The following is a 72,089-nucleotide window of genomic DNA, read 5'->3' on the forward strand; positions in this document are numbered from 1 at the left end:
GGTAACTGAAATGAAAATGATGAAATCCTCTGTAATCCAAGCACATTCATATTTTAGTATGTATCCTTGCACACCATTTCTTATGCATTTTATTTATACCTATAATTATCTAAACGATAGCTGTAATAATAATTATTATCATATGATGAACAGTTTTCCATATCAGCAAGTGTACTTATAGACCATTGTTTTCATAACTATAGAATAATTCACAGTATTGAATAGTTTATTTACCCAAATTCTTGGCAGTAGGTCTGAGGCTGTTTCCAGACTTTCTGTATTACAAACAACAGGGTATTGAACATCTTCTCGTAGAATCTCTGTGCACATATAATGAGTGACTCTGGAACACGTGACTTCAGTGGGCTGTCTGAGACCCGTTAACTCTGGGCTCTATGTATGATCTGATTGTGGAATGCACACGCCACAAGAAAGGAAAGAGAGTTCCGGCCCAGACACATAACCTGAGTACATACCTTTACCTCTCTGTCTTTGTTCTGCTTTGTAACAGTACAAAAATTAGACCTTATCAATGCACCTGTTTCCTGAACTGGATTACTGTAAGGATTTGGTCGGGTAAGTGTGTGTGAAAAACCATTTAAAGTCACAAAGCAGCTTACTTATAGGGATTCATTATTTTCTTTTTAAAATGCCATTTTAAAAAATTCTATTACATCGACTAAAACTACTTCCAATTTTCTGACTTTCTCCAGGAAAACTGAATTTTATGAACCAACCAACAAGCATTGTGAAATTTGGAAGTTGTGGTGCCTGAATGAGCACTTCCAGGGAGAAGCTACTAGAAACTCAGGCTAATCAAACACCTGCCTGCCTGCATTCCAGGTAATGATCAGAAACCAAAGGCAGAGGGAGCACGGACTTTGCAAAGGAAGTAACTCTTGGTGTACAATCTGGGGTTGGAGGGGGGGAGGGGAGGGGAGACATGAGTAGCTCCCTCCCTCGCTCCCTCGCTCCCTCGCCCTCCCATCAGCCAGGAGACTTCTGAACCTCGAGAGTGATTTGGGGCTGAGCCTGTCCAGCCTGAGAGAGACAGAGGCCAGTCTGCTGTCAGAGATAACAGCGACTGTTGGAAGGGAGGTCTGGGGGAAATATTTTAATAAAGAATCCTGGGAATTCCAGCTCCAGTTGGAGAGGGCCCCCAGGGGGCAAGTCAGGAGCATGAATGGAAATTTGCAGCCTGAATTAACCCCAAAGGGACAATCCTATGGCTGGAAACCATGCATGCCTCCCACATACCTGCCGTTCACCCAGAGGATGGGGGTAGAATTCCACTCAGCAAACATGAAAGGGTCTAGAGCCTTCCCTCCCTCTGGCCCTCACCCACAGGCCATTGGTGCACAACTCTGGTAGTGGTGGTTGTGGTGGGGGCACCTTCTCCAAGGACCTCTGCTTGGGGGGAGGGAGCATGTAGTAGATGCTCATCACGCCTCCGAATGGATGAGCCAACAGTAGAGGCCCCAGAGAGGCAGCTGAGGATTTCCCACCCAGCCCACCACCAGCCATGTAGCTTGCAGGAATTCCGCCGTAATTCTCATGGTCCCTAAAGAAAATAACGTTCACTCCCACCCACATAGGAAGATGTCTTGCATTGGGAGGAAATGGTACACGCCCAAACTGTAAAGACAACATTTTTGAGTTCATCGAAAGGTGTTGTAAAGCGAACTTATTTTTTCTTCCCTGGAGGTGACTCAAAAACATGAGTTCCATTTAGGAGGAGGCCAACTTAATCAAGAGAGGGAGCAGACAGGGAAGGGTATTTCTGAGGGCGGGTGTGCTGGGGCGAGGGACGGGAGTACCCCATTCTGCTCGAGCGGAGACGGACAAGTGCCAGGCTTCTAGAAGCCCTTTCTTTGCGTAACTGTAGATATCTCCGCTGCAATTATTTTAAGTTCTCCCAGCTATTTTAAATATGATATATAATGCTGACCAAGTCAATGTAGCAGTACCATTTCCCCAGGTCTTAAAAATGTACTGATGAGAACGGGGAAGAAGGGGAGCCGTATTGGTACGACTGACTTTTATTTTAGTTGCTATTTAGTGCAAAGAAAGGCTGGTAGTACCTGATAAAGAGAAAAGGCAAGGTTCTATCTACTACGGGCCAGGAGCAGAAAAACAGGAGCGCTTTTGAGAGTGATTAATCCCCGCTGCACAGAGCCGGTCTCAGGTCTCTTGCCTTCAGCGGAGTTTGGGAAAAGCCTTCCTTTGGAGTAAATAGGTAGCTTTTTGGGTTGCCTTCCAAGATCAAGTTCCTGTTTTTGTTGATGACTTCATTTTTCAGTTGCTGACAAATCATTAGGGGAGGGACAGATTTTATTTGGGTTTCTTCTCTTAACTGGTAAGTTTAAGAAGAGATATACAGAAGCTCCAGGTGGGGGTTGAGAGGTTAGAGGTCATGTTTGGAGCTGCCTCCACCTGGGCATCAGGTGCTTAAGGGGAGTGGTTTCTCAAGGGGAGGTGGTGGTTAGTGACCTAAGGGTTTGGGGTCAGCCAACTTGAAGAGAGGGAATGTGGAAGAAAGGAAGAGATAGTGAGAGAGAAAGAGCGAGGGAGGGAAAGGGAGAGAGGGAGGGAGGGAGACTGTGAGTTGACCTAGCACCTTTAGGAGCCACAAAAATCATCCTAGAAAATTGTCCCTCAAGGCTGTTTTCATGCTGGTGAGAAATAGGCTCACTGATACTTCTTTGTTACCACTTAAGGGACAGTCTTGGAGAAATCTGTTTAAAGCCCTTCTTGGTCACATCCAGGGCTCTTAATTCTATGGGGCCTTCTCAACTGAGAAAGAAGGGTGAAGAAGGGGGCTGCCCAAGGGTTTGTGCCAGAGTGGCCTGGCCAAGGGAAACTGGGTGGCTAGCGAGAAGTAACTGGACACCAGGGGAGGGGAAGGTGGGGGGTGGGGGTTGGGGGCATGGAGCTGGAGCTGGAGAGATGGGAGGGGCGCTGCCCCACGGGGCCTTGTGGGGGCAGCCTGTGTGTGTGTGTGTGTGTGTGTGTGTGTGCGCGCGCGCGCGCGCACTCTGGGGAGCTCTGAGAAGTAACTGGGGGGAGGGCGGGAGAGGCATGAGGTCCTGCTGATGTGGTGTATTTAGGGATTTGCTATGGGACAGGGGAAGCTTGGCTAGTACAGAACATCTATATTATTCAAAAAACATTTTTTTTACAAGTGTTTATTTTATAATTATGAAGAAAAAAACCCAGTACAGATATTTTCATTTTGGAAAAAGAAAATTGGGGGCAAGAATCAAGGCTTAATTAGGTTCAAATGTTGGGGGCTTGGTGGGACCCACACTGATGGTCAGCTCCGGGCTGGGCAGAAGGCAAGGGAGAGATTATTGAGTCTGAAGTCAGAAGACGGGGAGCTTTTGTTTCTGCCCTGCTCCTTTCTGTCAGGCAGCAGCTGTCTCCTGAGCCTCAGTGTTCCCCTCTGTGAAATGGGGTGGTTGAGAGGCTTACATGGCACCTGACAGAGTGGTTGAGAGGCTAAGAAAACCCTCCATAAACATTGCTTTGTAAATTGCCACATAAATGCAGGGCTCTGACCCCGCACGTTGGTGTGTGTTCCTCCCTGCTGAGGATGGACTGTCCGTGTTTCCTCCCCTTAGTCTTCACCTCTACAGTTAATTACAACTTCTGGATAATGGAAACCCAAACATTGTCAATGAGCGCCTGCTCAGTATTTTACTGCATTTCTGCTGTGTCTTCTTTCCCCTGAGACCCTGTGTTAGAGTGTGGGCGACCAGGAGGCCTAGGCAGCAGGTCTGGGAGTCCTGGGATAGAGCGCCGTGGAGTAAAAGATCCCCGCCCTCAGCCTTTCTCCCCTGGTCTGCAAATTGTCAGGATCCTGAACTGCTCCCTGATGGCTCCGTGAGGCTGCGGTGAGGGGCCAGGGCCCCCCTCCCGAACTTCAGGCATCCCTGTTGAAATACAAGATGGCAAGGCCATCTCCACCATCCGTCTGTCTGCCAGCAAACTTTGGAATCTTGGTCAGCCGGGGAAGTTTAATGACAGCTATACAAGTGATCTTGGATTTGTTTTGGAGGTTCTCCAAAGCAAGAGGGGGAAAGTAACTTTATTTTTATAAAGATGAGAAAAATGCCCAGAAATCCTTTGCCAGCCCAGCCCTTTCTTCATTTTTTTTTTTCTCTAGTTTCTTGATTCCTCTAACTTCCCAAGCCCTGTGAGAGGCAAATTTACTGTCCTGGACACAGGGTGGTGTGTATCCTTTTGCTACAAGACAAATGGGAGAGGGACAGGAAGTAAGAGAGACTCAGGGTTCAGATATTTCTTCTAGAGAATATGAAATCCTGCTGCTGGAGTAGCTCTCTGGTCCATAGATGAAGAAACATCCCACGCAGGGGAAGACTTAGAGAGGACTTGCGGGGTCAGTGGGGCCAAAACTGTGTCCTGGTCTTCCTGAGTGAGCCAGAGTTCCACTGAAAACCTAGTTTACAATCTCCAACCTCATTCAGCCTGAACAGAGAAGGGTAGAAAGATGAACGAAATTCTTGCATGGGTTTTATTTCCCCTTGGCTCCCATTGTTTGAACATACCACATATTCACCCACGCTTTGGTGTATAAACAGAACATAAGTCCATGTATCCAATTCGATTAACGAGCTTTTTTTTTTTTTTTTAAAGATTTTATTTATTAGAGAGAGAGTGCTCACAAGGAGGGGGCAGGGACAGAGGGAGAGGGAGAAGCAGACTTCCCGCTGAGCAGGGAGCCCGAAGACACAGGGCTCCATCCCAGGACCCTGGGATCATGACCTGAGCCAAAGGCAGACACTTAACTGACTGAGCCACCCAGGCACCCCTGATTAGTAAGCTTTTATTGAGCACCTACTACATACCTGTGGGTGGGGGGACACGGAGAAGATGTACCATGAAGCACAGTTTGGACAGTGGAAGGAGCATGAGTACCACCAACCCCAGTGCCACCATCTTGTGCCCGTGGCCAGCTACTCAGTTCCCTTGTCTGTAAGATGGGGCGGGGACACGTAGGGGAGAAACTAAACCACGTGAGATAAATGCGTAAATATCACGGTTAAAGTCCTTTGGGTGGCAAGGCACACAAACCACTTTGGAAAAGTTTAACCGAGAAAGGGAGTCGGGCATTAGAAGGGTATTGGGGTATCTCCTGGAATTCGCTGAAAGGTAAAACAGGGGGGCTGCAGGGAGGGCAGGGACCCAGGCTGTTGTGGCGCTCTCGGCAGCGGGAGTATATGCAAAGTTCTGCTCCAACTGCTGCTCTCTGTGAATCTCTTCATCCTCATTCCAATGTAGAGTCTGTGTGGCTCAGTTAGCAACAGCTGAGGTCCCAGTCTAGAAGCACGGGTAGGACGGGAAGTGGATCCCTGTATTAGTCTGCTACCGCTCTCATGACAAAATACCAGAGGCTGGGTGGGGTAGACAACAGAACTTTATTCTTTTTCACAATCCTGGAGGCCTGGGATCAAGTTGTGCGTAGATTTGTGGGTTGGTTTTTTTTTTTGCAAATTTAATAATTTTATTGCTCTCTGCATATATGTTCTCCTCTGGAATTGGAGTTTAGCCCACCAAAAACTTTTTATTTTTTGTATAAGTTCAATGAGCCAACGTATAGTACATCATTTGTTTCAGATGTAGTGTTACATAATTCATTAGTTGCATACAACACCCAGTGCTCATCACATCATGTGCCCTCCTTAATGCGCATCACCCAGTTACCCCATCCCCCCACCCACCTCCCTTTCCTTCCTCAGTTTGTTTCCTGGAGTCAATTTTTTTTCTGAGGACTCTCTCCTTGGCTTGTCGATGGCTGTCTACATATAGTCTTTTCTCCCTGTGTGTCTGTGTCCTAATCTCCTCTTATAAAGACACCAGTCATATTGGATTAGGGCCCACGATAATGGCTTCATTCTGACTTAATGATCCCTTTAAAGACCCTTTGTCCAAATACAGTCACATTCTGAGGTCCTGGGGGTTGGGACTCCAATATGTGAACTTCCTGCGGTACACAATCCAGCGCGTAATGATGCCCTCCAACAAAGAGGCTTGCTGGAGGCTGCGGAGACGTGTCCTAAATTGTGCACTCAGTGATGCCCCTACCCCAGTGATGGGAATGTAGTAGGCTCTTTCCAAATGTTGGTCCTCTCCTCCTCTCCGGGCAAAACGCTAGGTCTCTGTCATCAAGGGACTCATCCTCCTCCAGGGGGAGCCATGAAATCTCAAGCCATGGGAAGGACACGGACTTGAAACTCAGGGGTTCAGGTTCTCAGTCTGGGCTGTGCCACTGCTCACCAAGTGGGTAAGAGATGTCATCTTTTGAGTCAGTTCCTCAGGTGTAAAATGGGGAGGGTAGATAGAGGTGAGTGGACTCAATGATCCAAGGACTCACTGACTCTGAGCCTTGCAGTGGTTAAGGACAGGGTGCCAAAGTGAGGAGTAGTAATTGGTGTTGGCTAGAGTAACTGAAAAAGCATTTGTGCTTGCTCAAAACTGGGTGTTTCCCATAATTTTTTTTGGGCGGGAGCCAGCCATCCGCCATGACTGGCTGACTTTTTTGTCAAAAGGAACTCATCTCTTTTTCTTCTGCGCTTCTCCCCCAACCCCCGAAACCAAACCAAGAAACTCTGCCCTCTGGAGCCAAAGCAGCACATGCTTTGGGTGGAAGTCTCAGAGAAAGTCACTTTCTGCTTGTTACCCTCAGCCGTCACCCTGTCTGCCAGGCTCCAGCTGTGGCCAACACCGCTGGGATGTCTTTGCATAGCTCCAGATGCTCACCTGGAAACTCTGAAGGCCAGTTACTAAGAGAGAAGGCTCTGGAAAAGGTCTGCCAGGACCTTGGTGACAAAGTGAAGGAGTTAGAATAGGAGTCAGACCAAGATAACCCCAAGAAGGTCTCCTCAACTCTGTGTTCTGGAATGTTCCCAAGAGGAGCCTGCCCTGCGTTCACTGTTTACTTGGATGACTCTTGGGGCTTTTACTTCACATAGAACCCCTTGCTGGAGTTTGAGGGCTCAAGGAATCATCCCCTCCCCTCTTTGCCTGCATCCAGAAGTAACTGAGGATAAGGAAAAAGGGAAGGAGCGTGTACCCCGGGAGCACAGTGATGAGTTTCCTAATAGAAACCACAGAATCATACACAGGTCAATAAAACTGATGGTAAGGAGGAACAGACCCAATGCCTGCGTCCCAGATCTCGATCTGGCCAGCTCTGAAGGATGAGGAAGGGAGCCAGGGGCTGAGTGATGGCCCCGTAACTCTTTCCAACAAATGATGGAGAGCCTTCTGCTCATGGATGTCCTGCCTCATGAGAGGAAATACCAGGAATAGGAAAGAAAATCTTCTCCACACTGCTGCTGTCCCCAAGACCACCCACCCACGCAATGCAGAGTGAGAAGTCTTTCCTGACACTTCATGTGACAGAGGGGAGGTCACACTGCAGGACACTGACAACCTAACACTGCATATCAGCTACTAGCCAGCTTTGTCTTTGGAAGTCCTTTGGCCAGCCCACCACCAGGAATTCTCCCCTGCCTTCCTCTTTGCCACGCTGCAGCTCCCCTGCTCTTTGAAGGGACTTCTGCAAAATTCCTCTTGTTACGCAGAGAAAACTTTAGCTGTTCAGCCCCTCCCCGGACATCCAAGGAGCATCAAAGCGCCCTGTGATCACCTGTCTCCTTGGAATTTCACCCTTTGGCATCTCAGAAGAGCTAGCAGGGACTTCGCCCTTTCTCTGTCCTTTGTCTGGACAGGTGGCAGGGAACAATGTAGATATTTACTTTCCTACTGTGATGATTGATGCCACCTCGCATCAGAAGGCAGAAATGCCTACAGTTAGTGTGGGTAGAATCCTTTTTATTTACGGTAAGACCCTACCAGAACCTGCTAAGTGGTCTCCTCAGCATTTAACATGGTAATGAGATCAATGGAGTGAGCCTTTATGCTAGGTCAATGACCAATTAACCAATTATGATTTAATTTTTGAGAATGGTGTGAATTATGGAGCTAACTTGATTCTTTTTCCAAATAGATTTCAGATTTCAACTCAACTGATTCAATAGTCCATTTGTCCCCCACTAATTTAAATTGCTTCCTAAAATATTTACTAGATATGTACGTTGATCTGGACTGTAGAGAGGTTTTGGACTTTATGTCATTTGATTATTTGTCTGTTGCTTTATCAATAGCACACTTTGAAAATTATGATCACCTTATGGTATATTTTGGTATCTCTTGGAGCAAATTCTTCCATTGCAATGCCTTTTCTAAAATTTCCTGGCTTCGCCTATGGGTTTTTGCCTCCCATTGATTTGTTTTTTAAATCAAATTTATTGTGGTATAATTTACATGCAATAAAATTAGTGGAAACTAAAATTACTGTACAATTCGATGAGTTTTGACAAATAGAGTCATGTGACTACCTTTACAGTTGTGATATAGAACACTTTATCACCCCAAAACTTCCCTCGTGCCCTCTGGCAACTAATCCCCTCCTGACCTCTGACCCCTGGCCTGCTGTTCTTCCTTCTGTCACTGTGGTTTTTTTTTTTTCTTTTCTAGAATTTTATAATAAGGGAATGTTACTGGGTATAGTCTTTAGTGTCTGACTTTTTTTCACTTACATAATGCTTTTGGTATCCCCCACATCGCTGCAGGAAGCAGGAGCTGTTCTCCTTTCTTGCTGGTGACGACCCATTGTGTGACTGTATTGCAGCTCGTTTCCCATCCACTGTTGGAGGGACCTTTGGGCTGTCTCCTGCTTCTCACTATGAAGAATAAAAAACCTCGAGGGGCGCCTGGGTGGCTCAGTCTTTTAAGCGTCCGACTCTTGGTTTCGGCTCAGGTCATGATCTCAGGGTCCTGGGATTGAGCCTCACGTCAGGCTCTGTGCTCATTTTGATTGAAAAAAAAAAAGCCATAAGCCATAAATATATTTCTCCACCTGAATTGGGCTATCCTAAAACAAAAACAAAAATATTTCTCACCACTGCAACACAGCAAAACGTCTCTGTCTGTTCTTCATTTGTGACATAGTTACTCTGTGAAGAAAAACCCTCCCTCTGAAGGTGACCTCTTGTCTGTCTTCTTGAATATAGACGGCACTCAGCCCATCCATCGTTAGTCAATGTATTCAACAAATGTTATTGAGCACTGCTATATGTCAGGTGCTGTACTGGACTGATAGAAAGGAATGCCACTGTCCCTGACCTCAAGAAACTCGCAGGGGCTGGGGCGCCTGGGTGGCTCAGTTGGTTAAGTGTCGGGCTCTTAATTTCAGCTCAGGTCATGATCTCAGGGTCATGGGCTTGAGCCCTGCATTGGACTCCATGCTGAGGGTGGAGCCTGCTTGAAATTCTCTCTCTCCATCGGCCTCTCCTCACTCACTCTTTCTCTCTCTCTCAAATAATTAAATAAAATCTTTTATTTTTTTATTTTTATTTTTTTTCAAGATTTTATTTATTTATTTGACAGAGAGAGACACAGCAAGAGAGGGAATACAAGCAGGGGGAGTGGGAGAGGGAGAAGCAGGCTTCCCGCTGAGCAGGGAGCCCGATGCGGGGCTTGATCCCAGGACCTGGAATCATGACCTGAGCCAAAGGCAGACACTTAACGACTGAGCCACCCAGGCGCCCTTAAATAAAATCTTTTAAAAAATCAAAACAACCCCCCCTTCAGGTTAACATTTGCATACAAATCTGTGAGTGGACATATGCTTACACTTCTGGGTAAATACCTAAGGTCTGCATTGCTGGGTCATGGTCATATGGGAAGTTTATGTTCACCTTTATAAGAAACGTTTTGTGTGTTCTGATTCCTCTACATCCTCACCAGTACTTGCTATTATCAGATTTTTAATTTTAGCTATTTTAATAGGTGTGAGGTTGTACCTCGTGGGCATTCGAATTTGCATTTGTCTGAGGACTAATGGTGAACACCTGTTCGTGTGCTCATCTGTCACCCATATTACTTTTTGGTAAAGTATCTATTTAGGCTTTTTGATTTTTTTCTTAAAGTTGTTTGTTTCCTTACTGATTCTTGGGAGTTCTTGATATATTCTAGATACAAGTCCCCTCGATCAGTTATGTGATTTTCTTTTTTTTTTTTTAAGATTTTATTTATTTATTTGACAGAGAGAGACACAGCAAGAGCAGGAACACAAGCAGGGGGAGTGGGAGAGGGAGAAGCAGGCTTCCCGCTGACCAGGGAGCCTGATGTGGGGCTCGATCCCAGGACCCTGGGATCATGACCTGAGCCAAAGGCAGACACTTAACGACTGAGCCACCCAGGCGCCCCAAGTTATATGATTTTCAAATATTGTAGCTTGTCTTTTCCTTCTCTTAAATGCTTTCACAGACCAAAACTTTTAAGTTGTGATGAGGCCCAATTTAACAATTTTATCTTCTTGGTCCTGTGAACTCTTTGCTAAGCCCAGATCCCAAAGATTTTCTGCTATGTTTTCTTCTTAAAAGTTTAAAGTTTTCTATTTTTCATTTAGGGTTATCATCTTTTTTGAATTTTTTCTTTTGTAGAAAGTAAGAGGTTTATGCTGAAGTTATGATTTTTTTTTTCCTTTTTTTGGTTTATGGACATCCATTTGTTCCAGTGCCATGTGTTGAAAAGGTCATCCTTCTTCCACTGAATTGCTTTTGCACCTTTGTAAAAAATCGCTTGGTCATATTTGCGTGGGTCTATTTCTAGTTCCTCTGTTTTGTTCCACTACTACCACACTGTCTTGGGGAGATGGATAAACGAATAAAGAGTTCACTCATTTGTTAGGACTAGCTCACACTTCTACTGGAAGAATTCTCTTGAAATATTACCAGATAGAACTGGCCTCTCACCTTTGCCTCTTTGCAGCCCTGGTCCCTCTACCTCAGGCCCACAGTTCCGTGAGCTTCTTCTTCTTCTTCTTCTTCTTTTTTTTTTTTTTTTTTTTTAGATTTTATTTATTTATTTATTTGACAGAGAGAGAGAACACAAGCAGGGGGAGTGGGAGAGGGAGAAGCAGGCTCCCCGCGGAGCAGGGAGCCTGATGTGGGACTCGATCCCAGGACCCTGGGATCATGACCTGAGCCGAAGGCAGTCGCTTAACCGACTGAGCCACCCAGGCGCCCCCTTTTTTTTTTTTTAAGAGAGAGAGAGAGCAGGGGAGGGGAAGAGGAAGAAGGAGAGAGAAAATCTTAAGCAGGCTCTACCCCCAGCACAGAGTCTAATGCGGGGCTCGATCTCATGACCCTGAGATCATGACCTGAGTTGAAATTATGAACCCAACAGGCTTAACCAACAGAGCCACCCAGGCGCCCCAGCCCCTGCGAGTTTTTTGAGGGCAGGGACAGTGGCATTCCTTTCTATCAGCTCAGTATAGCACCTGTCATATAGCAGTACTCAATGACATTTGTTGAATAAAATGACTAACGATGGATGGGCTGAGTGCTGTCTATATTCAAGAAGACAGACAAGAGGTCACCTTCAGAGGGAGGATTGTTGTTCACAGAGTAACTGTGTCACAAATGAGGAACAGACAGAGACATTTTGCTGTGTTGCAGTGGTGAGAAATATTTTTGTTTTTGTTTTAGGATAGCCCAATTCAGGTGAAGAAATATATTTATGGCTTATGGCTTTTTTTTTCTTCAATCAAAATGAAATAGTTATATTAAATCCTGGGGGAAAAGTGATATGTTTTTTATATCTAAGATTACCTATTTTATTCAATAAAATAATGTGAACGAGGAAATTGGCCCTGCTTTTCATCTTCTCAAAAGTCCACATCCAGGTGTATTTGAGAAGTGACAGTCATGGGAAGCCTTATTGTCCTTCATCCTGGAGGGGATTGTGGCTCATTTTGGGAAACCAGTCAGTGTCAGGCTGTTGCTTACTACTGTAAAGGGTTTTTCTAGTAAGGGATTGATTGTCAAGAGATCAACAAAGCAAAATTTCTTTCAGCCTTCTGTGGGATGCGGAAATGACTTGATAAGGCCATTTTCATACGTTTCAAAGAAAATGTTTCAAATGTTGCCTGTGATGTCTCTGAGCTATTGGGTGGTGACATGTGTTCTCTTATGGGTGTCAGGGGTTAGGGAGGGTCAGAAACCCAGCCTGAGAATTCCCTGTCCCTTCTCCGATGTTTTAGTCAGCTCCAGGAGACAAGTGACAAGCGTGGAGAGGTTGGCTTGGAAGCTCTCTAAATTCTCAAAGACTCCATGTTTCTTCTTTCTGCAAGGATCTAATGCATTATCTTAACGCACCATTTTCACCGATGGGAAACTGTTGCGAGTCATTATTTTTAAATCGCCACACGGTGTCACATCTATGGGAATGGGTCCTCTTACCTTCTTGCCCATTTCTCACTATCAGCCTGACATTTTGTTTCTTCAGATAAAGCAGCTCTCTCCTGGAATGTTGCTTGGATTTTGATTGTATTTTCTTTGGTTGGTGAAGAATCTGAAGTTCTACTTTCATAATAACCACACCAAATGATTTACTTAAACCTGAAAGTGAATAGTTACATGTTTAATTTTCAGAGCCATGAACTTGTGTATGAAGGTTATGAATAGGTAAGATTATCGTACTGACTTTAAAAAAACATAAATATAAAATCACTATGGCCCCTCTCAAAACACTGAAAGCCAAATACAGCCTTGACATTTAAATGTGACTTTGAAGGGCAGGATCACATTTTAGCAGCTCGAGCGACCTCGTTTTTTTTGTAGCTCCTTTCTTTAAAGAGAAATTTCTAAAATATTTAACCAGCATCTGTCAAGTCTCCCAGAAGTGAGCCATGAACGAGACTCCCTGTGTTCTGGAATTGTAGTGGCTGCTAGGAAAATAAACCACAAATAAATAAATCCAGGGAGGAGGCGTGTAGATGGACTTGGCAGTAATATTTCCCTGAGAAGTGCCTGCTGGACAAATTTTCTTGAGTAAGTAATTAAAAAAGAAAACCAACCAATGTTCAAAAACAACAATGGAACTGTGACATTAAGAATAAATAATAGTGGGGCTCCTGGGTGGTTCAGTCGTTTAAGTGTCTGACTCTTGGTTTCGGCTCAGGTCATGATCTCAGGGTCGTGGGATCGAATCCCCACATCAGGCTCTGTGCTCAGTGAGGCACCTGCTTGTCTTTCTCCCTCTGCTCCTCCTCTACGCTCCCACGTGTGCTCTATCTCTCTAAAATAAGTAACAATCTAAAAAAAGGAATAAAGAATAATAATAGTAATAAATACAATAATAAAACTCTGGGACAGCAAGGGTTGTGGCAGTTTATGTGTATAGTGTGCATACAAAGACAGGCCCCCCAGGTAGAGAGATGAATGTGCACCTGCTGTGGAGGGAAAGAGAGCCAACTTTTATTGCATACCCAAGCCTTACTTAATCCTGACAACAATGTCATTGGCTGTTATTATCCCCATCTTGCAGACGTTGAAACAGAGTCTGGCTCTCTCCCTTGATTCTGCCCAGCGCCACATAAGTGGTCAGTGTTGGTCCTGCTTGTTTCCAGAACCTCCCAGCACACTGACCCTGATGTCAGTGAGTGCTCCCCACTCCGACGTGGGCCTATTATTCCTACGTGATTCCCAACAACTAAGATTTGATTCCAACATCAAAGGTCCCTGTTTCTTTAGTTAGAACTGCCTTTGTTTCTGCACTATCAAAAAGAAGCAGAAGCCTGTGGTTCAGGAAATATGATCGCGAACAACCCAGGAACTGCTCTGTATTTTTCTTTCAAACCACTGAAGATTTTCTCCTTGGGAAAATGCCCCCAGTGTGTAATTAATGTGCCAGCCCCCTAGCACTTTTCCTCCACGGAGGGCCAGATGGGAGTCTGAGCTTTCATTATTTGAGAAGCAGCAAACACCAAACCAGAAAGTGGAACTCGGCTGAGCCTTTCTCCCATTCTGTTTTCTTTCTCGTGGCTTCTCTCTGGCCAGAATATTATGAAAGCCTCCCATGGCCCAGAGTCTGTCAAGGATCTCATTTCTCTTCTGCGGCAGCTCACACATGCCCACCTGTGTCTGTCCCTTCATGGGGACCTTCTCCTGGCAAAAGTCTTATAAATAACAGGCCAGCTCAAAAAAGCCTGTGGTGATGGAGATTCTTTACCCTCTTCAGCTTTCTTGCCAACATTTTGGGGCAAAAATGACTGGAATTTTATTTTCTGTCAAACCTTCCCAGTATCAGCGAGGCTCTGAAGATTTTTGAGGCAGGTTGGAAGGTGGTTTCTGGCCACTGAAAATCACGTAGGTGGTTTCAACTTTAAGTTCAGGTAAAATATCCTTCCCATTGTCCCTGTCTCCTACGCGCCCATCAGAAAATGAATCCCTGATAATATTACTACTTGATGTTCGCACTAGGAATTAACTTCCCTTGGTCACCCTGAGTGCAACTGTAGGGAAGAGACACCTGGGGCTGAAAGAAGCTTGACTCCTTTAAAAAAAAGTCCCTCCCCTGTCCCTATCATTAAAAGGTTACATTTGTCTCTTAAGAAAATTAAAATTACTCATAATCCCATTGCATAGGTATAAACACTATCCATATTTTGCTAAGATTTCTCTCCAGTGCACATATAGGATTTTTTTTTTCACACAACTGAAATTATAAAGTTGATGTTATGTCAACAGGAGTTTATCTGCATCTCTTTCATAGAGCTGAGAAAGGTTTTTTTGTTTTTGTTTTTTCAGGAAATGAATCCTCGTGGTATGAGGTTGGAATGATTATTTAGACATTTCAGGAAAAAGCGAACCGCACCTTAAAATGGGAGAGTCCTGTGTGCTTCTTTCTCGATCCATACCCACCCCAAACCCATCCCTCCCTCTTCTTAACAGCAACAACAGGTAGAGGGAAGAATGCTTTGACTTAGTAGAAGTCATTAAAATTCAGGAAAGACTTGGACCCACAGATATCTTAGGAAGGGTGAGACAACATGAGCCAGAGAAACAAGGGCAATGGTATTGGGGTTGATTGAGGCAGGGGCAAGAGAGTAACAGAGGGAGAGGTGATAATAAGAAAAAAACAGTATAGCAGAGATGGGGTTTCATACACCCCTGTACACATTCCAGCTTGCTTGCAGCAAGGCGGGGTCATGGGACAAGGTATGATTAAAGAAGGTGGAAGTAACATAAATTACTTTCAGACTGAAGTAAAGGAGAGCTGGTATATAACTCTCCAGCTGCCTCTTCCTCTGCCATAGGGACCAAGGAGGCCTCGCATTACAAATGGCACACTCTGGATCCTTGAGAAACTTCATGGACTTTTGGTATAAGCAGATGAGACAAACATGAGTTATATGAAGCTATTGAGATTTGGGGGTGTTTTTTACCGCCGGTACAACCTCTCCCGTCCTGACTATCTAGCCTGCAGGTTCCCACAGTGGAGGCCCACAGTGCCGGAACTTTGCTTTCCTGGTCTTGTTTGTGGCTGGGTGTGGCAAAGTGCCTGTGTAGCACAGCTGGGGATCTACTGTGAGGCTTCAGAAAATGGCTTTCTTGCCTTAGGAAAAGAGACGAGTGAGGCAACACTGCTTTTCTCCCCTCTTTTCTTGCCAGACGTTGTCGTAAGTGGATATGGTGCTTGGGACTGTGGCAGCCTCCTTGGGACCATGAGGGGAGACAATACTGACATTCTGAGGATGGCAGAACAAAAAGATGGGAGGCATCTGGGTCCTCAAAGATACCACTGAGCAGTGAACCAACCATGGAGCTTCCCTGCCTCTTTGCTTTTGATGGAATTAGTTAGGAACATCCTTTTCATTTTAGCCACTTTTAGTGGGTTCTTCCCCTACGTGCAGTCCTAATATCCTAGCCATCCTTTTAATAGTAAGTAGTAAATTAATAATAAAATCATTAATATCATCATTTTCTCCTAATTACTGGGAAAGAATATAATTGTATAGTCTTGCCATTTGTGAAAAGCTGAACTCAGAAAAGGTATTTAGGGGCAGGGCTCATTCCCCAAAGATTCTTGTTTTATAAAAGGATTCATCCAGTAGAGTTGTTTCAAGTAGCAGTAACCTGTATGCCTTTAAGTGATGAATTACGAAGAGCAAGCATTAGGAACCATCTGTAAATTGATTAGCCACACCAAGTGAAGCTTAATGGTAATGTTGGGCTTAGCCCATTGTAAATATTCAATAAAAGGCATCCATTAGTACTATTATGCTTATGTCAATGGGCTGTACTTTTTGAACAATGATTCCTCTGTAGATCCACTGGCAGGAAGGCACGATGCTGAATCAGTCCAGTTAGGCTGGGCTCTGCTGCCATAACCCACCAGCAACCTGGGAATCCCATTGGCTCCCAGCAACATCAAGGCTTATTTCTCCCTCATGTGGTCAACGCATCTTGGGGAAGCTGGGGCTCTGTTCACATCATCTGCAGTTCAGAGGCTGATGTCTAGAACATTCCTAGTCTCATGGCAGAGGGAGGAGAGACACCATGAACCATGTGCTGGCTTTGAAAGCTTCTGCCTGAAAGTGACACACATCACTTCTGCCCACATTTCATTGGCCAAAGCAAGTTGATGTGGAAGGAGAGACACCATGAGAGAAAAGCAGAACGTGGTGGCCAGAGGCACTGACCTGGAGCATCCGAGACCATCAATCAGCCCACTTTCCCTAAGATGATGCCATTCATTCCTCCGGTCATTGCCTGTGTTCCTGACATCTTATCACTTCACTGGCTGTCCCCTGATACCCATTCTCTTTTCTCTCACAGTAAAAATAATGCTCAATTTCTAGTTGGACTCCAGGTTAAACTTTTTCTTCCCCAGGTTGCCATGGAGTTAGGTGTGGCTGTGTATCAAACTCCTGGATCAGTGGAAGGTGAGCCACCATGATATGCGATCCAGATCATTCCCTTAAAAGGAAGAGACAGACGCCCTCTCTGCTACCCTTTGGCACATCCAGGTGTCTGAAATTTAGAACTGTGTTGGACCATCAGTGGACAAGAGTGATACCCCAGGGATGACAAATCAGCAAGGTACAAGGAGTTTGTACCCCCTCGAGATCTGTGCCATTGAGCCACCAAGCCAGCCTGGCCTTCTACATGAGAGATAAATAGATTTAGATTTATTTTTCGCCACTGTTATTTTGGGTTTGTATTTCAGCAGTCTTACCCATTTCCTACCCAATACATTCCGTTTTTGTAAAACTCAGCTGGCATTAAACAATAGAATGGAAAAAAGCAAGGTTATATTTAGTAATAAAGATGCGCAACTGTGATACTTCCCAGAAGCCACTTGTAGAGATGCTCTTAAGACAATGCACCTGCTCCTTAACTATAACACTCAGCCAAGAGAGTGAGAAATGCCTCCTGCTATTAGACATGACAGCTTCTTGGAGTAAGGACTGTTATCCCCACCTTTCCCCACTTTGGCTTGCAGACACCCTTCCTGTAGAAAAACTTGTCCTGAGTGGTGGACTGAAGAAGAAGAAATACGGGGGGACAGGTCTCCAAACCATACCTAAACCCTGTGTCTCAACAACGAAGTCACAGGCTGTTTACTCTGCAGGCTGTATCCTCTCCTCAGTCTTTGCAGAGGCCAGTGGTTAAATTGATAGGTCATCTAGGCTCCTGGCATCTTTGTCACTGTGTATTTTGTGCTGGTATAATTTCTCCTATTTGCTAGTATTATTCCCAGTAGAGATGTCCCACAGGTTTTACCTCGAGTGTCAGCTCCTGTCTTGGTCCTGGCAGCATGGCCACGATGTTGAGAAGGATTCTGCATCATATGTCCTGGTGGGTTCCCTGAAGCAGAAACTGAGACAGGATTCCAAGGCTCTGGGTTTATTGAGGGAGGACTTTCCAGAGAAAGGGAGCAGAGGAAGCCAGGCAGGGTATGGAAGGAGCTATATGAAGATGTAGTCTCAGCTGCAGCCTAGCTTCAGTGTGATCCACTGGGGGCCCCGGGCACATGAATCACACCTCAGAGTTGGTCCCACCTTGGGGCAAGAGGGCTGGACTTTCCTAGCCTCTTATTTGTCAGTTGGTGGTGGTAGGCTACCTTAGGTGAGGCACCTCTCATCTGGTTGAAGGTAATTCTCTGGAAATGACGGCAGCTGTGAGCCTCTAGCAGATGATACTCATAGCAGCTGGGAGATGGACAAGTCTACTTGCTGATGAAGAAGGTCTGGGTGGGCCACCCCAGCATCTCTTACTCTGCATTCATGCTCAGAGAATGAGTATTGTGATCAATTAGCGATGTCTGCCCTGGGCCCCGGCACCATCTCTGTAGAGAAGCGTGTAGAGGTCTCATACTACGAGAAGAGGAAGAGAACAGGTGCTGCTCCCTGTCAAACCATTACAGAGTTCAGTCAGGAAGGAAGTTACGTGGAAATTATAGAACATGATTCGTGTTATGGCCCAACCATTGCCGTCTAAACTGAGAACTGGCACTACTCAGAAGCAGAAACTGATGGCAAGATCCTTTGGTTGCAAGCCACAGAATTCATCCCGGCTAACTTCAGTGCCTTCGGACTATGGGAAAGAACTTGAAAGAACTTATGGAATCAGAAAACGATCATAAGGCTGGCCAGGAATTTAGGGCTACTCCAGGGACCTCAGCCGCAGAACCATAGGGATTGCTCAGGATGGAGCCTTAACACAGCTCCAACCACTTTTGGTCTCCCTGTCTTTTTAATCAACTTTTGATCTTAGAAGATTTTCAGATTTACTGAATCAGACCCAATTTCCTTATTGTTGACACTACTATGATGCCTTTGTCACAACTAATGAATCAATATTGACCCCCTACTGCTAACAAAACTCTGTAGTTTATTCAAATGTCCTTATTTTTTACCTAACATTATTTTTTTAAAAGAGTTTATTTATTTGAGAGAGAGAGAGAGAGAGCACACGCACACACATGAAAGCGGGGTGGGGGGGCGGGCGGGAAGGGGCAGAGGGAGAAGCAGGCTCCCCGCCGAGCAGGGAGCCCGATGCGGGGCTCGATCCCAGGACCCCGGGATCATGACCTCAGCTGAAGGCAGATGCTTAACAGATTGAGCCACCCAGGTGCCCCTTACTTAACCACATTTTTTACTTAATAACTTTTTTCTGTCCCAGGATCCTATCCAGGGCACCGTATTACATTAAGTAGTGTAAATCCTTAGGATCCTCTACACTGCGAGATTTTCAGTCCTTCCTTGTTCTTGATGACTTTGATGGTTTTGAGGAATACTGGTCAAGTATTCTGTAGCACACCTTCCACTTTGTGTCTCTTTTCAAATTTTGACCCTGTTTGAGTCCAGCATCTCCCTCCTTGGATCAACTGGCCACAGCCAGGGGCAAGGTGGAGGCAGACCAGCCCATGCGAGTGGAGGTAGTGGTGCGGGGGAGGGGGATCTTTGTGAATCCCAGCCACCCAAGCCTTTGCCTACAACCTGGTGATCTATTAGGGTCCCCTCCCTGCAAAATTAGCTGACCCGAATTACAACTCCCAGCAAGACGATTGCCTGTGCCCCAAATAGTAAAATAAGAAACAGCACAGAACCAATGGCCAAGGTCAAGCAATTATAGAGAAAAAACCTGAGTGATTCTGACCAGAACCAAGTATGTTGCACACTTTATTCTCTGTGCCTAAGCTTTAAAAAAAGCCAGTATGTCCGAAATTCCTTCCCCATCGCTAGCCATTTTGATTACGGTGTCCCTGCACATAGCAATTTTTCCCCGTAAACCAAATAGCAAACCCCCAAATGGTAGTTTCCTCCAGATTACAAGATACAATTAATTTGTTACTTCTTTTGTTTCTCTCCCCCACCTCCACCCCGAAGATTACAGAACAATGGATGTACCAGACCCTTGGTTAAAAACAACTGAAGAAAATTCAGAAGTTCGACTCATCTCTAAATACGATGCACAGTAAATAACTGTGATGCTCGCTGAACTGAGCTGAACTCATTGAATTCATTGACTTTTGCCTTTATTTAGAAAACAAAGAATTTACCCAGGAAAGCAATTAAACTCTGGCCTATTTAAAGAAACCTGTTGCTCTTTTGTAAACTGGACTATTATTTGTTTGCATAGGATGGAAAGGTTAAGGGAACTTAGACACTCGCCTCTTTGTGGCTACATCATGTTGTCAAATACGAACAGTCTTGCTGTGTATGTCAGAGCTGGACAAGAGAGATAAAATGATGATTCCCAAGTTCCTGATGATTCTTCTTATCTCTGATACCCTGCAGAGAAAGAAGGAGGAAGGGCAAAGTTTTGAGGCCACTGTTTTTGTGGCTGGCTTCTTTCACTTAGCATAATGTTTTCAAGGTTAATCCACATTGTAGCACGTGTCAATGCTCCCTTCCTTTTTACTGCCAAGTAGTATTCCACAGTATTCATATACTACATTTTATTTATCCATTCCTCCATTGATGGGCATTTGGGTTCTTTCTTTCTTTCTTTCCCATTTTGAGTAGGCTGCTAGGAACATTTGTGTACATGTTTTTAAGTGAACTTGATGTTTATTTTCCTTGAATATATACCTAGGAGTTGATGTATCATAGGTCACACCGAACCTTTTAAATAATATCATGTCGCAACTCTGGGCATCAGACTCTTGCCCCTCTCCAGGGTTTGTTGTGTTGTTTCAGTGGCTTTTCTGAATTAATCCTGGAAAGTCTGTGTTCTTTGTCATGGATGGCCATGAAGTCTCTGCTCGTTTAGCTTGGTGATATGCTCATGATGGGACAGAGCTTCCTTAAATGTCTAGAACCAATGAGTCTCCCGAACTTTGTGGGGAGCTCTGTGTGTGTCCTGGGGGGCAAACCTTCAACACTCAAGACAGGCAGTTTATAACTTCACCTCAGCCTTCACTTCCTGCTTGCACAGAGCCTCAAGGTCAGTCGGAGGTGAGAGCTTAAGGCCTTCTCAGTCTTTCCTGAGCGTGACACAGTGCGGGGCATGCCTATCATCCTATGAGTGTGTGTGGCTTTCTAGAAGCCCAGGAATATGTTGGAGCTTTTCAAAACCCCCTTGTGAATCACTCATTCCCTAGCTTTTTCTTTTTAGCTTCTTGGTTGGCCTATTGTTCAGTGCATCATTCATCTACCTTATTCCATAATTTTTGCTGACATCGCCCCCCTCCCTGCCCCCAGTGCATTTTTATGGTGATGGCACCACAAAGTCTTAGAACTTCATCATCGAATGTTAGATTTTTTTGTCATGGTCTAGATTTCGGTATTCTATCTGGCTATCTTTTTGTTTACATGGAGTTTCAGATAATGGCAAAACCTACCATCAAAACAACTTATACCAAACTGTGTCTCTCAGCTTTGGGTTCAGATATCAGATCACCGTAATCATGGGACAAAATCATCATATGGCAGAGAAACAGGGCACTGATGTCTACTCCAAATAAGCCGGGAGGCTCCTCCGGATCCTCTGTAGGGCAAAAGACATGAGTAACAGGGCAAAGAAGAAAGACAGCAGTTAATTTTATGTCCCAATAAAAAGGCTCTACAGCCAGCCAGCTTCTGCCTTCCCCCTAGAGCTCCCTCTGAGATGGCCACCAACTTGCCCTACGAGCTCAGCGAGGGTGACATGTCGTGCCCTACCTTGGCCTCATTTAAGCCCTAGGCTGTTCCTCAGTAGACATCAGCACAAGGCCCAACCCACTACCCACCTCACACCTTGCCTCTGGGCCTACCAGGCTCCCACTGTCTGGAGAATCGGCTTTGCTGGGAAGCCACTCTCTTTCCTGTTTAGGAACAGCTGATGGAGAAGCTTTTAACAGCCAAACCAGAGGCAGAGCTCTCTCCTAGATGCTGCCCCGCAGTGCTGCCCCTGTAAGTTCTGGTGGAAAGATGATTCAGCTCAGACAAGGTGAGTGCAGGCAGAAGATGCCCCCTTGGGAGGGACAGCGGGGCGAGCCTGGGCAGAAGCCTGCTGACGGGCCCTGGCTGTGACCCTGATTTGCAACGTCTCCTTCAGAAGCTTTCAAATCACATTAGGCTCCGGCCGTCGCTGACTTGATGAGCTATGTCAGAACTGCCAAGAGCACTCCCGCTTGGCCTCACCAGGTGGCCCAAGCCCCTTGGGAGTCAATGTTTGCAGCCTCTAGGCGTCGCGTGGCCTGCCCCACCTGCCTTCCCAGCTGCCCCCCACCCCGCACGCAGAGTCCCACGTGTTCCCCCAGGCGTCCTGGACCAGCTGTCAGACAGGACCCTGGGATGTTCTCTGGGGTGGCTAGATCCTGTTCGACCAGTGGTCTCAGCCCTGGCTTCACATTACCATCATCGGGGGAACATTTCAGAACACCAAGGCCTGAATCCCACTCTGGGCCAGTAAGATCAGAGCCTTGGGGAGAGGCCTGTGATTTTTCGGACGAGGAGCCTGAGGCCGTAAGCAGGAAAGTGACTTCCCCACTTTGCATGGCTAGTGGGTGGCAGCGCTGAGACTGGTCCGGGCGTCCCGACCCTCCGCCTGGTGCTCTTGGCACTATTACTAACTAGCTTTGCTGCTGTCTTCCGTGTTGTTCCTGTACCTGTGTTTCCCCATCCGGACCCCTAGGACTCGCAAGACTTTCCCTAGATATGGTAATGGAGGTTTATGTGTTTCAGTTGGGTGTTTTTTTTTTTTTTTTAAAGGTTTCATTTATTTGAGAGAGAGAGAGAAAACAAGTGCGGGGGGAGGGGCAGAGGGAGAGGGAGAAGCAGGCTCCCTGCTGAGCAAGGAGCCTGACGCGGGGCTCGATCCCAGGACCCCGAGATCATGACCTGAGCTGAAGGCAGACGCTTAAGCGACTGAGCCACCCAGGCGCCCCCACTCTTGGGTATTTTTGAAAGCTTAATGGAAATCATGCCTTAGTTTGTGAGTAGAGTGCATGGGCTGCTACTTAGTAGATGCAAATTGTTTGGAAGAAAAAAGCTTTTAAAACTCAAGAGATGATAGAAGAAAATTAATAAAGGTGCCCCTGGTCAACCTTTTATATCTAAAAAAATAGGGTGGGAAGTGTGGCACAAAACCGCCTTGACTGCGACCCTTGTGACCTCATCTAAATCCTAGCTGTCTCACCCTGCAGGGCTCTGGCCAGTGCATCTGACATTGTCAGAAATGTCAACGGACCGGATGCAATGGACGATCTAGGTAAGGCCTCACCAGCTGCCAAGATGTGGAGCTCGGAGCAAACCCCCAGGGCAATGTAGTGCGTTCTCGAATGTCCCGTCCCAGGGTGGAGGCTTCCGGGCCCTGCAGGTGGACCTGATTGCTATGCTCATCAGAGAAGAAACATGGAGGAGTGTAGGGTCAAGGGCACGGGCACCCAAGGGCGTGAGAGGGTGAGGTCTTTAACGCAGTGACCCCTGCTGGTGAATGGCAGGTGCCCACCAGAGTGTTCACTCCTGTTTCTAAGAGAACAGGTGCAGAAAGTAATGAAGAGAGAACAGAAATGTTTTTTTCCCATGCTCCCTGCAGTAGACTGCATAATGGACGCCAGAGATGTCCATGTCCTAATCCCCAGAATCTGTGAACTATTGTGGACGATCCTGGGCCCAATTTAATTAATTCTAGGAGGGAGCCGGGAGGGTCAGAGTCGGAGAGGAGATGTGACCAGGGAAGCAGGAACCAGAGTGGAGGTGGCCACATACCAAAGAATGCAGGCAGCCTCTTGAAGCTGGAAAAAGCAAGGAACTGGATTTTCCTCTAAAGATTTTTAAAGATTTCATACCTGCTCATACCTTGACTTTAGCCCAGTGAGACTGATTTTGGACTTGTAACCTTGAGAACATTAGAAGAATTTCTGATAACAGTCATAATGCCTTTTATAGCTAAATGTGGGGTTTTTTGTTTAAAAAAATGAATACTTGACCATGGTCCACACCTGAAAGTTGGAAAAGGATACATAATGCAAAGAAACTCTCTCCTCTGCCATCTCCCAGCCACCCCAGGCTTTTGTCCTTAGAAGGAACTACAGTTAACCAGTTTCTTGGGGACACTTTCAACGTAATTCTGAGCACACACAAGCACATATGCATACAAATATACCCTGTGGGCAAAGAGTAGCATATTATACACAGCATTGTGCCCTTTCTTTTCCCACTTCATAGTATCGTGGAGCTAATCCTGTACCAGGGATTGCTTGTACAGGGGTGATTCTTGTTTGTAATGGCAGTGTCGATTTCCTTTGTATGTATGTCATCATTTACACAACCGGTCATCTAGTGATAGACCTTTAGGTTGTTTCCAATTTCTTTCCAGTTCAAAAGATATTGCAGTGGATGTCCTAGTAATAGTGCACTTTGTGTATGTGGGATGGCTCTCCCAAAGAGCAAGCGCGTTTTTTTATTTGGCTAGATATTGCCGAGTTGCCCACCTTCGAGATAGGAGCGATTCACACTCCCAGCAGCAGTGTTTGGAAATGTGTGTCCTCCAGCGACGTTCTCTAACAACTTGACAGGTGGGACCTGGGAGACCTTGAGCAACTCTGGGAATGGAGTCTAGAGAAGAACTGGGTCTCTGGGTGAGGCACCGGGCGCCCCAGCCTGGGAGCCTCCTGCCCGGTGTCCCTAGCAGGTGCACACCTCCCTAGGCCATGGGGCCTCTGGACGCCGGCCGTCACTCTCTTCCCCACTTGGCTTTCAGATCTCCTGGAGATGGGGGTGTGAGAGCCTGACTTCTCCAGCTCTTTCTCAAACAGCATCCTTTATGGCTTGATAAAATTGGGTGCCTTGCAGCTGAGAAGCGAAGCCCAGGGCATTCAGGGACAGGACAGCCGCAGTGGGCTGTTGTGTGTTCCTGTGAACCCTGGGATATAGAAGGACGAAGGCATGACTGCATTTTCAGGACGCATTAAAGCCGTGTCTTCTGATTGCTCTGCATTTGACACTTATCAAGCCTCTCCTAGTAATCTGAATAACAACTTTATATAAGGGAAGATCATCCAGCTACTAAGATAAAAAACACACCGGGTTGCTTGGATGTTAGCCTTCTTTCCCTGACTTGTCTCCTTCTGTCCTGTCCCCAGCAGGTTTGTTTCATGAGTACCGTCTATACTCACCCTCTGGTTAAAAGGCCTCCGTCATTTTAGACCTCCTTTCTTACCAAGGACTTCTTATTTACCAAATAGTTCCCCCAAAATATCTGTTATGCTGAAATCAGAGTGTGTATGGGGGGATGGAGTGCAGCTGTGGGGTCTCTTGGTGGGTACGGAGATAGGGAGGGGTCGGCAGAGGAAAAAAAGGAGTCTCGGGTCTTACCAGATACTTAGTCTCTGAAAAACATAAAGTGATTCTGTCCATGCAGATGGGGATGAAATCATGTAGGTTGGGGCATGCTCTTTGTACGGAGTATTCTGGTCATCTTTCTTTCCTCTTTTTTTTTTTTGCTGTTGCTGCTTGCATTCTTATGAAGTCCATCAGAAAACTGTCCGGGGGTGCCTGGGAGGCTCAGTCGTTAAGCGTCTGCCTTTGGCTCAGGTCACAATCTCAGGGTCTTGGGATCGAGCCCTGCATTGGGCTCCCTGCTTGGCGGGAAGCCTGCTTCTCCCTCTCCCACTCCCCCTGCTTGTGTTCCTGCTCTTGCTGTGTCTCTCTCTCTGTCAAATAAATAAATAAAATATTTTTAAAAAAAGAAAAAAAAAAGGAAAACTGTCTGGCCGAATGGTCAGCAAGAGGAACAGGAAACTCACAAAGAGAAGTTTCAAATCCCCATCTAAAATAGATTCCTTCCTCAAGCTTCCATCATGGGCAAAGCTCAAAGGTGGCAGGGGGGGCTGCTGAGCGTACCTATCTCCCAGGCACCTTGCAAACAGGGTCAGAGCAAGGGGGTAGCCATCTCTAAGAACAGATCCTGTCGTTAGGAGTTGGTGTCTAAGGTGCTAGTTAAAGAACTCAGCTGGGGGGGGGGGTGCATTTAATTTCCTGATTGAAATTGATAAAGGGAGAGAAGATAGAGGTGTGATTTGCCAGAAGAGTTATACATCAACTCCTCCATTTCTCCAATTAAAAATCCTGCCCATTGGTTGGCTTGTGTGAGCTGCTGACTGGCTGGACGAAGAAGGACAGCAGATTACATGTGAATTTAAAAGTCATCTTTGAAGGAATAACAGTCAATCCACTTTTGCTGCCTCTATGAAAAATGAGGGGTCATATTTTTCACCTTCTCCCCCAACCATGGAGTTGTTAACACTCTGAGTTCTCAGACACAGCATTTCTACTCCTCAAACTTTGTTCCTAGTGAATGATGAAATTAATTTTCAGGAGACCTTTGTGTTCACGACAGCCTAGTGTCACTGTTCAATGTACGGGATGAAGAGGAAGCAGGGCGCATTAAAATAGATCAATCCCATTCAATCAACACTGTCAACCCAATGCCCTTCTTGGCTCAATGTTAAAAATGCATGAGCACGGGCGCCTGGGTGGCCCAGTCGTTAAGCATCTGCCTTCAGCTCAGGTCATGATCCCAGGGTCCTGGGATCGAGCCCCACATTGGGCTCCCTGCTCAGCGGAGAGTCTGCTTCTCCCTCTGCCCCTCCCCTCTGCTCGTGCTCTCTTGCTTTCTCTCTCAAATAAATAAGTAAAATCTTTAAAAAAAAATGCATGAGCACACGGTTAGGCCATGCACAAAATAAATATAAATGGCAAATAGAGAAGAGTTCATCTCTCTAGGTCTCCAAGTGTGAGCATCGAAACAACACCAAGATTCTTCTTTTCTGTCTCCTGATTATTTTTGTCTCCAAATTGTGGAAACTATTTAAAAACAGTTTCCAATATTGGTGACATGGAATGATAATTATTATAGTATTACCACTAATAATGTCAGTGAACACCATGGTGCTTATTATGAGCTAGGACTTTTTTTTTTTTTTTAAGGTTTTATTTATTTATTTGACAGAGAGAGACACAGCGAGAGAGGGAACACAAGCAGGGGGAAGTGGGAGAGGGAGAAGCAGGCTTTCCCGCTGAGCAGGGAGCCCGATGCGGGCTCGATCCCAGGACCCTGGGATCATGACCCGAGCCGAAGGCAGACGCTCAACGACTGAGCCACCCAGGCTCCCCATGAGCTAGGACTTTTAAAAAACACTTTACAAATAAAAACTCACTTAATTCTCACCGAAGCTCTGTGAGATGGGTAGAATTATTATTCCAATTATAAGGTTAAAGAGACTGAGGCATGGAGATGTTAAGTGACCTGCCTATGGTCATGGAGCTAAGAAGTGGGAGCCAGAGCCTCCCAGTAGAGCTTTGGATCCACCCAACTTTCAACTGCAAAGTCTGAGACTTTGCAGAGAACGCATCTGGGGAAGTGTCATTGCCTGGATGTCTCCCAAAGCTGGAGAGGTAGGGGAAGGAGAATATGATTAGGGGTCAGCAACACCATTCCCCGTTCTATGGCCTTGGGCGTGTTAGGCAACTTCTCTGGGTTTTGATTTCTTTACCTGAACAACGAGGATGATGTTTCTTACCCCAAGGAGAATCGAAAAGATGGAATATAATAATTTGGGTATATGAAAGCCCTTTGCTCACTCTAGAATCCTAGGCGAGATGTTGGAGCTAAGACTCCACCCCCTGCTCTTCTGGGACTCTGTTAATTATGCAAGTGAGCCTGTGTGTTTGAGGAAGAAAGATCTCAAAGGTCCATTTAACCTGTCAAAATCACAAGACTAAATAAACTTTGGCAAACTGTCCCTAAAATGCTTTAACATACGCTCAGCTTTTTGCGTGAGCAGCTCCCATCCGTCTCTAGGAGCCCATCCAGTTTTAACATGCTTTGATTCTATTTTTTCAGAGTTTATTATTATCAAGAGGATTCCATGAAAGGCAAGTAACTCTTAAAGCCACACTGTATCAAATGAATTTTCCTTTTGATGAGCTGCCTTGCATACATAAAATGACTCCTTCCAGACGGACAACTTTGCTTTTTACGCACCTGAATTTTTGCCTAAGAAGAGAATCTGACTAACAGCTGTGCCATTTCCAACCACTTTAAACAGGGAAGGTTGCCCATTGCTTGGCACTGTCTCCTCCATTGGAAGGGACACCCGGTGATGAGAAATGAGAGCACATGGTTCAGCCTACAGAATGAACACGTGACGTCGTTATAACTCACATGCCACCGGCTGTCAACAAAACTGAGAGGTGACTTAGGATGAACTACACATTTACCTGCGTTGTTAAAGAGGAACCGGAAGGTCAAATCTCATTGGTGATTCTTAGACTGTCGGGGGTCATGGAATTTTTGAGAATCTGATAAAGACTAAGAAGACTTGAGGAAAATGCATGTGTGCATGTCTACATGTCCCTGGAAAGGTTTGTGTGCAATTTCAGGAGGCCCCAGATTAAGAGTCGCTGAGAGAGAGAGAGAGAGAGAGAGAGAGAGAGAAATACACTAAAATGTCGACTAATTCATCTTCTTTGTTTAACCCTTAAATTTAGTCTTGGACTTTAAGGCACATGCAGGACTGTCTACAGAGTTTGCAGGACCCAGTGCCAAATGAAAATGCGGGGGGTTCCTGTCAAAAATTTATTAAGGATTTTGAGACCACAGCAGCAGAGCATTAAACCAAGTGTGGGGTCCTTGTGCGCGGCGAGTACACCTGTGGAGCTGGCCCAGGCCACACGAGGTAAGAGACACAGTGGGCTCTTCTGGTCTGGCTTTGAAACTATAGCCTGTAAAAATGTACTATCCTGCATTGAGAAATGTTTGGTGAACTTGGTATTATAATTTTCTTTTAAACTTTAATATGGTCTTCATATTTATTGTGGATGGAAAAATGTCCAGCAAGAGCCAATCTGTTTCCCCACCGATGCCAACGCTGAACTGTTAGCAAGAGATCCAGCCGCAAGCTCCACAGCGGATAGCTGGGGGCAGATTAGCAGCAAACACGGTATTTGGCCCCATGCGGTTCTAGGAGGCGAGCTGCCCTGGGCTATCTGAGACGCATCACCTTTAAAGTCTGTTGCTTATAAAGTGTGACCCCCTTAACAGTTTTATATTTATCAGAGTATCACAAACACATGCTGTAAAACAAATCCACATTTCCCAACGACTGCTATGAGAAAACAGCTATCCCTTAACCTACTACCCTTTACTTCCCAGGACATTCAGCTCGAGCTGTTTCCTGTGGCATTGACCATCATTTTTTTCTGGATAAGATGCTTGTCTGCAATTTTTGGATTTATCAGTTTTCATCATTATCTGTTGGCTTCTGGAAGTAGACATTTGTTGTTTGTAGAGGCTTGCTATTTTTTTTGAAGACTCTTCGTATGTTGGTCATTTCCTGCATTCCCAAGATAGAAGCCATAAGAATCCGCATTCTCCGCCTCCCTGACAGCTGGGTGCAGGAATGTAATTTAGACGTCATCAATCAGATGCACCTGTGCAAATTTTGATTCTGAAGTGTCAGCGCAAATTTTGATTCTGAAGTGTCAGCACGTGAGGGAAGAGGCACGCAGAAGAGGGAGTCTCCTGGTGTCCATGGAGGGGTAGGTCTGGCTTTAGGGAGGCCAAAGAGGCTCGGACACACGGTCTGCGGGGTCAGGGGCATGATGTCCTGGCTGCAGCTTGGGGTCCGGGCACTGGAGACTGGGCGCCCACCAGTGCAGGCTGCAGTAGGTCGGACATTGCTCCCGGAGACTCTGGATGCACCTGCTGTATGCTCGAACGCCCTCATTTCCTACTCTGACAAGGCAGAGTGATGCCTGTTGTTTGTACCTAGGAGCCTTGACTTATACACTCTGTGGATGAAATGGCTCTCTCACTCTGCTCCCCATCTCCCATTATGTTCCCATCACCATTTTAGGTTAAGTCAGTCTTCAGCGTTTACATTATTAGGACTTGTAAATATTGTTTACTGCTGAGCTGATTTGCATATTATGTGCAATAGGATGTTAAGAGGGGACTCCCCCCTTTTTTTTCTCCCAGTTTAGGCTGCGTCTCCAAGACAACAGAGAGTAATGATTCCCACTTTCCAAAGTGAGGGATGGGGGTCACCAAAACAGGACTTGCAGTGGAGAATCGAGTAACTAGATTTTGCCCTTAGCTGACCACCCCACTCCAGTCTGTGAAAAGGGGCTGTAGAAACCTAGGAAGTTGGGGATTAGAAGAATATTTCTGGAGAGAGCCGTCAGAATGCTGAGAACTGTGACACCAACACTCCCCCAGCCCCATCCCACACCAACACATATGGGAGTGGTGGGTGGTACTTTCCCCTCACCTGCAGCCTAGGGAAAGGGGCTTCCGTGGGTCCCCTCAGAGCCTGTTCCAAGGTTCCAAGAGCTTGAGGGCACCTAGTAGTGTCTGAATGACTCCTGATAAATCTGAAGATGAGACCTTGTGGTTTTGGTGGTAGGGTCGAAAAAGGTGGCAGCATTGGGGATGCCCGGCTCTCCCAGAGTTTGTCAGAGCAAAAGCTGAAGGACATGTCACTTGGGCCAGAGGGCCCACAGGAGAGAGGTCACCTATGTCTAAGAGGACAGCAGTCTGAAAGAGCATCTTGATCCTGAAAGGGGGTAGACCACTGGATTCCCAGGAGCTGAAGGCGAAACAGTGTGTGGCCAGCCAGGGAAAGGCATTTGCCTCTGTCAAGAGAATTATAGGTGAGAAAGTCCCAAGAATTGTTGGGGTGCGGATATCTCCACTCTTTCCCAAAGTGTCCCATAAGAGAGGACATCATCTCTAAACGCACACCCAGCTCAGAAATAGCTTTGCCATCTCATGATAGCTCATCAAAATAAGAGGGGGGGACCTTCTTATCCCCATACCTCTCTCTCCCTTCTTCCCTCTGCTCCCACCCTGAAAAGGCTAGAACTTTTGCTTTGCAAACTGAAAACAGAGAGATAAGCACAAGCCTGGGTTGTCCACTCTGTGTGACAGTCAACCCATCATAGACCCGAATAGTCAAAGGGGTAAAGCTTTAAATTTAAGTGACATCCATACCATTAGATAGGTGTGGAAATGTCAATTACTGAAATGAAGCATTTTTATGATTGTAGATGACCAGAAAGCTTGTAAGTTATTTAATAAAGACACCCTTCTCCATACACATACAAATCAGAGGACTTGCTCTAGATTTCATTCAAACAGTGGGGCAGAAACTAGCTTCTGTAGAGTGGATTTAAGTAGGGGGTGGGGGAAGAAGAATAAAGTGGGGTTTGTTTTTAGTGCAGGTAGTTTATTGGAGATGCGATCCCAGAAACCAAGAGTGATGGAGAGGGGAGAATGACCCAGAAGAAGGAGAAGCCCATATAAAGTTGCGTTAGTTAAGTCATTGGGGTAGGCAAGGGTGGCTTAATTCTGCCAGGACTTCTGAGGCATATACAGAATGCCTCCCAGAATTGGCCATCGAGTGCATGGAAAGCAATGTCTTTTATCTATCAACTCTTGTTGTCCATCAAAAGTCATACTTTAGGGTTGTTGCTATTTTATTTTATTTTTAAAAAATATTTATTTATTTGACAGAAAAGGAGAGGCCCTGCATTGGACTCTATGCTGGGCGTGGAGTCTACTTAAAATTAAAAAAGAATAAAAATAAAAATAAATATTCTCTTTCCATCAGTATCTCTAGAACTTGGGGTTCTTTAATCCCTAGTTTGTTTTATTATTTGTCTTTAATGTCGAGGGCTTTCCTTGAATATCAGGTAACATTCAGCTTTCTATACGTTTTTGAGTGAGGTAATATAAAACTGATTGGAAATTTCTAGAAATTTCTGTGATTTTTGATGGGTAGGTTTCGCCAGAGAATCAGGGGACAGCGAGGCAGTCATTTCAACTGGGGATCCCAAAATGTCAACATCTGGAGGTCTTTATTCTGGTGTTTTTCAGACACTCAAGAGAAAAGTTTAATTGCCATCCAGAGTTCTGAGTGGGGGAGGGTACGAGGATTCCACCATTCTGTAAATATACTTTCACTTAACTCTCATATTTTTAACCGTGTTTCTCCATCTGCCTCCTGCTTGCCCGAGTTGACAGCCTCTTTAGTTCAATTTCTCTACGGAACAAGTTTCCTATATCAGTTCTAGGAGATAGGGGTGGGAAAATAGAGACTCAGCTGTCCTGTGTATACTTTGAGACTGTCCTCTTTTTTTGTTCGGCCTTGAGACTTACTTTCACTCTGTATTTGGGGTCTCCAATTCCTGGGCTTTTCCATGGTTCATGGGGTGGGGGATTGGCTTACTTCTCTGTATGTCTTCTGGAGCTTCGTTAGCTGTACTCATCACTTAACACCCTCCTTCTACTTTGTAATCTATTATCTGGGCTTCTGCCCCATTCTTTTTGTCCTTGTGGTTTACAATTAAAATTTTTCCTTTACTGCCATTTTTGGAGTTTTGGAAACAAGAGAAGAATCATCGGCAAGGTTAATCTGTGTAACTAAAAGTTAAAACTGTTGACTTAAAAAACCATCCGCATTATTAGAGAAATGTCATTCTTGTTTCTGATTCATTGACTAGGATTCATCACACTCTATTTCACAGGAACTGGCTATCTTTATTCAAATGCTGGGCCAAATTTGCAAAATAAGTCATTTAAGTGACCAACAAATGGTATGGCATTTGGAGTAACAGAACCTGCCCTAGTTAGCTATCTGCCCTAAGGATTTTTGATCTTTGTCTTGTGTAGATTAGGTTCCCTTCTCTTTATCCTCAGTCCAAAATGTCTGTAGTTTTCAAGGATATAGGATATATCCAGGATATATATTCCCCACCCCCACCCCCAACCTCAGGTTAGTAGTATGTCAATGTCATGGTGTATGTGTGGGAAACATTTTTGTGTCACTAACTGTTAATTTCCTACTCAATATGTGTCCTCTACATCTCTACCAACAGAACCTCAATTTTGTTTCATACAGCAATTATATAAAATTAAATCTCCATCTCCCCATCTCCTTTACAGATAAGAGACTTCTTCTTCTTCTTCTTCTTCTTTTTTTTTTTTAAGATTTTATTTATTTATTTGACAGAGAGACACAGCGAGAGAGTGAACACAAGCAGGGGGAGTGGGAGAGGGAGAAGCAGGCTTCCCACGGAGCGGGGAGCCCTATGCGGGGCTCGATCCCAGGACCCCAGGATCATGACCTGAGCCGAAGGCAGACGCTTAATGACTGAGCCACCCAGGCGCCCCCAGATAGGAGACTTCTGATGAATAGGATGCAAATGGGTGGGACTTGTAGGAAAGCTATTTTAAATGGAGCTCACTTAGCTGGCATGATTCTTGATCTCTGCCCTTTCCCTGATTCTTGCCTCCACCCTGGACAGGGTGCCATTTTGCAGCCATTAGTTGACCAACAGGAGGTCAATCATACAACAAGGATGATTGACGGTAGGGCAGAAGGAGGCTGGGTCTCTGATGGCATCGTGGGGTTCGCCATGTTAGACATGATGGATTCACGAATTTCTTGTTATGTGAGAAACCAAAACCTCTAATATATTTAAACCTCTATTTAGTCACATTTTCTGTTACTTGCAAATGAATGCAGCCCATAAGGACGCCAATTTTCTTTGTCTGTTAGTAAGAATCTGTGCTCAGTTATATGTTCAGAGAGGGTGTTTATAGAATGGTGGTCTATGATGACCTGGCAGATGCTGCTGGTGCCCCAGACGCCACCCCCTTGGTACTCACTGTTTCTCTGCACGGCAGCCTGATCTCCATCTGGCCAGCACCTACGACTTTGCCTGAGGGCTTCCTCCAGCCGCTGGGGCCTGTTCTGTTTATACCTGGGACAGTCTGGAAGGATGTTTCAGGGAATTAATGTTCCCTCATTCTCACCATTTGGGAGCATCCTCCAACCAATGGCTGATGGGGTTGGTATATAAATATCCCAGCTCCCTTGCCCCTCAGGTGAGATAATTCTGAATCAGTTTCCACACCGGCTCCCAGGATGCCCATGGATTTGAGATTTGAGCCTCAGTAGTAACTGGCTTGATAGCACGTACGTTTGTGGCTTCCTTCCCTTCTCTGTCTCATTTCCACACTTTCCTATCGGGGTCCTCTGGGATCACCTCACAAACAAACTACCTGCACTAGAATCTCTGTCTTGGGCTTTGCTCCTGGGGGAACCCAAACCAAGGAAATGGAATTTTACATGGGTTGCTTTGAAGTCACAAAAGTTAGAGGCCCAGAAGTATCTGTGGGCCCTTTGCCTAAAACTAAGCCAATCTTTGCAGCACAATGTCGGGAGATGGTGCCTAGCCCAGCGTCAAAGGGCTTCTGGCTGTCAGTCTTTTCTTGGTGATTCTTTTCCTCTTCTACAACTTTCTGCGATCCAGACCCCCATGTGGCAGACTAAGAAGGAGGAGTCAGGATGAGACCCAAGTTGGCAGACATCTTGATGGTGGTTGTTGTGGGCAGCCAGCAAGGTTGGCCATGAAAGGTGACTGCGAAGGACACCAACCCCAGCTCTAGTTTACAGCTGGATAAAAGTGTTTATAAGCTCTGGTGAGTTATGTGGGGTTTACCTTAGGTAATTGATTTCTTCCTTCTCTGCTTCTCTTACCTACTGAGGGTCATCTCAGGAGATAATTACCAGGGCTCCAAGCAGTCATTGCAATAACCTGAGTTTTTAGCATTTCTTACAATAAGCTGCATATTTGAGGGGCGCCTGGGTGGCTCAGTCGTTAAGCGTCTGCCTTAGGCTCAGGTCGTGATCTCAGGGTCCTGGGATCGAGCCTTATGTCAGGCTCCTTGCTCAGCTGGGAGTCTGCTTGTCTCTCTGTCCCCCCACCCCCAACTTGTGCTCTCTCTCTTTCAAAGAAATAAATAAAATCTTAAAAAGATATATTAAAAAAAGAAGCGTATTTGAGGAACAGGGCTAGATCACATGTCCATAATTTTCAAAGAAAAAGCCCTGATTTTTTTAAAAAAATTTTTTGAGACTTTTTTTTTTTTAAAGATTTTATTTATTTGACAGAGACACAGCTAAGAGAGGGAACACAAGCAGGGGGAGTGGGAGAGGGAGAAACAGACCTCCCGCCGAACAGCAAGCCCGATGCAGGGCTCGATCCCAGGACACTGGGATCCGAAGGAAGACGCTCAATGACTGAGCCACCCAGGTGCCCCAAGAATTTTTTTTTTAACAATTTTATTTATTTGTGTGAGAGAGAGAGTGCAAGCAGGGGGGATTGACAGGCAGAGGGAGAAGCGGACTTCCTGCTGAGCAAGAAGCCTGATGTGGGACTCGATTCCAGGACCCTGGGATCACGACCTGAGCCAAAGGCAGGTGCTTAACCAACTGAGCCACCCAGCTGTCCCCAAAAGCCCTGATTTAAAGTATTCTGTCTCACTGACAGAGTTGGGTTCAAAAGCTAGTGAGACCCCCAAGTTTTAGGATTAGATGTAATCCAACCCGTAATTGGTCTAGAATATTCCATACTGTATGTAGACTCACTTGTTCCCTTAGATCACGGGTCAGCAAACTACTGCCCATGAACCAAATTGGGCCCAGTTCCTACTTTTGTAAAGTTTCACTGGAATTCGGTCGTGCCCATTTGTTTACATGGTGTTCATGACTGGTGTTTTTTGTTTTGTTTTTGCCCCACAGGGTATAGTTGACTAGTTGTGACAGAGACTGTATGGCCAGCAGAGTTTATATATTTACTGTCTGGACTTTACAGAAGAAGTTTGCTGACCCCTGCCTTAGGCAACCACCAAGAACCCCACCCAAATCTGCGCCTTCAGGGAACGCCTCCTCAGCCTTACCCATCCCCATCACACCACGAACTCTACTTCAGTCCCAGGATCGGTGCTTCTGAAACTTTAACGTGCATATGAGTCAACTGGCAATCAGTTGTTGGAAATACGGGTTCTGATCCAGGAGCTCTGGGATGGGGCCCAAGACTACATCTCACAGGCTCCCAGGGCACGCTAATGCTGCTGGTCCAAGGACCACCCTTCGAGGAGCAAGGTTCTAGAAGAGTGGCTTCTTCTCACTAGGACAGCAACTTCTCATCAGTGTTCCTCATTGTTTGGCATTGTCAGGCAGTACTATCCCCCTCCCTGACCCTCTTCCTTCCCTGACACAGACCCCCCACCACCACCACCACACACACAAACCCTAAATACAGGAATGTGGTCTTCTTGTCTGAGGAGCATTTCAAGAGTTAATGAGCTCTGAAACCCACAGCCAGAGAGATGCTGGAAGTCTAATTAGTCTCCCTCTTTATATTTAGTTTGCTATTCGATAATGCTCGACACCTGTTCACCAGATAAATCTGTTTTTAATCTCTTCTATTTCACTTTCTTGGACATGTGACGGCACAGACATGTCGCACTGCATGAGAAGTGGGGTGAAAGCCAAACAAAATAGCCATTCCTTTGGAATTAGAAGCATGACGAGGGACTAGAAACAATGGCGGCTTGGTTTGAGCCAAGCGTGAGGTGCTGGTGGGAGAGACACAGCTCTGGGCTGGGAGGCACCACCTAGACCTCACATGCCAAGGGCTGTCCTTCCCTTGACTTTGAGCCCCAGGGCATCTTTGAAAAGTGTTTCCCGCCCTCCAGTGGAAAGGGGAGGAGATTACAAGGAAACTCTCCTCTGCAAGGCTTTCATTAGAGAGCAGGCAGGCGGTTTGTACAGAAACGATCTAAATAGTTCTAATTTTGATTTGATTATTTCATTTGTGTGGAGTCGCCCAAAATATGCAGTTTCAGCCTTATGGATCCTGAGACCTTTTCTTAGCTGCCGCAAGCAAACCAGCAATACTGAATCAATTTCAAAACCTTTCTTTTTTGGTCCATTCTTCTTAAGAGTCTACATGTGTTCTAGAAGTGGAAATTACCTCTTCCATGGGATCAGCAGGATTGGCCATCTCTACATATGGATGCCACTTTAACCCAGGTTACCTGAAAAATAGCACCTGACTCAGTTCCATCAAGTGGTGGTGAAACCTTTGTTGAGCTGGGAAGCATTGTCCGTTTGAAGAAGTGCTACCAGCCATAGAGCTCCTCTGGGCCCATGGAATGTCCTTCCTGATGCATCTGTCTGAGCCTATGCACAAAAGTGCAGATAATGCATTTCCTTCTCACTGCTCAGAACTCATTCATCAGCATTAAAAGTTTTTGGCACATGCTGAACCTTACATAATCATGATGTCATACAGAAACTCTTAGCATCTTGTCACTGTTCATGGTAAGCCATCCCCAATGTTGTCATATCATTGATATCTCCAGAAGATTGTCATATCACTGATATCTCCAGAAGATAACCCGAAGGCGTCTACTAGCTATATAATTTGCCAGACATTAATAAAGACAGGAACGATCAGAAAACAAGACAAAGCAACGACAACAACAAATACTTTCTTTTTGGGTCCTTGGGCTTTATCATCTGTTGGGCAGTGGCTAGAACTGACTGATAGATGTGGGGACACAAATCCGTGCATCACGCAACACTCATAGATGGACAGTGAATGTGGGTCAGTAGGAAACAGGTAGGAGAGCCTTGGGGAGCTACAGCAATGGAGATAAATTGTATGGGGTGACATAAGAAACTACCACAAGGCAATGTCTTTTTTGAAATAATGAGGACAGAGAATGTGAAGAGAGGGCTTGGTTCAGAAATTTCCTTTTTTCCAAAAGCCATCCTGAGGCCAAACTCCCTGAGAGCCTAATGCAGTGCAGATACGCTAATCCTGGATATGAACAGGAAGTCATAGCAGGTCATTTTTTTTTTTTTTAAGATTGTCACTTCAGCATACATCCTTAAATTAGGACTTTCCTATCCTGACCCTCCTGAAACGCTGTGCAACTTGTTATTCACTCACAAAATGAAAATGCAGTGTTGGGGGACTACGTCAGAGCTGGCTAGGTTTTATTTCATTTTAATTTTTTAGTGTTATGTTTCAGACAGAGGTGAGGCTCTACCCAAATGCCGTCTGGGGTGCTCACACCTGAGTGCACAGAGCCCTGCAGCCACAGATGGGAACTCTAAGCTCAGGGGAGCTGTAGAAACATGGCAGATGAAGAGCCTTTGCCTTGGGTCTGAGTTGGGATTCATTACCAATAGGGTGACAAAGCATTTCTGCTCTCAGTGTGTCAACCTGAGAGAAGAAAGGGCTGGATCCTGAAATGGCTCCAGATCAGGGTGTTGGGTGGTGTTCACACCTGAGCCCAGTGCCCCCAGTGCCTGGCCCTTCGCTCCCAACCATTGTCCCACCTCCCACAGCATTCTGTGCTGGGATGATAGATGACACCCAGACAGCAACCTCATCACAGGACTCCCCCAGGACCTCTCCCATTCTCTTTGGACTCTTGGACCTTCTCTCCAGCCTTTGGCCCCCGACTCTGCACTCGGGTTTACGATGCTTGCTTCTGGCCTTTCTCTTCCCCCTTCCCTGGGCCACCAGCCTTGGCTCCCTACAGATGAGACACCCCCCTCCCCATGAACCCTCAGCTGCAGCCCCACGGCCCCTCCCTGGGGATGCTGGGACCACTCCCTGGGGGGCCAGGGAGTCAGGAACCGGGGAATGAAAGAGGCAGGGGATCTCTCTAGAACCAGGGCAGTCATGCCCTTTAGCTACTCTGATCGAGGCATTTTCTAGCACCGTAGCATGAAAGGATTGGCCCTTAACCCAGGACCTCTCTGTAGGTTGTTCTCAGTTTATGGGATTATGTCTTTGCCATATGGTAAATCTGCATTAGTTCATTCCACAGGGTGGGCTCAGTTGTTCTCAGCAAGTTTATTTGTTTGTTTTTTAAATCCTACCACCCTGGGGTTAAGATATTATCAAGGATAAGTCTCTACCTTAGGAAGTGGAACTGTAGCCCATTTCTGTGTGCGTTCCCCACATCTTACGCAAACATATTTGTATCATGGACTTTAGGCTCAACTGGTATATTACTCAGGGTTCTCCAGAGAAACAGAATTGATAGGATATATGTATATCCTAAGATATATAGAGATTTATTATAAGGAATTGGCTCACATGATTATGGAGGCCGAGAAGTCCAAGCTTGAGGCCCAAGGAGCTGATGGTGGAGTTCCAGTCCAAGTCTGAGTCAGATGGCAGAGGATGACTGATACCCCCAGCATTAAGGCAGTCAGGCAGCAGGCCGCCTGGGTGGCTCAGTCAGTTAAACAGCAGGCTCTTGGTTTCGGCTCAAGTCATGATCTCAGGGTCCTGGGATCGAGCCCTGCGTGGGGCTCCCTGCTCAGTGGGGAGTCTGCTTGAGATTCTTTCCCTTTCCCTCTGTCCCTCCCCTGGCTTGTGCTTGCTTTCTCTCTCTCTCTCAAATAAATAAATCTTAAAAAAAAAAAAAAAAAAAAAAAAGACAGGCAGAGAGAGTGAATCCTCCCTCCCTCAGTCTTTTTTCTACTCGGGCCTTCAGTGAATTGGATGAGGCCATCCATACTGGGGAGGGCACTGCTTTACCCAGCACACCATTTCAAGCATTACTCTCGTCCAGAAACACCCTCACAGACACACCCAGAATAATATTTGACCAAATATCTGGGTTCCCATAGCCCAGGCAAGTTGACACATATCATTCACCATCACAGATGGATGGAATTATAAGGCACCCCCTTCCTTCCTCCATTCTTCCAGGCTTCTCTGGAGCATGAAGGCCATATTCAAAAATACATAAATACACCTCGATATCCCCCATGTACAGAGAGTAGCTTCCTTGAGAATTTTGCCAGAAAAGTTCCAGAAAGGACTCTGATTGGCTTGGTTTGGGTCAGGTACCCATCCCTGAGAAACTCACTAGGTCTGAAGGGAGAGGACATCCGACTGACCAGCTTGGGGCACCAGGTGGTCCCTGAAATGAGGGAGGCAGAGCTCCTACACGAGGGCATAGAGTCCACTAGAATCCTTGGGCCTCTGAATTCTGAGAGTTTGGTGAACCTGAACTGAGTGAGACCTTGCATTTTTATGTTAACCACGCTTGAATTGAAATTGAATGTTTCTTTTAATGACAAACATAGGCCCGTAGTATTCATAGTGCCTGCAACTTTGAAACCAAGAGAAATCCCAGATATATTTTGTATCACATTACAATTAAGGCAGACACCTCAAACTATCATGTGTGCACCTCACACTCTAAAAGTGCCGGAATTATTAGGCCCACCCCCAGACTCTGTGACCTAATGCATTAATAAAGACACAAGGATAGAACTCTATCGACGGAGTATAATCTTTTTGATAACTGTCTTTCAATATAATTAGTTCCCTTTGTAACCTTACGTGTCTTGTTTTATAAACTTTAAAACGTTTTTCTGAGGAGGGGTCCAGGGCTTCGCCAGAGGGCCAGAGACTGACGGAGTCACATGGAGGGAAAGACGGTTCCTGCCAGGAAGAGTCATGTGCAGGTAAGACAGGGAGTAGACGCTTCTGTTCCTGTTGACCGGATGTGAGCGTTTGTGCATTGCTTTGTACCTCCCTGTTCTAGTAGAGAATTACCTGCAGCCACCTCTGGACCAGGTGCTGATCTCCATGCTGGCTGAATGAATGCACCTGCTCCCCTCAAACTCTGGATGTGGACAGATGACTCGAGTCCTTTCAATGTGGAAGCACTTATCCTTAGACATTTATGTGTCCCTGGAGTCTTGCTGTTGGTTGTCACATCTGGTGAGGTGGGAGGCTCCTGGCGTCTAGTGGGTGGAGGCCAGGGATGGTGCTAAACATCCCGCAAAGCCCGGGACAGCCCCACAGCCGTGAGTTCTCAGGCCCCAGGCATCAGCAGAACCGACACCGGGAAACCATTGCCAAATTTTAGGTCCAAATGGTCACCAAGTCTTTCTTGGCCATTTGCAAAGGTGCGTGCTGACACATCAGAAAAATAAAACAGAACAAAAGCAGCGATGAATCTGTTGTCTCAAAAGAAGAGAGTTTAACAGCTTACCGTTGGAAGCAATGCACAATACCCTCTTAAGTAAAAGACATTTCTTAAAGGAAGAGAATGGGTTCTGAGTGAGGACAGACAGGAAACAGAGATCGTTTCTTTCTACGGATTATTCTCTTGAAGTTATTGGTGCAGTTCCAGAGTTCTTTAGGGCTTCAGCTTGAGTGGGTGTCGGTATCTGTCTATCTGTCTATCTAGCTATCTTTTTAAAAATAGGATTTATTTATTTATTTATTTATTCATTTGAGAGAGTGCACATGAGCAGGGGTGGGGGGTGCAGAGGGAGAGAGAGAATCTCAAGTAGACTGTGCTCAGCACAGAGCCTGATGAGAGGTGGGGCTTGATCTCACATCCCTGATATTATGACCTGAGCCCAAATCAAGCGTTGGATGTTTAACTGACTGAACTACCCAGGCACCCCAATCTACTGATCAATCAATCAATCGATCTATCATCTCTATTATCTATCTTTATTATTATTATTATTTATCATCTATATATCATCTAACATCTATCTAACATGTCAAGAACCAATTGCCGGAACTTTGGTAACAAGGAAGGAGATACTTTCCTTCTGGGCCCAAACCAGTGGGCTCCTATTCCCATGGCCGGCGCAGGACCCGGCTGTGGATTTCAGACTGTCATCCTCAGTGGCTGGAAGTGCTGATGAATGCAGAACTGTGCCATGAACTCTTCAGGACTTGGGAGACCTTTTCTCCCTGCTGTTAAGGATGGAACAGCACACCCAGCCCCAGGCCTGGCCGTCTCCTGCCCTCTCCCCAGCTGTGCTGACCGCTCCCAGGGTAGAGGCGGCCAGGGGCCCCTTTCAGCTCATGTTAAAATAAAACAAATCAAAATCTGAGACAGATTCTGGGCATAGGACCTTTGCTGTCTTCCCTCATTTTTCATTATTGTGAAAGCGAAGCGTGGCTCCTTTTATTTTCTCATATGCCCTCGGGGAGTCCTTGATGTTGATTTAGTCTGACCAAATCAGGTAAACAAGAGAGGGGTGGGGGCCCACCTGGAAGTGGTTGCAGGTTGTCCCTGGTAAAGACCTCCAGCTGCTCAGGGGGGCTGACAGGTCCCTGCTCTTCCTTCCAGGAGGTTATTCAGTGAACATGCGCATTTGGACTCGGGGAGGGCTGCAGAGCAGGGAGGAACCTGACTGGGGGGGAGGGGGAAGGGCAGGCCATGAATGCAGGGAAAGGAAGGAAGTGTTAGCATTTCTTCCACCGTGCCCCCCACCTCGCACTGATGTGCCGCTTGACATCTCTTGGACCATGGGGTCAGAGCAAGGGGCCAAGGAGGTGAGTCAGGAAAGACCACATGAGACTGTCACACATCCAGATGAGGGAGCTGGGGAGGGGGCCAGTCTCCATCCTTCTCCCACAGCTCCAGTGTGGCTTCAGAGTCCTGGGAGTCTGGGGCCCCCAGCAGAATTGGCGAAGCTCTGGACGGGGTCAGGGAGGGTGGAGCAGACATGAAGGAGGCCTGATGTGGAGACTGGGGAGAGAACTAAGTGAAATTGTTCCTGAATAGAAGTCAGACACCCCAGGGAGACCCCAGGGTGGGCTGGGGTGGGGTTGCCCATGTGCAGTCGAGTGGAAGATTTGGGATTACGGTCACTATGAGTATATGGGCATCTAGGACTGACAACCATCTAGGACATGCATATGCAGGATGCTCATCCCATCTGGGCTGGCTGATAGGCCTGGGGGACTCACAGGGCCAGTGAGTAAAGGGGGGTCCAGGTACAGGAATCAACAGAGCCCAAAAAGCAGAATATGAACTAGGTGCTATCAAGTCCAGTGTCTTAGCCTATTAAGGCTGAATAACAAAATATCACAGACTGGGTGCTTATAAATAACAGATATTTATTTCTCACAATTCTGCAGGCTGGGACGTCCAAGATCAAGGCTCCAGTAGATTTGGTGTCTGATGAGAACCTGACTCCTGGTTCATAGATGGCTGACTTCACATGGCAAAAGGGGTGAAAGAGCTCTCTGGGGTCTCTTTTATAAGGGCCCTAATCCCATCATAAGGGCTCCGCCCTCATGACTTAATCACCTCCCGAAGCTCCATCTCCTAACACCATCATATTAGGTATCAGCAGTTAACAGATGAATGGACATTCAGTCCATAACAACCATGGTTGATGGTCTCACTTTCCTCTGATGGGTTTCGCTTTGCTGTTGTCCCCAAACATTTGTGCCCCCCTTAAATTGGGAGAGAAAGAGCATAGGTAAAAGAGTGGCGTGAGCTTTATGCTGAAAACTTGAGATGAATTTTGGGCTGTGGAATATAGTCAATTTCTGCACCTTTGAAGAGAAAAGACATTGGGGGCCCCAGCAATTTATGGTGAACTTTAGACTATAAACATCCTTTCACTTGTTTATTCATTTACCAGGCATTTATTTGTTGAACACCTGTTATATGTTGGGTCTGGGGATGCAGACATGAACATGAAGGTAGTCTCTACCTTCAGAGGGTACACAGCCCATGGGCTAGACGGGTGCCTATGGCTGAACTCAGATTATAAATCCAACACATACGATGCCTAGTTCCTTCATTCTACACTTGTTCTGTTTGATTTTCAGGGAAACCTGTGTGTTTTGGAGGATGGGGGCACACACAGGGAATGTATTTATGGCACAAATGACTCAATTTTGCTGGTTCAATAAGACTTGCAGTAGCAGAAGGACCTCAAAATGGCCAGGAGTCGAAGGAGGTAGGATTAATGAATGCAGAGTTTCTAGATCAAGCTGAACTTTCATAGGGTTAAAGATTATGGAAAACTATTTTCATGGCTTCTCTGCCTATTTATCACCCCATGCAGTGAGACCAAAGTCGTCAAATGGTCACACACCATCTGCTACTCGGTCTCCGCTGTCATATCCTATGGTTGGTTCACTTTACAAAGAGCTACAGGACCTGAGCCCTCTTCTGATAATGTGTGCTCTGTGCTCTTATCACTTCAGAGGCTCAGGACCGAGGAAAATTAAAGCAGTAAGGGGCATAATTTGGGCACTTTGTTTAGTGTTGTTGTTTTTTAACCAGGGGACCATGGGCTTCTATTAAATTGTTTGCAAAATTTTAAGGGTAGGTGGGTATATAAATTTAGGTGGGGAGAGGGTCTATGGAGGGTCTATGTATTTATCAGATTCTCAGAGGCATCTATCACCAGTGCCCATCACCAGCTCCCAAAACAAAAACAAAGCTTTGGAACCACCAGACAATTGGCCATCTTTCACTTCTCATTTTTCCTTCTGCACAACAGAGGTGGGTGGTTCCTTTATGCCTCCAGGGGATTATGCAATACTGTTGCATACAACTGGTATGATTGTGCACACAGGGAAGAGGGAATAAAGGAAAGAGAGAAAGAGAGGGGATGATACCGCTGATGATTGCTTTTCGGGAGAAGAAGAAGGGGAAATAGTAAAAGAATAATAGTGGAGAAAAAGAACGAAATTTCACTACCTCATGACACTTTGGGGGCTACTTGAAAATAAGCGAGTTTTCTGTAGCACGTGGCTGAGTTTTGTAATCTTCACATTTGCTAATGGTCTTAGACCTTTGTGGACTCAGACCGGTGATGTCAAGGACAGAGTGGAAGAGAAAGCAAGAGTCATTCATTTAGTGAGTGTTTGTTGGTTAACTGCTCAGTGCTGGGGCGCCATGATGGGGGCACAGAAAGGAAATGACATTGCTCCAGGTGTCTCAGAGTCCAGTGGGGAGAAAAGACACAGATAACCAAGAGTGGTGTGGAAGGGCAGTGAGAGAGGTGGACACAGAGGATTCCAGGAAGCACAGGGAAGGGCACTTCACCAGCCTGAGATGATTTAGGAGGGCTGCCTATAGGAGACAGCATTTGAACCAGGTCTGAAAGGAGGAGGAGTGAATCAAGTGAACTGAGTTTTGAGCTGAGAAAGACAAGAAGGACTGTATGATAAAAGGTCAAGGGGTGAGAGAAACAGCAAGGTGTGGAACCAAGCCCATAGCCCATAGGGAAGCCCTTGCAGTATGAGGTCTGAGGCAGCGAGCTGCCGGACATGCAGCTGTGGAGTTGGACAAAGAGCAGTTCATGAGGGGTCTGCAATGCTTCTTCCTGTCTCACTTCTGCGGCACCTGCACGCTGAGCCACGTGGCTTTCCGCACCTAGCCTGCTTTTCCACGGCTCCTTCTACATTTCATAGGGTTACAGCTGAGGGGGTTTGTCCCAGAAGTGTCACATGGATTGTATTTCAAGGGGATCCTATAGCTAGCCCAACCTGAGAGAAATGCAACCTTGAGAAAATTTCTGCTTCTTTCTTTGAATGTGTCTTGGGCTTTAGAAAATCCTTTATGGAGAACTGACATTCATTGGTTTGATGGCCTCTGTTGGGAGTCAGTTCTTCACAGGAGAGTTCTTGTGTAATTTTGCACATCTGTGAATGAGGCACTCACTGTCTTTGCTCTAGACCCTTTTTTTCAGGGTTTTTATCGAGTAAATAGCCTTAGGAGACAGAGTGAATGTCTTTCTCTGGGGCAAAGGACAGGCGTGCTTACTACCCATTATAAAAGATTTGGATTCCCTATGCTCAGGGTTCCTCTCTCGCAATGTAACTCTCTGTGTGTACCAGGTCACCTGGCCTCCTTTGTGTCACTCCGTGGGGATTGGGCTCGGGGAAACTGCACATAAGCTGACACTGCTAATTCTGTGAGTTATGAAGTCTTTTGTCTCTGACTCAGGAGTCTTGTGTCTTTGGGCAGCATCCCTGAAACTGGCCAGCTGTCTTAGTCAGCTCAAGCAGCTAAAACAAAATACCATAGACTGGGTGGTTTAGACAACAGACATTTATTTCTCACAGTTCTGGAGGCTGGAGGTCTGAGATCAAGGTGCCAGCATGGTTGGATCCTGGTGAGAGCTGTCTTCCTGGCTTATAGACGTCTGCCTTCTTGCTCTGTGCTCCCATGGTGGAGGGAGAAAGCTCTGGTCTGTTATTATAAAGACACTAATCCCATTATGAGGGCTCTACTCTCATGACCTCATCTAAACTTAATTACCTCTTGCAGGTCACACCTCCAAATACCATCATGTTGGGGGTCAGGGCTTCAACATATGAATTTGGAGGGAGACACAAACATTCAGTCCATAACACCAGTTAACCCTGTTAGCTTGCAAATAGGAAAACCTTGGACCCTTCACAGTTCTGGGAAGCTTCTTCCAAGGAAGAAGGAATTACCCCCTCATCTCTGACCCCATGGCTATCTGTGTTTATTCCTATTATAGCTCATGTCCTATTATTGAGATTTATTATGTGAGGGCCTCTTTTGCTGGCCTGTCAGCTTTGGCCTTAAAAGGATGGACTGCATCTTAAATAGTTTTGTTTGTATGTCCCAGAATGTCTGATACTATGGGGGCACATAGTGGATAATTGGTAATTGTGTGTCAGATTCGATTGAGGCAGAAACTATGCATATTGGCTCTGAAAAGAGATAGTGATGAAGAGGTGAATTTCCCCCACTCCTCTGGTCCCAGGATGACTACCTGGCTTCAAGAAGGGCAATTCCAAACTCAAACTGCTGAAAGCTCTCTCTACTCCCATTTTCGGCAGACCTTAGTGCTGAGTCACCTACAAGCAGCCGTTGCCCTCGTCCTTGAATTAATTTCAAAATATGACGCTGACGGTAGGCTCACTTCCCAAGTTCAAGCCCCAGGAAAATAAAAGTAAGTAAATAAGAATTCAACGCCAGATGGCTTGAAAGGACAGAGCCGGAGTGCAGGATTAACTGGCTGGTATAATAAAAGCTGTCATTACAGAGTGATTTCGTTGGTGGGTTATTTATTAGCTCTTCCCTTTCGATACCAAATGTCAAATGTGTTAATGTGCAGAAACCAAGCCTTCCCCTCCCAGCTGTTCTGGTGTCAGGCTGCCAGTGGCATTGTCTCCTTTGCAAGAACTGCCAGGAATTTAGCGTTCATATGTCATGTTATGCATACCATATTGCACTTAAAAAAGGCCAGATGAGGACAACTCGGCCTAATAATCAGCCTGTCAATCATTATGCTGCATTGTGCATGGAACTGCTTTTCCCCCAAACCTTTGTTCTCTGGTAGAATGGGCTCTCTCTGAACCCTGGACACCAGACAGGAACGTACGGTTTAGTTCGCCAATTGTTGCCTAGGATCAGAGGCATATCTGCCCATCCAGGGCTCATGGAGGCTTAGGGAATTGCAAAATGATTGTACCGAGAACAATTTTGTCCGTGTGAATGGCACTTGGTCTAAAGCCTGCCCTGAAGTCTCTCTCTGTCTCTGAATACTTCATTCTCTTTTCTCTCTCTTTCACATACACACACCCTAAATTAGTTGTATATGCATTGTACTCTTCTTTATTATATCTGCAGCTGAAGCATAAAGTTTAACCTCAAGCAAACAAATACTATATTACATAATCAAAGGATATGATCAGAGTTGGAGGTGATTCCCATTGTTAAGAAAAAATTGAGCTAACCCATGTTCCCTGAGCACCTACCTCTACATAGCACCAGCACCACTGGGGAGGCTGAAGAGACACAAGGCCTGTTCTGAAGGAGCCCACAGGCACACGGGAGATGGGAAGCTAACATGCCTGTGTTATGTGCTTTCTATCTTGTATTTTGCTCATTACTGAAGACAAAACCATTTGGGACACAATAGATCTGTGTGGTCAGAGAAAAGGGTCTCTGAAAGTCTTCTAAGTCATGGTGATCATTTCTCCATTTTTCTTTTCTTTCTTTTTCTTTCTTTCTTTCTTTTTTTCTTTTCTTCCTTCCTTCCTTCGTTTCTTCCTTCCTTCCTTCCTTCCTTTCTTTCTTCTTTTTCTTTCTTTCTTTCTTTTTTTCTTTTTCTTTCTTTCTTTCTTTCTTTCTTTCTTTCTTTCTTTCTTTCTTTTTCTTTCTTTCTTAGTAGGCTCCACACCCAGTGCAGAGCCTGATGCAAGGCTTGAACTCCTGACCCTGAGATCAAGACCTGAGCCCAGATCAAGAGTTGATGCTCAACTGACTGAGCCACCCAGGCACCCCTGTTTCTCCATTTTTCGGGTGGAGTTTCTGTCTGAGGCCATACAATGTGAGAAATTACAAAGACCATGCTACTGTGGCCCTGAAGCCACGCCTTGGGCCTCCTCGAAGTGTGGGGTGAGACAGCAAAACAGGAAACCACCTGTGCACTGTCCATGGTTCAGTTAAACACCCAGCTACCCAAAGCTTTCCTTGAACAGGACCTCTTGCAGGTGCTCTGGAGGGTGAGAATGATAATGAGTATGAAGGGAATGTCCCTGACCTCAGGTATAATTTACCAGGAAGGCAAAATATAAACAGGTGAGGACTTCCACCAGAAAGCAAGATGAGGTTTCCAGGAATATTACGTGGCAGCGCACGATTGCTAAGCAGCGGGAGGAGCCAGGGGCTGTGAGTGCAGAGGAAGGGAGAGTCAGGGGCCTGAGAGGCTTCACGGTGATGTGGGAGTTTGGGAGGGCCTAGGAAGAGGATAAGAACTAGACAGACAGAGGGAGATGGTGGGTGTTCCTGGGAGAGGGGAATATGAGACCAGAGGCAGTGAAATTGTTGTATTATTGGGACATAAAGGGGCTCAATAAAAAATTCCCCTCTTCCCTTGAGTTCTACATTAATTGAGAAGTAGTGAAAAAGAATAAGGCAAATGGGAGGCCAAAAATAAAATCACTTTTACTACTGAAAAACCTGGTATTGGAAGATATGGGTCATGCTGACAAGTAAGGCAGCTGGCTTCCTAGCATCCGCAAAGGCAGTCTGGGACCCAGATTGGCCTCCCCATTGTGGGGGCTGCCTCTTAAAATGTGGGTCTGGATCCACTGAGTGGACAGCCTGGCTCCCAAGATATAAAAGGTAGGGAAAGGTACTGGGCTATGATGCCCCATTCCTTCTCCTAAATTAACCAGTCAGAGAAACCACTCGGCCCCCCCAAGGGTGGGGGGCTTCCCCCAGTAGAAACCAGTTGTGGGGGAGATGGGATCCCCTCAAATGACAGGGTCCAGAGAATGAATAGACTTGTCTGAACTGCCTGGGTTAAATGGGGGTCAAGTGAATAATCCACTAGCTGGCAAGTGAAGCATTGAGGTAGATACTCTGGGCAGTAGAAACCATTGAAAATCTCAGAAGATGGTTTAAGCAGTATTGGGGGAGATTAATCCATGATGGAAGTATGGGCTGGATTCCTCCAGAGAAGAGACTGTAGGAGAAAGCCTGGCAGGAGCTGGTCTGGGGCCTGATGTAGGAAGTGACCAAACTGGTGGGCCAACTGTGGGTGGCCTGGGAGCACCATGAAGAGGCAGAATGGCCAGGACCTAGTGGTCAGTTGCGGGGGCTGAGGAGAGGGAGCAGCTAAAAGGAGCCCAGGTTTGTGCCCAGATGACTGAGAGAATGGTGCCATATGAGTAGAAATGAAGGCATGGACAGAGGGAGCCCAGCCTATTGTGAGGCAGGGCTAAGTGTGCATTTCTGTGCACCAAGTTGAAGGTGAAAGTAGGACACTCAGTGGTCCTAAGGGACTGGGATGCAGGGGAGGGAGAAGCTGTGTGAGTCCCAGGAGGTAGCTACCAGAACGGGGTGGGCAGGTGTCAAATGCTGAAGGAGTTGGGTCAGATGAGGACAGATTGGGTAATTGGGATGTTGCCGGTGACCTTTTCACAGTCGATGCAAGAACAGAGATTGAGAAAAGATTTCAAATATTGTTTCCTAAAGAAGAACCAGTGTAACCTGGATCTGGCATTTTCTGTTCAGCCTGGTAGCAGAATTATAAATGAGTAAGAATATGGCATTTGGACATATTATTTGCTATCCCCTCGGTCTGGGAATGAAATCCCCATTTGTTAGCTTCCCTTGATGATGTCTTTGAAAATGCCTGGCCTCAAGGTCTCATACTGGGAAAAGGAGTGAAAATAAGCAAATCGTGTTTGGAGGGAAGCATCAGAATGGACAGAACCTCTGGACCCCAGGCATTCCCAGGGGGCAGTTGTGATGCCAGGGGCTCCTGGAGGTGGCAATGTTGACACAGCCATGTTGAAGTAAGCGAAGAAGAGTGCGGGACAGAAAGGAGGATTCAGAGGTTGACTTGGAAATACCTGATAGTCACCTAACTTGGTAATCTAAAAAATCCAAATGAATGCCATTCTTTTAAAGAGTCCTTTAACCCTATTATATATTAGTCAGGGTTCTCCAGAGAAACAGAACCAATAGAATATATATATATAGAGAGAAAGATAAGAGGAGATTTACTATAGGAATTGGCTAATGGGGTTATGGAGGCTAAGAAGTCCCATGATACATTGTCTGCAAACTGGACAACCAGGAAAGAAGGTGGTTTAATTCAGACGGAGTCTGAAGGCCCCGGAACCTCTGATGTCCAAGGGCAAGAGAAGAAGGATGTCCCAGCTCAACAGAGAGCAAATTTGCCCTTCCTCTGCCTTTTTGTTCTATTCAGGCCTTCTGAGAATTGGATTGTGTCCACCTGCTTTGGAAAGAGCCAAATCTCTGTACATGGCTTTTAAACTTGAAGCAAAGTGAATCGTGTGATATGCACAATGGATCTGGGAAATCGCTGGATCAGCCCTTCCCACTGCACCATGTTTTGGATCAAAAGCAAGGTGTGCTGAAAGTTTGGGCCTGATTTCCTTGAGGCTCCTTCACTGGCCCAGGCAAGCAGTTTTTAAGGAGAAGAACCCAGAGGGATGACACGACTGCAGTCAGGAAAGCCATGCCCAAGGTGGTCAGTTTGAAAAGAGACATGTCTCCCTTGTTCAGAAAACCTGGACAGTTATTAAAAGTCATTCTTATGAGTTTATGTCAAGAAATCATTATATATTATGGTTCCTGTCTATGAGAAAAGGAAAGTGCAAAACTCATTATGCATTGGGGAAATTGCCATGACGTTTTCATGATAATTTCATATAGCTTTGGGTAAAAGAAATAGCAGGTTTTATTATTTAATTTTCTTGGTGCCTTATTACTAAAACATACTGCATAGCAATGGTTGTTTGGGTGCTTTAAGCAACGTGTATGTGATGGACCCTTTGTGGTGGTGAATTTAACCATTGTAGTTTTAGTAGTTGTAAATTCAACATCAGAGCTCCATGACATGTATGGATTTAGAATTTGCAGATATAGGGTCTTGATTCAGTGGGCTAAGAAGTCTGCGCGTGTGTGGATGAGGGAGTATGTGGGGTAGGGTGGGCAGGCGAAGGATACTAGCACGTGATACAGCTCCTAGCTGCAAATTCCTTTTCCAAGGTAACTTGTTCTTGCATCCTTGCTTTTACAAGGTATCATCTTTTAAAAAAGATTTTATTTATTTATGAGAGAGAGGTGGGGGAGGAGCAGAGGGAGAGGGACAAGCGGACTCTACATCGAGTGCTGAGCCAGATGCAAGGCTTGATCTCAGGACCCTGAGATCATGACCTGAGCCAAAACCAAGAGTTAGACGCTTAACTGACTGAGCCACCCAGGTGACCCAACACAACATCATCTTTTGTACTGATGAATCTTTTTTTCATTGGGGAAACTAATGCCCAGGAGAAATCTGGGGTGTCGTATTATTTCACCATTTGGTAACCTAGGAAAATTCTGGAAGATGTCTGTCATGAAGGTCAAGGCCCTACTATCATGCACATATTATATTATTGTACATTTATGTACACATATACATTGTTGCACACTTCTCTCTCTTTCAAAAACATAGTAAGTATAAGAGGTGCCTTCCCTTTCCTAGGACAGAAAAACAAAAATTTTTATGGGATCTTGGAGATCACTTACCTTATTTTAGAGACAGTAAACCAGGTCTCTGAGAAGTCACCTGGTCCACCCAGCCCAATGCTGTGGGTTTTTGCAGAAGTTAGAATCCAGGCCTGCAGGTTCCCCAGGTTTTTCCATTGCCCCATGTTCTCATGTGAATCTATTCCTCCCCCAGGGCTCTCTGCTTTATAGCAGCAGCTGTGAAAAGCTAAGTGCCACCTCTGCTTATGATGAGCCCACCTGAGGCTCTCCCACTATTGCAGGCACCAGTGTGGTGAGCAAATAGAAATTCTCTACAGAACTCAGGACAGAAAAGGAGGCAGTGCCCACTTTCAATATACTTTTTAAAAGAGCCATGTGCACTTGGCCTCATTTAAAAATCAGTCCTTATTGGGCCATTTATAGGTCCTCTCTTAGAAACTTGAAATGAATCAGTATTTTGAATCAGTATTTCTGAATCAGTATTCCTGATTCAGTATTTCCTGAATCAGTATTTCTTACCAGGTAAGTTGTGAAATGCAGATCATGGGGAGGCATGGGCTCCATTTGCCACTGCTTATCCTTTTGAGCCATGGCGGACATTGCCAGTGGATCACAGTCTCCTCCTTTCCCTGAGTCCAAGGATGACCTTGGAATCCTTCTCAACAGGCAGCCACTGCCAATCAATCAGAATTGATGCCCAAGATGGAAACCAGACGCCAGTCCTGATAGTGCAGCTTGATCTGATGGAGAGGTCATAGGTTTTATATACATATAATGATTTTATTTTATTTTTTTAATTTATTTATTTTTAAATATTTTGTTTATTTATTTGACAGAGAGAGAGAGAGAGTACGAGCAGGGGGAGGGACAGAGGGAGAAGCCTGCTCCCCGCTGAGCAGGGAGCCCAACGTGGGACTCGATCCCAGGACCCTGGGATCATGACCTGAGCCGAAGGCAGATGCTTAACCAACTGAGCCACCCAGGCATCCCTATTTTATTTTTTTAAAGATTTATTTATTTATTTGAGAGTGAGAGAAGGAGCATGGGGGTGGGGGGAGGGGCAGAGGGAGAGAGAGAGAGAGAATCTCAAGCAAACTCTCCTCTGAGTATGAAGCCCAACATGGGGCTCCATCTCACAACCCTGAGATCATGACCTGAGCCGAAACCAAGAGTTGGACACTCAACCCACTAAGCTACCCGGGTTCCCCCATAGAATGATTTTATATGTATCAGTAATGATGGTGGTAAGAATAACAACCTTTACTGAGTCCTTACTATGGACCAGAACTTTGCTAAGCATTTTATTAATATTATCTCATTTCTTTTCATGGCAATCTTATAAATATGTATGAATATTCTCACTTTACAGATAAGGAAACTGAGGCAGGGAGAAGTTAAGTAAAGTGCCTCAGATCTAGGACCTGTAACTAAAAGACCCCAGATCACCTGCCTCTGAGGTCCCACTCTCACTCTGCTGCCTTTGCAGCCTCTAGACACAGACAAGGGGAATGACAGGCAAGCTCTTATCTCAGATCCAGACATGCACAGAGATCTACCAGAACCTTGGTTTCCATCATTACTGTTTCCATGCCCCTTCTTTACCTGGCCCTCTCTGGACTGCCATCTGTCATCAAAAGGCCAGATGTCTCCTCGTCCTTTGGCCCCAGGACCTCGGATTCCCATTACCTGGCCTCTCTTTTATTAGGTTGGTTTCACTGGCCCAAGGGTCAGTGCCATGCCAACCTCACCTCCAAGACCCATGCTAGTAAGCAGTGTGGGTGGCTGGCACTAACCCCTTGGTCCTCAGAGCCTCAGCAATCCTTCTCCTTCTCACTGGCCTGTGCTCTCATTCCAGATAAGTTAGAGAAAAACCCCAGTCTTCCAGTTAGCCACTGGGAGCAATCAATGGACCTCAGCTCACTCTTCAGGAAAATTGTAGACCTCTATTTTAGATCCAGTGTCCAGAAAAGCCCAGAACAACACAAATGTGTTACTCATTGCCCATCAGCAGGTCAGAGAGAGGAGTTCATTGGGTTGGTTGTATTAAGAATTAAAACTGGACAGTACAACATGGTGACAAAGATATAAAACACCAGGACTTGCCCACACCTGCAGCTGGTAGTGCTGCTGGTAAACCACTTTGGCAAGCACTCTGGTGACATCTAAGAAAGTGGACAAGTGCATCCCCATGATCCACCAATTCCACTCTTTGGTATTTTTGCTGGAGAAACTTGCTCCTGTGCACAAGAACATGTATGGCAGCATCTCTGTGATAGTGAAAAGTTAGACAAAATCATTGCATTAATAAGATCATCAAGTAGAGGGCTGTGGGAGGGGGACTCTGGGGAGGTTGGATGGAGAAAGGGAAAGGGAGGGCAGCTGTGGATGGAGATCAGGATGAAGGCACGACAGGGTCTGGCAGCAGAGGCCTTGGGGGTTGGCTTCTGCTGTGCTCTGTAGATGAAGGGGACTTTGACCTCAGGAGAAGCAGACCTACCTCGTCCGCAAATGAGAAACCAACCCAAAGACCATTGTATTTTCACCGAAGACTCGAAGCAGAGAGTGGCACTAAGTGAGTCTGGTACATGAAATTCCTTAAGGAAGGGACATGTCTGATTAATTTGCCAAATAAATTTTGCTTGCTTTGCTGAATGTAGAAATTTCTGAATTCTTTACATTAATAAGGCATTTCTAGATTTCTCTTAAGCACATCCTTGTTCAATAGGCTATTGGTTTGGTCAGCTCTGTTGTTGGCTGTCTTGTGTATAGTATTTTATTCTTTGAAGAAAGTTGTCAGAAAACCTAGGCCAAAGCTTTCCAACCTCGGAAATTGGGAGATGTGGATTTCAATCTTAATTTCATCAATAAGACTGTATATCCAGCTTCACAGAAACACTCCTCTCTACCCCTCTTTGGATTTATTTATCCTATACCCCTTTGTAAGTCACATTGAACTTAAGAAAGCCATTGTTATGAACTGTTTGTGCCCCCCAAAATTCATATCTTGAAACCCTACTCCCCATGGGATGGTGTTAGGAGGACTCCTTGTAAGAGTCATGAGGGAGCTTGCCTTCTCCCTCTGCTCTCCACCACGTGAAGATATAATGAGAAGTTGGCAATCTGCAACCTGATATCTGACTCCAGCCTCCAGAACTGTGAGAAGTAAATTTCTGTTGTTTACAAGCCACCTTGTCTGTGGTACTTTGTTATAGCAGTCAGAACTGACTAAGACAGTCATTCAACTTGATGGTATGCTATTTCCCATTTATGAATGAGAAAGCCCTCAGCCTGCCCTTCCTATTCTAGAAAATTGGTGATCTTGGTGTTTGAAGATAACCTTTCAGTAGAGAGCACTGGAAACGCTGAATAAAAGAGAAGAAAAATTAACAGCTGGGTGACTGGCAGTAAAGTGAATGAAATCCTTCAAGGTCAGACATGAGCCTAGAAGGACAAATCAGTGCTGCAGCTAGTAGTTACCCCGGGATGATCTGCAGGCTCCTGGTGGACTAGAGTGTAGATGGCGCCTGTGCGTGCACACGTGTGTGTGTATGTGAGTAAGGGAGGATATAGGAGATGATCTAGGGCCCACACAATGTTCTAGGGTGAATCAGAAACCACCTATCCCCACCAAACCTGAGACCTCCCCCAAAGAAAGTCAATTCTCCCAAACACAAGCATAAAAAAAAAAAAAGCGCATGTCACAGAGATAAAAAGTGGAGATTCTTAGTCATGTTGGCTTTGACTCTGAATATAGGGGAAAAGAAATATAAAAGTCTCGAGGCTTCCTAACTTTGGGTCTGAAGCTAAAATTCATTCTGGATATAACCAGAATTGGTGTACATATTCCAGAGACTTAAGTCGGCAAAGAGAAATATAAAATATGTATTTCATATGTTTAAAGAAATAAGAGAAAGTATTGAAGGTTAAACTATGGGGCAAGACACCACCACAAAGGACCAGGGAGATGAATACAATTCTAGGTATAAAAAATATAATAGTTGGGATCGGGAACTCAAACGGTTGGGTTAAATAGCAGGTTAGGCAGCTGAAGATAGATATTGAGAAATCACTGAGAATTCAGCAGAGAGAGAAAAAGGATGAAGGTAAGAAAGATAAACTAAGAGATGTGGAAGGCAGATTGAAAAGGTCTCTCCTAGGTTTCATCAGAAAGAGAGACTGGAGAGAATGGTGGAGATACAATATTTGAAGAGATAGAGCATGGCTTAGAATTTCCCCCAAAACGATGAAAGACATGAATTGTCAGATTCAGCAAGTTCAATGTATCCCAAGCAGGATAAAGAAAATGTACCTTGTACTTCATAGAACACCAAGACAAAGAGATGTTAAATGAAGAGAGACAGATTACCTACAAAGGAATGACAATTAGGTTGGGAGCTGGCTTCTTAAAATCAGCAATAGAAGCAAGAGGACATTAAGATAATATTTTCCAAATGCTGAAAGAAACCATCATCGACCTAGAATTAGAGAGCTGGCTTGATATAGTTTACTAGGAAGGTATTTATTAGTAACATTGAAGAATATAATTCAGGAAGAAAAGAAATGAACCCAGAGGGAAAGTCTGAAATGCAATAAGAAATAGGGAAAAACAAAAATGTAAACGTTTGGATAAGCCTAAGGAAACAATGACTATATAAAACAACAACAGCAACAAAAATCATAGTCTAATTTCTTCTTCAAAACTGTCTTGGCCTTTTTGTTCCTCTGCATTTCCATATAAATTTTAGAAGGCCTTGTTAATTTCCAAGGAAAAAAAAATCTAAATCTTGCTGGGATTTTTACTAGATCAATTTAGAGATAATTGACATCTTTACAATGTTATATCTTTCCACCCAGGAACATGATCTATCCCTTTACTTATTAATAATTAATAATTAGTAACATAATATTAACAATGTTTTGTAGCTTAAATATAGAAAATGATCTTTATATTTATTCCCACGATTTTACTTTTGTGATGTTATTGTAAATGCTGTTTTAAAAATTTCATTTTCTTTTTTTTGAGGTGAATTTTTTTATTTAAATTCAATTAACCAACATATATAGTACATCATTAGTTTTTGATGTAGTGTTCAATGATTCATTAGTTGCATATAACACCCAGTGCTCAACAGATCACATGCCCTCCTTAACTTCATTTTCTAATTGTTCATTCCTTTTGTATAGATTACATTTGATTTTTCTAAAGTGACCTTTTATCCATGACCATGCTAAAATTACTTCATAGTCTGCAAATTCTCTGTTTTCTGTCTATGCAATCATGTTGTAATCATGCTATGCAGGAATAATGACATTTTCATTTCTTCCTTTCCAATTCCTACATTTTTTCCTGGTCTCTTTGCAACAGCCAGGACCTCCAATACAATATAAACAGACATGGTAAAAGGAGGTATTCATGTTTTATGCTTTATCTCGAAAGGCTTTCAGTAATTCGCCATCAATATCACACATAATGTAGAGATTTTAAAAATACTCTTAACAGATTGACAAAATTGTATTCCTATTTGCTAAAATTTTGACCATGAATGGATGTGAAATTTATCAGATGCTTTTCTGCATCTAAGATGGTCATATAATTTACTTTATTATTCTGTTAATATGGTGAATTCATTAGCTGATTTATAAATTTTAAGCTAATGTTGTCTATCTGAAATGACTCCAACTTGGTCATGAAGGATTATCCTTTTTATTTATCACTAGAACTGACTTGCTAATGTTTTGTTTAAGATTTTTCATCCGTTTTCATGAGAGAGGTTTGCCTGTAAGTTTCCTTTCTATAATGTCCTTATTAGGTTTCTATCTATATTATTTTCACTGCGTATAATGGTTTTATATGCATTCTCCTCTTTTTATACTCCCTGGGAGAGTTTTGTGTAAGATTTGCACTATTTCTTCTTTCAAATTTATCAGTATTTTCAAAAAGTTGAGTTTTGGCTTGTTGATTTTCAATTGTTATACAGTTGTTTTCAGTGTTATAAATTTTTGCTCTTGTCTTTATTATTTCCTTTTTTTAGGTTTATTTTACTATTCATTTTCTAACTTTTGAGATGGATAGTTAGATGATGATGATTTATCATAATTATAATTAGCATAATAAAAATAATGATTTTTCAGCCTTTCTCTTTTTTCTAGTATGTGGATCCTTTTTTTTTTTTTTTTACAGATTTTATTTATTTATTTGAGAGAGACAGAGATAGCTAGAGAGAGCACAGCAGGGAGGAGAGGGAGAAGCAGGCTCCCTGATGAGCTGGAAGCCCAACTTGATTCCAGGACCCGGGGATCATGACCTGAGCCGAAGGCAGTTGTTTAATCAGCTGAGCCACCCAGGTGCCCCTAGTATATGGATTTTTTTTTTTTTTTTGAGAGAGACAGAATGAGAGAGAGCACATGAGAGGGGGGAGGGTCAGAGGGAGAAGCAGACTCCCTGCCGAGCAGGGAGCCCGATGTGGGACTCGATCCAGGGACTCCAGGATCATGACCTGAGCCGAAGGCAGTTGCTTAACCAACTGAGCCACCCAGGCGCCCTAGTATATGGATTCTTAAGGATATATATCTCCCTCTGAGTACAGCCTTAGCTTCAACTCACAAGTTTTGATATATTGTGTTACATTATCATCCATTTCAAGATCGATTTTTAGAAATAAACTACTTTGTTTAAAAACATTTGAAGATTTCTTATTTTCAGCTATTTGTTTCCAAATTAATTTTACAGTGTTCAGAGATTTTACTTAGACTGATTTTAGTGTTTTTACATTTGTGGATATTTGTTTTATGCCCAGTATGGTCTATTTTAATAAATGTTTTATGTGCTCTTGAATAGATTGTATACTCTATGTCATTGACTATCATGTTCTACATGTAAGTTATGTGAAGTTGCTTAGTCATGGTGCTCAAATTTTGTATATCTATACTGACTTTTTCTTCATGTCCTATTAGTTACTGAGAGTACTGTGCATTTGTCTTCATTTCTGTTCACTGTTTCAAATTCTACTTTGTGTATTTTGAAGCTATGTTATTAAATGCAAGAAAATTTAGTTTTTTCTTTATAGAAGCTTGACATTTTATTATTGATAAATATTCCGCTTTATCTCCAGTAATGCTTCTTGCTTGAAAACCTACCTTGTTTGATAGCCACACCAGCATTCTTTTGGTTAGTGTTTGCAGAGTCTATCATTTTCATCCTTTTACTTCCAACTTTCTTATATTTAAGGCATCTTTTAAGCAGCATATATTTTTTAAAATCCAGTATGACAATCTTTGCTGTTTTTAAATAATATCTTTATTGAGATATAATTCACATACCATAAAATTCACCATTTTAAAATGTAAAATCCAGTGGTTTCTAGTACATCCACAGAGTTTCACAGCCATCACATTGATCTAATTTTAGATCATTTTCATTACTCCCCAAAGAAACCCCATATTTCATTACCCCCACCTTCCACCCCTGGCACACATTGATCTACTTTCTGTCTCTATGTATTTGCCTCTTCTGGACATTTCATATAAATGGAATCATACAATCTGTGGTATTTTGTGACTCGCTTCTTTCACTTAACATAATGTTTTTGAGGTTCATCATCTGTAGTTCATTCTTGTTTTTTGCCAAATCACATTCCACAGTATGGGCATACCACATTTTGTTTATTCATTTATCCATTGATGAACATTTGGGTTGTTTCTACTTTTTGGCTATTATGAAAAATGCTGCTAGGAACATTCAAGTACAATTTTTTTTATGAACATATGTTTTCATTTCTCTTGGATATATATATAGGGTAGAACTACTGGGTCATATGGTAACTCTATGTTTAACATTTTCAGGAACTGCCAAACAGTGTTCCAAAATTACTGCACCATTGTACAATCTCACCAGCAATGCATGAGAGTTCCAAATTCTTCACATCCTTGCCCACGCTTTTTTTTTTATTATGTTATGTTAATCACCATACATTACATCATTAGTTTTTGATGTAGTGTTCCATTATTCATTGTTTGCATATAACCCCCCGTGCTCCATGCAGAACGTGCCCTCTTTAATACCCATCACGAGGCTGACCCATCCCCCCACCCCTCTAGAACCCTCAGTTTGTTTTTCAGAGTCCATAGTCTCTCATGGTTCATCTCCCCCTCTGATTTCTCCCCCTTCATTCTTCCCCTCCTGCTATCTTCTTCTTCTTCTTCTTTTTTTTTAACATATAATGTATTATTTGTTTCAGAGGTACAGGTCTGTGATTCAACAGTCCTACACAATTCACAGTGCTCACCATAGCACACACCCTCCCCAATGTCTATCTTCCAGCCACCCCATCCCTCCCACCCCCCACCACTCCAGCAACACTCAGTTTGTTTCCTGAGATTAAGAATTCCTCATATCAGTGAGGTCATATGATACATGTCTTTCTCTGATTGACTTATTTCAATCAGCATAATCAGCACTGCCAAACAGTGTTCCAAAATTACTGCACCATTGTACAATCTCACCAGCAATGCATGAGAGTTCCAAATTCTTCACATCCTTGCCCACGCTTTTTTTTTTTATTATGTTATGTTAATCACCATACAATACATCATTAGTTTTTGATGTAGTGTTCCATTATTCATTGTTTGCATATAACACCCCGTGCTCCATGCAGAACGTGCCCTCTTTAATACCCATCATGAGGCTAACCCAACCCCCCTCCCCTCTAGAACCCTCAGTTTGTTTTTCAGAGTCCATAGTCTCTCATGGTTCATCTCCCCCTCTGATTTCTCCCCCTTCATTCTTCCCCTCCTGCTATCTTCTTCTTCTTCTTTTTTTTTTTTTTTTTAACATATAATGTATTATTTGTTTCAGAGGTACAGGTCTGTGATTCAACAGTCCTACACAATTCACAGCGCTCACCATAGCACACACCTTCCCCAGTGTCTATCACCCAGCCACCCCATCCCTCCCACCCCCCACCACTCCAGCAACCCTCAGTTTGTTTCCTGAGATTAAGAATTCCTCATATCAGTGAGGTCATATGATACATGTCTTTCTCTGATTGACTTATTTCAATCAGCATAATACCCTCCAGTTCCATCCACGTCGTTGCAAATGGCAAGATCTCATTCCTTTTGATGGCTGCATAATATTCCATTGTATATATATACCACCTCTTCTTTATCCATTCATCTGCCAATGGACATCTTGGCTCTTTCCACAGTTTGGCTATTGTGGACATTGCTGCTATAAACATTGGGGTGCATGTACCCCTTCGGATCCCTACATTTGTATCTTTGGGGTAAATACCCAGTAGTGCAATTGCTGGATCGTACGGTAGCTCTATTTTCAACTTTTTGAGGAACCTCCATACTGTTTTCCAGAGTGGCTGCACCAGCTTGCATTCCCACCAACAGTGGAGGAGGGTTCCCCTTTCTCTGCATCCCTGCCAACATCTGTCATTTCCTGACTTGTTAATTTGAGCCATTCTGATTGGTGTGAGGTGATATCTCATTGAGGTTTTGATTTGGATTTCCCTGATGCTGAGCGATGTTGAGCACTTTTTCATGTGTCTGTTGGCCATGTGGATGTCTTCTTTGGAAAAATGTCTGTTCATGTCTTCTGCCCATTTCTTGATTGGATCATTTGTTCTTTGGGTGTTGAGTTTCATAAGTTCTTTATAGATTTTGGGTACTAGCCCTTTATCTGATATGTCATTTGCAAATATCTTCTCCCATTCTGTCGGTTGTCTTTTGGTTTTGTTGACTGTTTCTTTTGCTGTGCAAAAGCTTTTTATCTTGATGAAGTCGCAATAGTTCATTTTTGCCCTTGCTTCCCTTGCGTTTGGTGATGTTTCTAGGAAGAAGTTGCTGCTGCTGAGGTCAAAGAGGTTGCTGCCTGTGTTCTCCTTTAGGACTTTGATGGACTCCTGTCTCACATTTAGGTCTTTCAACCATTTTGAGTCTATTTGCGTGTGTGGTGTAAGGAAATGGTCCAGTTTCATTCTTCTGCATGTGGCTGTCCAATTTTGCCAACACCATTTGTTGAAGAGACTGTCTTTTTTCCGTTGGACATTCTTTCCTGCTTTGTCGAAGATTAGTTGACCATAGAGTTGAGGGTCCATTTCTGGGCTCTCAATTCTGTTCCCTTGATCTATGTGTCTGTTTTTGTGCCAGTACCATACTGTCTTGATGATGACAGCTTTGTAATAGAGCTTGAAGTCTGGAATTGTGATGCCACCAGCTTTGCTTTTCTTTTTCAACATTCTTCTGGCTATTTGGGGGTCTTTTCTGGTTCCATACAAATTTTAGGATTATTTGTTCCATTTCTTTGAAAAAAGTTGATGGTATTTTGATAGTGATTGCATTGAATGTGGAGATTGCTCTAGGTAGCATTGACATCTTCGCAATATTTGTTCTTCCAACCCATGAGCATGGAACGTTTTTCCATTTCTTTGTGTCTTCCTCAATTTCTTTCATGAGTATTTTATAGTTTTCTGAGTACAGGTCCTTTGACTTTTTGGTTAGATTTATTCCTAGGTATCTTATGGTTTTGGGTGCAATTGTAAATGGGATCGACTCCTTAATTTCTCTTTCTTCTGTCTTGGTGGTGGTGTATAGGAATGCCACTGATTTCTGTGCATTGATTTTATATCCTGCCACTTTACTGAATTCCTGTATGAGTTCTAGCAGTTTTGGGGTGGAGTCTTTTGGGTTTTCCACATAAAGTATCATATCATCTGCAAAGAGTGAGAGTTTGACTTCTTCTTTGCCGATTTGGATGCCTTTTATTTCTTTTTGTTGTCTGATTGCTGTGGCTAGGACTTCTAATACTATGTTGAATAGCAGTGGTGATAGTGGACATCCCTGCTGTGTTCCTGACCTTAGGGGGAAAGCTCTCAATTTTTCCCCATTGAGAATGATATTCGCTCTGGGTTTTTCATAGATGACTTTTATGATATTGAGGTATGTACCCTCTATGCCTACACTCTGAAGAGTTTTGATCAAGAAAGGATGCTGTACTTTGTCAAATGCTTTTTCTGCATCTATTGAGAGGATCATATGGTTCTTGTTCTTTCTTTTATGAAGGTATTGTATCACATTGATTGATTTGTGAATGTTGAACCAACCTTGCAGCCCAGGGATAAATCCCACTTGGTTGTGGTGAATAATCCTTTTAATATACTGTTGTATCCTATTGGCTAGTATTTTGGTGAGAACTTTTGCATCCATGTTCATCAAGTATATTGGTCTGTAATTCTCCTTTTTGATGGGATCTTTGTCTGGTTTGGGGATCAAGGTAATGGTGGCCTCATAAAACGAGTTTGGAAGTTTTCCTTCCATTTCTATTTTTTGGAACAGTTTCAGAAGAATAGGTATTAATTCTTCTTTAAATGTTTGGTAGAATTCCCCTGGGAAGCCATCTGGCCCTGGGCTTTTGTTTGTTGGGAGATTTTTGATTACTGCTTCAATCTCTTTAGTGGTTATAGGTCTGTTCAGGTTTTCTATTTCTTCCTGGTTCAGTTTTGGTAGTTGATACATCTCTAGGAAAGCATCCATTTCTTCCAGATTCTCTAATTTGCTGGCATAGAGTTGCTCATAATATGTTCTTATAATTGTTTGTATTTCTTTGGTGTTGGTTGTGATCTCTCCTCTTTCATTCATGATTTTATTTATTTGGGTCATTTCTCTTTTCTTTTTGATAAGTCTGGCCAGGGGTTTATCAATCTTGTTAATTCTTTCAAAGAACCAGCTCCTAGTTTCGTTGATCTGTTCTACTGTTCTTTTGGTTTCTATTTCATTGATTTCTGCTCTGATCTTTATTATTTCTCTTCTCCTGCTGGGTTTAGGCTTTATTTGCTGTTCTTTCTCCAGTTCCTTTAGGTGTAGGGTTAGGTTGTGTATTTGAGACCTTTCTTGTTTCTTGAGAAAGGCTTGTATTGCTATATACTTTCCTCTCAGGACTGCTTTTGCTGCATCCCAAAGATTTTGAACAGTTGTGTTTTCATTTTCATTGGTTTCCATGAATTTTTTTAATTCTCTAATTTCCTGGTTGACCCATTCATTCTTTAGTAGGATGCTCTTTAGCCTCCATGTATTTGAGTTCTTTCCGACTTTCCTCTTGTGATTGAGTTCTAGTTTCAAAGCACTGTGGTCTGAAAATATGCAGGAAATGACCCCAATCTTTTGGTACCGGTTGAGACCTGATTTGTGACCTAGGATGTGATCTATTCTGGCGAATGTTCCATGGGCACTAGAGAAGAATGTGTATTCTGTTGCTTTGGGATGGAATGTACTGACTATATCTGTGAAGTCCATTTGGCCCAGTGTGTCATTTAAAGCCTTTATTTCCTTGTTGATCTTCTGCTTAGATGATCTGTCCATTTCAGTGAGGGGGGTGTTAAAGTCCCCTACTATTATTGTATTGTTGTCGATGTGTTTCTTTGCTTTTGTTATTAATTGCCTTATATAATTGGCTGCTCCCATGTTAGGGGCATAGATATTTATAATTGTTAGCTCTTCTTGTTGGATAGGCCCTTTAAGTAGGATATAGTGTCCTTCCTCATCTCTTATTACAGTCTTTGGTTTAAAATCTAATTTGTCTGATACAAGGATTGCCACCCCAGCTTTCTTTTGGTGTCCATTAGCATGGTAAATGGTTTTCACCCCCTCACTTTCAATCTGGGGGTGTCTTTGGGTCTAAAATGAGTCTCTTGCAGACAGCATATTGATGGGTCTTGTTTTTTTATCCAATCTGATAGCCTGTGTCTTTTGACTGGGGCATTTAGCCCATTTACATTCAGGGTAACTATTGAAAGATATGAATTTAGTGCCATTGTATTTCCTGTAAGGTGACTGTTACTGTATATTGTTTGTGTTCCTTTCTGGTCTATGTTGCTTTTAGGCTCTCTCTTTGCTTAGAGGACCCCTTTCAATATTTCTTGTAGGGCTGGTTTTGTGTTTGCAAATTCCTTTAGTTTTTGTTTGTCCTGGAAACTTTTTATCTCTCCTTCTATTTTCAATGACAGCCTAGCTGGATATAGTATTCTTGGCTGCATATTTTTCTCATTTAGTGCTCTGAAGATATCATGCCAGTCCTTTCTGGCCTGCCAGGTCTCTGTGGATAGGTCTGTTGTCAATCTAATGTTTCTACCATTGTAGGTTACAGATCTCTTCTCCCAAGCTGCTTTCAGGATTTTCTCTTTGTCTCTGAGACTCGTAAGTTTTACTATTAGATGGGGTGTTGACCTATTTTTATTGATTTTGAGAGGGGTTCTCTGTGCCTCCTGGATTTTGATGCCTGTTTCCTTCCCCAAATTAGGGAAGTTCTCTGCTATAATTTGCTCCAATATACCTTCTGCCCCTCTCTCTCTTTCTTCTTCTTCTGGGATCCCAATTATTCTAATGTTGTTTCATCTTATGGTATCACTTATCTCTCGAATTCTGCCCTCGTGATCCAGTAGTTGTTTATCTCTCTTTTTCTCAGCTTCTTTATTTTCCATCATTTGGTCTTCTATATCACTAATTTTCTCTTCTGCCTCATTTATCCTAGCAGTTAGAGCTTCCATTTTTTATTGCACCTCATTAATAGCCTTTTTGATTTCGACTTGGTTAGATTTTAGTTCTTTTATTTCTCCAGAAAGGGTTTCTCTAATAACTTCCATGATTTTTTCAAGCCCAGCTAGTATCTTTAAAATCATCATTCTGAACTCTAGTTCCGACATCTTACTAATGTCCGTATTGATTAGGTCCCTGGCAGTCAGTACTGCCTCTTGTTCTTTTTGTTGAGGTGATTTTTTCCATCTTGTCATTTTGTCCAGAGAAGAATAGATGAATGAGAGAACAAAATGCTAACAGTAACAATGTCCCCAGAAAATATACACTAAACAAATCAGAAGAGGCCTGAGAACGGGGGAAAAGAAAGGGAAAGAAAGAAAAAAGAAAGAAAAAAGAAAGAAAAAGAAAAAGATAAAAACAAAACAAAACAAAGAAAACAGAATATGATCAAATATGATCAGGCTGGTGCATAGATCAGTGCCACACACAGGACTTGGGGCATATTTTGGTCTGTTAGAAGAAAGTGCCTCCTAAAATTTTAAAGAAAGAAAAACATATATGTACAAAAATAAGGGTTAATACGATGAAGGGATGGAATATGACTATAAAAATGAAAATTACAAAAGATTTTATAATAGGAATTGATAAGAAGTTGGTTGAAAAAAGAAAGAGGATTTAAAAAAAAAAAAGGGAGAGAATGTGATCAGGCAGGAGACTAGAACAAAGCCATACACCAGAGATTTAGGGTATATTTTGATCTGTTAGAAAAACTGTATCCCAAAATTTTAAAGAGAGAACAACTTAAATATATATATACCAAAAATAAGGGTAAGTACTATGAAGGGATAGACTATAACTCCAAAAATGAAAAATAAAAAAGATTTTTTTTTAAAAAAGGGATTGATAAGATGTTGGTTGAAAAAGGGAAAAAGAAAAATTAAAAAAAAAAGACAGTTAAAAAAAGTTAACTTTGAAAGACTAAAGAATCATGGTAAAAAAGCCATGAATTCTATGTGCAGTATTCCCCCAGCGCTGGAGTTCTGCCGTTCTCACTGATCGGTAAACTTGGTCTTGGCTGGCTGTTCTCGCTGATCTTCTGGGGGAGGGGCCTGTTGCCGTGGTTCCCAAATGTCTTTGCCGGAGGCGGAATTGCCCCGCCCTTGCCGGTCCGGGCTAAGTAATCTGCTCGGGTTTGCTCTCCGGAGCTTTTGTTCCCTGCAAGCTTTCCCTACAGCTTTGGAGGCGGAGAGTGAAAATGGCGGCCTCCCAATCTCCGCCCCGGAGGAGCCGAGAACTCAGGGCCCCGCTCCTCAGTGCGCCCCCAGAGAAAAGCAGTCAGTCACTCCCGTCTCCCCGGTCTCCGGCCGCACTCCGTGCTCACCGGGCCTGTGACCGCGTGTTTCTATCTCTGGCACCCGACCCCGTGTGGACTCTCCAAACCCAGCAGATCCCCGCGGTGCGCTCCCACGCTGCTCCTCCTGGGGGAAGAAGGTGAGTCTCCCCGGATCTGCCGCTTGTTGGGTCCCTGCTGGAGGAGCAGTGGCCCGACTGTGCCGCGGATCACGGTTTATGGCAACCCCGAGCTGAGAGCCCGCGCCTGGGCTCTGTCTCTGCAGCCGGCTTCCCTGCTCCGATACCTGGGAGCTCTGCCGCACTCAGGCACCCCCGGTCTTTCTGTGACCCCGAGGGTCCTGAGGCCACACTGTCCTGCTAGGCTTCCACTCCCCACTTAGCCACCAGAGTGACGTCCCTCAGCGGAGCCGACTTCTACAAGTTCCGATTTTGTGCTCCGCGGCTCTATCACTTGCCAGAAGTGGCCGACGGAGGCCCCTCCCCCGCCGTCTATCCTCCCGAATATCGCCTCGGATTCACTTCTCCGCACGTCCTACCTTCCAGAAAGTGGTCGCTTTTCTGTTCAGAGAGTTGTTGCTATTCTTTTCTTCCATCTCCTGTTGCGTTCGTAGGTGTTTAGAATATTTTGATCCCTATCCAGCTGAATTCCTGGGACCAGAAGAAATCCAGGTCTCCTACTCCTCCGCCATCTTGCTCCGCCCCCTCTTGCCCACGCTTGTTATGGTCTATCTTGATTCCAGCAATCTTAGTGGGTATGAAGTGGTCTCCTGTGTTTTTGATTTATATTTCCCTAGTGACTCATGATATTGAACCTCTTTTCATGTGCGAGTTTCATGTGCTATTGATATATCCTCTTTGCAGAAATATCTATTCAGTCCTTTTCTCTTTTTTCAATTGGGGTATTTGTCTTTTTATAGCTGTAAGGGTTCTTTATAAATTCTGAACATAAGTCCCTAAACAGGTATGTGAATTGTGAATATTTTCTCCCCTTCTATGAGTTGTCTTTTCTCTTTCTTGATGGTATCCTTTGTAGCACAAACACTTTAAATTTTGATGAAGTTCAATTTATCTGTCTTTTTTCTTTTGTTGATTGTGCTTTTGGTATCAATTGTAAGAAACTCTTCTTTAATTCAAGGTCATAAAGATTTACCCCTATGTTTTCTTCTAAGAGTTTTATAATTTTTAGATTCTACATTTAGGACCACGATCCATTTTGAGTTGATAACCTATAATAATGAGGTTAAATCCAACTTTATCTTCATGCAGATATTAAGTTGTCCCAGCACCATTTGTTGAACTTCCCCATTGAATTGTCTTGGACCCTTGTTGAAAATAAATTAACCATAAAAGTGAAAGTTTATTTCTAGACTATTGATTCTATTCCACTGATCTGTCTGTCTATCCTTATGCCAGTACACACTGTTGTAAGTTTTGAAGTTGAGAAGTGTGAGTTCTTCAACTTTCTTTTTCTTTTTAGACTTGTTTTGGTTATTCTGGATCCCTTGCATTTCCATGTGAATTTTTTTTTTTAAAGATTTTAATATTTATTTCACAGAGAGAGATAGCAAGAGTAGGAACACAAGCAGGGGGAGTGGAAGAGGGAGAAGCAGGCTTCCTGCTGAGCAGGGAGTCCAATGTGGGACTCGATCCCAGGACCCTGGGATCATGACCTGAGCCGAGGGCAGATACTTAATGACTGAGCCACCCAGGCGCTCCTCCATATGAATTTTTAAGGTCATCTTGTCAGTTTCTGTAAAGATAAAATGCAACTGGCGTTTTGATAGGATTACACTGAATCTGAGGATCACTTTGGAGGAATATAACCCTCCTAACTGTGGAGAGTCTTCTGATCTATGAACAAAGAATGTCTTTGCATAGCTTTAGGTCTTTTTAAATTTCTTTCAATAATGTTTTACAGTTTTCACAGCACAAATCTTATACTTGCTTTATTAAATTTGTTTCTAAGTAGTTCCTTTTTTGATGTTATCATAAATTAAATTGTTTTCTTAATGTCATTTTCAGATTATTTATTGTTAGTGCATAGGAATACAACTGAATTTTGTATATTGATTTGGTATCCTGAAACCTTGCTGAACTTATTTATTAGTTTGAGTGAGTTTTTTTGTGGATTCCTTAGGATTTTTTCAATACACAAGTTCATGTCATCTGCCAATAGAGATAATTTATTTTTTCCTTTTCCAATTTGGACGCATTTTATTTTGTTTCCATGCCTACCTGCCCTGGCTAAAACCTCTGGTATATTTTGAATAGAAGTAGCAAGAATGAACATCCTTGTCTTGTTCCTGATCTTACAGGAAAGCATTTAGTATTTCACCATTGAATATGAGTATTTCTAGATGCCCTTTATCAGATTGAAGAAGTTTCTTCCTATTCTTAGTGTATTGAGTGTTTTATCATGAAAGAGTGTTAGATTTTTTTAAATGCTTTTCCTGCAACTAGAGATGATCATATGATTCCCTCCTCTTTATTTTATGAATATTGTGTATTACAGTGATATGTCTTTGGATGCTAAACCAACCCTGCATTCCTGGGATAGGTCCCACTTGGTCATGGTGTATTATCCTTTTATATAATACTGGATTTAGTTTCATAGAATTTTATTGAGGATATTTACATCTATATTCCTTCTGGGACTCATATTATGCATACATTGGTATGCTTAATATTGTCCAACAGGTATCCAAAGCTCTGCTAATTTTTATTTATTCTTTTTCTTTTTTGTTTTTTATGTCATTTCAATGGACATATCTTCATGTTTGCTAACTCTTTCTTCTGCCCGTTCAAATCTGCTGTTGAACCCCTCTAATGAATTTCTCATTCAATTATTCTACTTTTCTACCCCAGATTATCTGTTTGGTTGTTTTTAATAATTTCCATTTATTTATATTCTCTATTTGGTGGGACATCAATCTCATACTTTTCATTAAGTATTTAGACATGATTTACTTTAGTTCTTTGAACATATTTATAATAGTCAATTTAAAGTCTTTGTATAGTCGGGACACCTGGGTGGCTCATTGGTTAAGTGGTTGCCTTTGACTTGGGTCATGATCCCAGGGTCCTGGGATCGAGTCCCACATCAGGCTCCCTGCTCGGTGGGGAGTCTGCTTTTCCCTCTCCCTCTGCCCCTCCTCCCTGCTTGTGTGAGCTCTCTCTCTCTCTGACAAATAAATAAATAAAATATTTTAAAAAATAAAGTCTTTGCATAGTAAGATCAAAATCTGGGCTTACTCAGGGATAGTTTCTTTTGACTGCTTCCTTTCCTGTGTATGAGACATACTTACCTATTTGTTTGCATGTCTTGTCATTTTTTGTTCAATAGTGGACATTTCAAATAATATAATGTGGCAACTCTGGAAATCAGATTTTTCTCTTCCCCTCATGGTTTATTGTTGTTGTTTCTGTTTCTTTGTTCAGAGACTTTCCTGGGCTTATTCTGTAAATATTTATTCTTTTGTGTGTGGCCACTGAAGCTTGGTTAGCTTAATGCTCATCTAATTATGAGACAAAGATTTCTTTAAATGCCAGTCAGTATCCTACACTTTGCCAAGGAATTTCGCATATGTGTTGGGGTATATCTTCTATGTTCCAGGAATTTACAACTCTGTTCTTGTTTTCATCTTCTTCTTGTAAAGAGCCTCAAGGTCAGAGGTAAGAGATTAAGGCTTTCTCAGATATTTCCTGGGCATGCATGTGCCTTGCCCATGAGCATGACTTTCTAGATTCAAGGAATATGTTAGAGTCTTTCCAAACCTCCTTATGGACATCTCACTCTCCACATTTTCCTTTTGTGTTTTGGCCAGTCTCTTGTTTGACTCAACTAGCGTTGCCAACGGAGGCAGCTGTAATGTTAAGTAATTACCACTGATGGCCTTTGACAAATATCCACTGAGCCAGCTCTGAGTTAGGCCAATGAAGAGAAGGCTTATGAATGGGCTTTTCCAGGGAGCTGCCAGAAAGGTCAGATCATGACAATTCTCAGGGAATGTGTTTTTTGAGGGAGCTTCCAACCTGTTATGCCCCTTCCAGTGGCTGCTAAGTGGCTATTTTTCACAGCTACTGTGCCTGTGAAGCTGCTGGTTTACAAGGCTACTGCCTAGCTCGGGAAAGGGTGGGAGGTGGGAATAGGCTGTATGCTAAAATGTCCTAACACTGTCCTCACCAATATTCAGCTCTTTTTCTTGAATAAATGTTCCTCATATTAGTGCAAGCCTTTGGTGAATTTCCAGAGTTCTGAAAAAGTTCATTTCGACAATTTTTGCTAGTGTTCTTTTTGCTTTTATGGAGGAGTGGAATTTTGGAAGTCTTTATTCTGCCAACCTAGAAGTGCCTCCCCAGTCTTTGATTTTTGGATGAGTATTTAAATTGTTTACACTGAATAACTTACTATTATATTTGATCTTATATCCACTATCCTACTTTTTATATTCTATTTGTTGCATCTATCTTATTTTCTTTTTCCCTTCATTTTACAGCTTTAAAGTAATTAAGTATTTTTTACTATTTTCTGTCTGTTTGCTTGTTAGATATACATATTTTTCTATTCTTTCATTGGTCACCTTAAATACTACAACTGCCATTTCAAAGACTCATTTATTAATTAGTACCTTTACCACTTCCCAGATAATGCTAGGGCCTTAAGACCCTTTCACTCAATTTCCCTCTCTCTTACCTTTTGTATTGCTACATATGCGTTTTTACTTAGATATACAGAAAGCCATACAACACATTATTTTTTTTGTCTAGTCAATATACATTTCGTTTTACCCTTATATTTACCCTTTCTGTTGCCCTTAATTCTTTCATAAGTATATATATATATATATATATATATATTTTTTTTTTTATTATAAGATTTTATTTATTTATTTGACAGAGAGAGAGAGAGATCACAAGTAGGCAGACAGGCAGGCAGAGGGAGAGGGAGAAGCAGGCTCCCTGCTGAGCACAGAGCCCGATGTGGGGCTTGATCCCAGGACCCTGGGATCATGACCTGAGCCGAAGGCAGACGCCCAACCATCCGAGCCACCCAGGCGTCCCTCATAAGTATATATTTTTAAATTGGAGCATAGTTGACATACAATGTAATATGATTTTCATTCTCCATACATTCCTAACTGCCTAAAGAAGTCCCTTTAGTATTTCCTTACTACAGATCTGTGGGCAACAATACAAAAAAAAAAAAAAAATCCTTTATTTCTTTCTCACTTTTATGAGATTTTTTTTTCGGGTGTAGATTTCTATATTGGCATTTATTTTCTTTTAGCACTTTAAAAATGATGTCTATCTTAGTCTGCTCAGAGTGCTGTAATAGAATACCATAAACAGGGTGGCTTAAATAATAGACATTTATTTCTCATAGTTCTAAGACTGCAGAGCCCAAGATCAAGGTGCTGGCCAATTCATTTTCTGTTAAGGACTCTATTCCTGGCTTGCAGATTACTGCCTTCCTGCTGTGTTCTCACATGGTGGAGAGAGATCGTCTCTCTCATGTCTCTTATAAGGGTATTCACCCATTCATGAGGGCTCCACCCTCATGATCCAAACACCCCCTAAAGGCCCCACCTCTTAATACCATGACATTGTGGGTTAGGGCCTCAACATACGAAGTGGGGGGGGCGGACACAGACATTCAGTCCATAGCAA

The sequence above is a fragment of the Halichoerus grypus genome, chromosome 1 (genome assembly GCF_964656455.1).
Source record: "Halichoerus grypus chromosome 1, mHalGry1.hap1.1, whole genome shotgun sequence".
In the NCBI taxonomy this organism is placed as follows: domain Eukaryota; kingdom Metazoa; phylum Chordata; class Mammalia; order Carnivora; family Phocidae; genus Halichoerus; species Halichoerus grypus.